We start from the raw sequence: 72,089 nt of genomic DNA, 5'->3' as shown, positions 1-72,089 counted from the left end.
AGTTTTTAGCTGCTGACTTTTATTTTTTTTTATTTTTTTAAGGGGCACCCCGCTTTAACGTCACTTTGGGTGTGGGATTATATTTGTTTGTTCACTTATAGCATCTTATTTAATAATGAATGCAACTTTTTGATTTATTAACGGGATTAACAGCGTCAGTGCAGATATTCTTTCTTTTTCTTACTGTATTTTGTGTGTATCACACTCAGTAGCTGCTGCTATATACGTTTGTATATTATTTTTCTCTAGGTAGGTAGGAGCGCAGTATTTTTTTCCTTTTCCCAGGTCCTGGTGTGAGCTATCGCGTTTCTTGGATATCCCACCACGGCTTCAGCTCATCCCCTCTCTAGCCATGTCCCACCAACGCATTTCACCCATTCACAGGCTTAGCCTACAGGTCCTGGTGTGAGCTTACGCGTTTCTTGGATATACCACCACAGCTTCAGCTCATCCCCTCTCTAGCCATGCTGCTCAAACGCATTTCACCCATTCACGGGCTTAGCCTACAGGTCCTGGTGTGAGCTTACGCGTTTCTTGGATGTACCACCACGGCTTCAGCTCATCCCCTCTCTAGCCATACCGCTCAAACGCATTTCACCCATTCACAGGCTTAGCCTACAGGTCCTGGTGTGAGCTTACGTGTTTCTTAGATATACCACCACAGCTTCAGCTCATCCCCACTCTAGCCACGTCCCACCAACGCATTTCACCCATTCACAGGCTTAGCCTACAGGTCTTGGTGTGAGCTTACACGTTTCTTGGATGTACCACCACAGCTTCAGCTCATCCCCTCTCTAGCCATACCACTCAAACACATTTCACCCATTCACGGGCTTAGCCTACAGGTCCTGGTGTGAGCTTACGCATTTCTTGGATATACCACCACAGTTTCAGCTCATCCCCTCTCTAGCCATGCCCCTCAAACGCATTTCACCCATTCACGGGCTTAGCCTACAGGTCCTGGTGTGAGTTTTTACGTGTTTCTTGGATATACCACCACAGCTTCAGCTCATCCCCTCTCTAGCCATGCCCCTCAAACGCATTTCACCCATTCACAGGCTTAGCCTACAGGTCCTGGTGTGAGCTTACACGTTTTTTGGATATACCACCACAGCTTCAGCTCATCCCCTCTCTAGCCATACCACTCAAACACATTTCACCCATTCACGGGCTTAGCTAAGAGGTCCTGGTGTGAGCTTACGTGTTTCTTGGATATACCACCACAGTTTCAGCTCATCCCCTCTCTAGCCATGCCCCTCAAACGCATTTCACCCATTCACAGGCTTAGCCTACAGGTCCTGGTATGAGCTTACACGCTTTTTGGATATAACACCACAGCTTCAGCTCATCCCCTCTCTAGCCATGCCCCACCAACGCATTTCACCCATTTACAGGCTTAGCTAACAGGTCCTGGTGTTAGCTTACGCGTTTCTTGGATATACCACCATGGCTTAAGCTCGTTCCCTCTCTAGCCATGCCCCACCAATGCATTTCACCCATTCACAGGCTTAGCAGTGTGTGCTTCTTAGATATACCACCATTTTATTCTCCAGGGCCTCTGCTTTCAGAAAATATATACATATTTTGGAGTTTACAGTCATTTCTTTGTGGGGTGATCAGGTTTTCATGTAATTATTTTATTCCTCTGGATTTCTTGTATCAAAATCACAAACTTTTATTCCAGCAAAGAATCGCAGGCGTAGACAGCACAGCAGCCTCTGCAGCTCCTTTACTCGTTTCTTTGACCAGGACGGAGAGTTCTATGAAGACTGTCAGAGGCCGACGGAAATGACGGAAAGTCGATATTCACCGAAACCCGCAGAACGCAGCTCGCTATTTGGAGAAAGCTCTAAAAGATATTTTCATGGAAAAGCCGTTCTTGGCAGAGAATAATGCGGTTTGCGGATGAACAATTAAATGCTCGGGGGAGGGAGGCAACAAGATGGGGGAGACAACCTTTTTTTTTTTTAAGACCATCCTGGCTTTATGTTCCCATGACAACGACACAAGAATAACGACTTATTTTATTCCGAGCCTCTTAAAAAAAATGTGGCATCGTAACCTCAGATTGTGCCGACGTTTCACATTTCTGCGAGTCGTCTCTGCGCTCGAAAGGACGCATTTCCCACAAGTGGAGAACCGCTTGTTGAGACTCATGATAAGCAAACGACTTTGACTGAAAGCATCATATCTGGCTGGTAATGGCCTGACTACAGCCAGGAGGGGGGGGCAGTGGGACAGCTGGGGGGCAGTGTGACAAGTGGGGGGGCAGTGTGACAAGTGGGGGGGCAGTGTCACTCTGTTCACACACCTAGGGAATGACTAAACCTCAAAGGTGGGGGGTAGTGTGAAAATTGAGGAGGAGGGGGCAGTGGGACAAAAAGGGGACAGGGTGACAAGAGGGGGGGCAGAATGACATGAGGGGGGCAGCGTGACAGGAGGGGGCAGCATCACAGGAGGGGGGCAGCATCACAGGAGGGGGGCAGCATCACAGGAGGGGGGCAGCAGGACAGGAGGGGGGCAGTGTCACAGGATGGGGCAAAAGGACAGGAGAAGGACAGCATCACAGGAGGGGGGCAGTGGGACAGGAGGGTGCAAAGTGTCAGGAGGGTAGAAGCATCACAGGATGGGGGCAGTGGGACAGAAAGGGGGCTGTGGGACAGGAGGGGGCAGCATCACAGGAGGGGGCAACATCACCGGACGGGGAAGAGGAACAGGAGGGGGGCAGCATCACAGGCAGGGAGCAGAATCACAGGACAGGGCAGCGTCACAGGAGGGGGCAGAGTCATAGGAGAGGGTCAGCGGGACAGGAGGGGGGCAGAATCACAGGGTGGGGCAGTGGGACAGGAGGGGGGCAACATCAAAGGATGGGGGCACTATCTCAGGATGGGGGCAGTGGGATAGGAGGGGGGCAGTGGGACAGGAGGGGGCAGCGTCTCAGGAGGGGGGCAGCATCACAGGACGGGGCAGCAGGACAGGAGGGGGGCAGTGTCACAGGATGGGGCAGCAGGACAGGAGGAGGACAGCATCACAGGAAGGGGGCAGTGGGACAGGAGGGAGCAACATGACAGGAGGGTAGAAGCATCACAGGATGGGTCAGTGGGACAGGAGGGGGGCAGCATCACAGGAGGGGGCAACATCACAGGACGGGGAGGAGGAACAGGAGGGGGGCAGCATCACAGGCGGGGGGCAGCATCACAGGACAGGGCAGTGGGACAGGAGGGGCAGCGTCACAGGATGGGGCAGGGGGGCAGCGTCACAGGATGGGGCAGGGGGACAGGAGGGGAGCAGCATCACAGGAGGGGGGCAGTGGGACAAGAGGGGGGCAGCATCACAGGTTAAGGGCGGTGTCACAGGAGGGGGGCAATGTCACAGAAGGGGGGAAGCATCACAGGAGGGGGGCAGTGGGACAGGAAGGGAGCAGCACACCCTGACCTCCTTTTCTTCTTTCTCCACCCTCCCGTCTGCCCCCCTCGCACAGCTGGGTGCACCCCCACCATTGCTCATTGGAGCCTGCATGACAGTGGCCCCGACCACTCCCAGCACACCTGGATCCACCCGCCACTCCACCCTCCTCTGCATTCTTGCAGCCCTGCTCTAACAGCGGGACATGCAGCCCATCCAGCCTTCCTACTGCTCTCTCCATGCTCTGCCAGTAGTAGTAAACAGCAGGCAAACTAAAACTTCCACGCCACGCCCTCTCTCATACCAGGCCAATCAGGAAGTAGGTCTTAAGACCCTATTGGCTGAGAGGAGAAGCGATCGTATCGGCTGCAGGAGGAAAGCCGGAAATTTTAGAAGCAGGAGGAAGCTGCCAAGGAGGAGGCGCAGGGGGGAAGCCGCCAAAGCTGTCCACAACCTGGATGGGGTAAGCGTGGGGCTGGTGGACATATGAGCGATGGGGTGGGTAATTTGTCGATGATTTACCGATTGACCGAGCGACGGGGGTGTTGGGTTTGACCGACCGAAAAAATGGAGCACCAGCCACCACTGTTTACCCTCCAAGGAATGCCCATGGCATCCAGAAATGCTGTTCCTTCCTTGCAGGATCGCCAGGTAAGAAACTTTTTTTTTTTTACAGAATGTTATTTGCTTAATCTCTTGGCGCCAGCTGCACACAAATATGTGGCCTCTCGGCGGGTGAGACTTGGTACAGAGCGGCTGCATATTTGTATGCATTAGAGCAAAAACAGCTGTGCTGAGAGCGCGCTCCTGGCAAGGTTACCGGCGGCTAACGGAAAGCTCGCGATCGCTTGCTTGTGATTGGGAACTTTTCGTTCATGTGACTGCCATGACAGCCAATCAGAGCTGTCACATGATCATAAACCCAACCCTGCCTCCAGGCATCCTAACCCCCTTAAAGGGCCGGGAGGTGCCAGCTCCAAAGGATAAGAAAACTTTATACAGGAGACATGATGCCAAACCTGCTGAAAGACAGATTTAAGTGTTTCATAAGAGGGGTGCTGATAAGTATTGAGCCTTACCCAGAAACAATTGAGCTAGGAAGCTCTAACTGCCCCACTATTCTACATTATCACCCAGGAAATTAATTCCCTTGGGGCATCTGTTCTGCAGCTTCTAAAGTCCCTGCAAATAAAATTCTCCTGGCTGCTGGTGTAACCATTAATTTGCTGCATTAAATGCCTCTGGGAACACTCCCAAATCGTAGTCCCATTAAAGTGTTTTTTGAGATTGGGGTCATGGGCATCCGCAGAACTTTTTTCGGGGGGGGGGGGGGCGGCATAATTTTAGGGTCACCCATGCGCCGCCCCTTTTCGACAATGTCATTATCACGTTATCTTGGTCAGAGACTGCAGACATAGTACAATCCCTAGCATAAGTAATGGATAATCGCGGACAGGCCCTCTTACCAGACCCAGCCAAACTACAGCAGTGATCCCTCCGGCTGGACGATCGCTCACTCTGGGTTCTCCGGGGGCTACTCTGGTCAGTAGTGTAGCATGTCTGTACCCTGGTAGTGGCTCAGTCTTTCTCTGGTGGTGCTGGGCAGCATGGCTCTCTCTGGTGGTGCTGGGCAGTGTAGCTTTCTCTGGTGGTGCTGGGCAGTGTGGCTCTCTCTGGTGGTGCTGGGCAGTGCAGTTTTCTCTGGTGGCGCTGGGCAATGTAGATTTCTCTGCTGGTGCTGGGCAGTGTAGTTCTGTCTGGTGGTGCTGGGCAACATGGCTCTCTCTGGTGGTGCTGGGCAGTGTAGATTTCTCTGGTGGTGCTGGGCAGTGCAGCTTTCTCTGGTGGTGCTGGGCAGTGTAGATTTCTCTGCTGGTGCTGGGCAGTGTAGCTCTGTCTGGTGGTGCTGGGCAACATGGCTCTCTCTGGTGGTGCTGGGCAGTGTAGATTTCTCTGGTGGTGCTGGGCAGTGCAGCTTTCTCTGGTGGTGCTGGGCACTATAGCTTACTCTGGTGGTGCTGGGCAGTGCAGCTTTCTCTGGTGGCGCTGGGCAGTGTAGATTTCTCTGGTGGTGCTGGGCAGTGTAGCTCTGTCTGGTGGTGCTGGGCAGCATGGCTCTCTCTGGTGGTGCTGGGCAGTGTAGATTTCTCTGGTGGTGCTGGGCAGTGTAGCTCTCTCTGGTGGTGCTGGGCAGTGTAGATTTCTCTGCTGGTGCTGGGCAGTGTAGCTCTCTCTGGTGGTGCTGGGCAGTGTAGCTCTCTCTGGTGGTGCTGGGCAGTGTAGCTTTCTCTGGTGGTGCTGGGCAGTGTAGCTTTCTATGGTGGTGCTGGGCAGTGTAGATTTCTCTGCTGGTGCTGGGCAGTGTAGCTCTGTCTGGTGGTGCTGGGCAGTGTAGATTTCTCTGGTGGTGCTGGGCAGTGTAGCTCTCTCTGGTGGTGCTGGGCAGTGTAGATTTCTCTGCTGGTGCTGGGCAGTGTAGCTCTCTCTGGTGGTGCTGGGCAGTGTAGCTCTCTCTGGTGGTGCTGGGCAGTGTAGCTTTCTCTGGTGGTGCTGGGCAGTGTAGCTTTCTATGGTGGTGCTGGGCAGTGTAGATTTCTCTGCTGTTGCTGGGCAGTGTAGCTCTCTCTGGTGGTGCTGGGCAGTGTAGATTTCTCTGGTGGTGCTGGGCAGTGCAGCTTTCTCTGGTGGTGCTGGGCACTATAGCTCTCTCTGGTGGTGCTGGGCAGTGCAGCTTTCTCTGGTGGCGCTGGGCAGTGTAGATTTCTCTGGTGGTGCTGGGCAGTGTAGCTCTGTCTGGTGGTGCTGGGCAGCATGGCTCTCTCTGGTGGTGCTGGGCAGTGTAGATTTCTCTGGTGGTGCTGGGCAGTGTGTCTCTCTCTGGTGGTGCTGGGCAGTGTAGATTTCTCTGGTGGTGCTGGGCAGTGTAGCTCTCTCTGGTGGTGCTGGGCAGTGTAGATTTCTCTGCTGGTGCTGGGCAGTGTAGCTCTCTCTGGTGGTGCTGGGCAGTGTAGCTCTCTCTGGTGGTGCTGGGCAGTGTAGCTCTCTCTGGTGGTGCTGGGCAGTGTATATTTCTCTGGTGGTGCTGGGCAGTGTAGCTCTCTCTGGTGGTGCTGGGCAGTGTAGATTTCTCTGCTGGTGCTGGGCAGTGTAGCTCTCTCTGGTGGTGCTGGGCAGTGTAGCTCTCTCTGGTGGTGCTGGGCAGTGTAGCTCTCTCTGGTGGTGCTGGGCAGTGTATATTTCTCTGGTGGTGCTGGGCAGTGTAGCTCTCTCTGGTGGTGCTGGGCAGTGTAGATTTCTCTTGTGGTGCTGGGCAGTGTAGCTCTGTATGGTGGTGCGGGGCAGTGTAGCTTTCTCTGGTGGTGCTGGGCAGTGTAGCTTTCTCTGGTGGTGCTGGGCAGCATGGCTCTCTCTGGTGGTGCTGGGCAGTGTAGCTTTCTCTGGTGGTGCTGGGCAGCGTAGCTCTCTCTGGTGATGCTGGGCAGTGTAGATTTCTCTGGTGGTGCTGGGCAGTGTAGCTCTCTCTGGTGGTGCTGGGCAGTGTAGCTCTCTCTGGTGATGCTGGGCAGTGTAGATTTCTCTGGTGGTGCTGGGCAGTGTAGCTCTCTCTGGTGGTGCTGGGCAGTGTAGCTCTCTCTGGTGGTGCTGGGCAGTGTAGATTTCTCTGGTGGTGCTGGGCAGTGTAGCTCTCTCTGGTGGTGCTGGGCAGTGTAGATTTCTCTGGTGGTGCTGGGCAGTGTAGATTTCTCTGGTGGTGCTGGGCAGTGTAGATTTCTCTGGTGGTGCTGGGCAGTGTAGCTCTCTCTGGTGGTGCTGGGCAGTGTAGATTTCTCTGGTGGTGCTGGGCAGTGTAGCTCTCTCTGGTGGTGCTGGGCAGTGTAGCTCTCTCTGGTGGTGCTGGGCAGTGTAGATTTCTCTGGTGGTGCTGGGCAGTGTAGCTCTCTCTGGTGGTGCTGGGCAGTGTAGCGCTCTCTGGTGGTGCTGGGCAGTGTAGCTCTCTCTGGTGGTGCTGGGCAGTGTAGCTCTCTCTGGTGGTGCTGGGCAGTGTATATTTCTCTGGTGGTGCTGGGCAGTGTAGCTCTCTCTGGTGGTGCTGGGCAGTGTAGCTCTCTCTGGTGGTGCTGGGCAGTGTAGCTCTCTCTGGTGGTGCTGGGCAGTGTAGATTTCTCTTGTGGTGCTGGGCAGTGTAGCTCTGTCTGGTGGTGCTGGACAGTGTAGCTCTCTCTGGTGGTGCGGGGCAGTGTAGCTTTCTCTGGTGGTGCTGGGCAGTGTAGCTTTCTCTGGTGGTGCTGGGCAGAGTAGCTTTCTCTGGTGGTGCTGGGCAGTGTAGATTTCTCTGGTGGTGCTGGGCAGTGTGTCTCTCTCTGGTGGTGCTGGGCAGTGTGGCTCTCTCTGGTGGTGCTGGGCAGTGTGGCTCTCTCTGGTGGCGCTGGGCAGTGTGGCTCTCTCTGGTGGCGCTGGGCAGTGTGGCTCTCTCTGGTGGCGCTGGGCAGTGTGGCTCTCTCTGGTAGCACTGGGCAGTGTGTCTCTCTCTGGTGGCACTGGGCAGTGTGTCTCTCTCTGGTGGTGCTGGGCAGTGTAGCTCTGTCTGGTGGTGCTGGGCAGTGTAGCTCTCTCTGGTGGTGCTGGGCAGTGTGTCTCTCTCTGGTGGTGCTGGGCAGCGTGGCTCTCTGGTGGTGCTGGGCAGTATGGCTCTCTCTGGTGGCACTGGGCAGTGTAGCTCTCTCTGGTGGTGCCGGGCAGTGTAGCTCTCTCTGGTGGTGCTGGGCAGTGTGGCTCTCTCTGGTGGTGCTGGGCAGTGTGGCTCTCTCTGGTGGTGCTGGGCAGTGTGGCTCTCTCTGGTGGTGCTGGGCAGTGTAGCTCTCTCTGGTGGTGCTGGGCAGTGTAGCTCTCTCTGGTGTTGCTGGGCAGTGTAGATTTCTCTGGTGGTGCTGGGCAGTGTAGCTCTGTCTGGTGGCGCTGGGCAGTGTGGCTCTCTCTGGTGGTGCTGGGCAGTGTGGCTCTCTCTGGTGGCACTGGGCAGTGTGGCTCTCTCTGGTGGTGCTGGGCAGTGTGGCTCTCTCTGGTGGTGCTGGGCAGTGTGGCTCTGTCTGGTGGCGCTGGGCAGTGTAGCTCTCTCTGGTGGCACTGGGCAGTGTGGCTCTCTCTGGTGGCACTGGGCAGTGTAGCTCTGTCTGGTGGTGCTGGGCAGTGTAGCTCTGTCTGGTGGCGCTGGGCAGTGTGGCTCTTTCTGGTGGTGCTGGGCAGTGTAGCTCTCTCTGGTGGCACTGGGCAGTGTGGCTCTCTCTGGTGGCGCTGGGCAGTGTGGCTCTCTCTGGTGGCGCTGGGCAGTGTGGCTCTCTCTGGTGGTGCTGGGCAGTGTAGCTCTGTCTGGTGGCGCTGGGCAGTGTCGCTCTCTCTGGTGGCGCTGGGCAGTGTGGCTCTCTCTGGTGGCGCTGGGCAGTGTAGCTCTCTCTGGTGGCGCTTGGCAGTGTAGCTCTCTCTGGTGGCGCTGGGCAGTGTAGCTCTCTCTGGTGGCGCTGGGCAGTGTGGCTCTCTCTGGTGGTGCTGGGCAGTGTGGCTCTCTCTGGTGGTGCTGGGCAGTGTAGCTCTGTCTGGTGGCGCTGGGCAGTGTGGCTCTCTCTGGTGGCGCTGGGCAGTGTAGCTCTCTCTGGTGGTGCTGGGCAGTGTGGCTCTCTCTGGTGGCACTGGGCAGTGTGGCTCTCTCTGGTGGTGCTGGGCAGTGTGGCTCTCTCTGGTGGCACTGGGCAGTGTGGCTCTCTCTGGTGGTGCTGGGCAGTGTGGCTCTCTCTGGTGGTGCTGGGCAGTGTAGCTCTGTCTGGTGGCGCTGGGCAGTGTGGCTCTCTCTGGTGGCGCTGGGCAGTGTAGCTCTCTCTGGTGGTGCTGGGCATGTGGCTCTCTCTGGTGGCACTGGGCAGTGTGGCTCTCTCTGGTGGTGCTGGGCAGTGTGGCTCTCTCTCTGGCCTCCGTCCAGCACACTCCTTATTCTTTGCCCTGTAGCGCTCTCTCCCTCAGATTTTTTCCAGGCTGCAGTCTTTCAGTCTCTCTCTTGATCGAGCTGTAGCCTCCTCCCTGTGGAAAATCGGGCCGCCAATCTTTGGGACTACATGTCTCATAATTCTCTCCTCTCCTAGTCTCCTTTGATTAGCCCTTAGTTATGGCCAATAGGGAAGAAATGGAGCGGGCAGGAAGCTGGGCAGCGAACCTGGTGAGAGCCGTTGTCTCTTCTCCCTGACAGGAGAAAGGGGGGTGACCAGGGGAAACCTCTGATAGCCGCAGCTCGCCTTTCTCCTCTCACAGCGCCGCAGAGTTCTCTGCTGGACTGAGCAGGGAAAAGAGCCTAATGTCGCACTACACTGATAAGGGGGCTTGACAACACCTTGATGGTGTCACCCCACTGGCAGTTGGCACACGGGTGTGGGCTGCCCGCACCCCGATAGCGATGCAACTGTGCTCAGGGGTCAAGTCCTGGGGCAAAAAGTGTGGGAACTCCCACCCAAGATCCACTCCCACACCAAAAAAAAAAAAAAATTGGACATTGGGGCACATCAGGCCACATAGCACATCAGGGCACATCGGAGCACATTATGGCACATCAGGGCACATTATGGGGCACATAGCACATCAGGGCACGGGGCACATAAGGGCATGGGGCACGGGGCACATAAGGGCATGGGGCACATCAAGGCACATTATGGCACATCATGGGGCACACAGTCGGGTACATAGCACATCAGGGCACATTATGGGGCACATAGCCCATCAGGGCATGGGGCACATTAGGGCACATGGCACATCAGGGCACATTTAGACACATCAGGGCACATTATGGGGCACATAGCACATCAGGGCATGGGGCACATCAGGGCACAGGACACATAAGGGCGTGGGGCACATCAGGCCACATGGCACATTAGGGCACATAGCACATCAAGACACATGGCACATCAGGGCACGGGGCACATCAGGGCACATTGGGGCACATTATGGGCACATAGCACATCAGGGCATATTATGGGGCACATAGCACATCAGGGCATATTATGCGGCACATAGCACATCAGGGCACGGGGCACATAGCACATCAGGGCATGGGGCACATGGCACATCAGGGCACGGGGCACATCAGGGTCATTATGGCACATTATGGGGCACATCAGGGCACATTACGGGGCACATAGCACATAAGGGCACGGGGCACATCAGGGCACATGGCACATAACACATCAGGGCATGGGGCACATAGCACATCAGGGCACATTATGGGTCACAAAGCACATCAGGGCATGGGGCACATTAGGGCATGGGGCACATAGCACTCAGGGCATGGGGCAAATCAGGGGGCACATTACAGGGCACATGAGGGGATCTTACTTGCCAGTATGCAGAGTAGCGCAGGAAGCGCCTGTCTGTAGTAAGTTCTCTCTCTCATATGACGCAGCGCCTGCCTTTAATAGGTTCTCTCTCTTGTCACTCAGCGCGGTTCGCTCCCCCGGCGGCCCCTCCTCTCTTCTCGTCTATCCCAGATGATATCACAAGCCAATGGGGATAGACGAGAAGAGAGGAGGGACCGCCGGGGGAGCGAACCGCGCTGAGTGACAAGAGGGAGAACCTATTACAGACAGGCGCTTCCTGCGCTACTCTGCATACATCTCATTGGGCACGGGCGGCTCTAGACCTGCAAAGGGAACGGCGTTCCCACTGTGAAAAAGGTGCAGGGATGCCGTTCCCACGCGTTCCCACAGGACTCCAGCCCTGACTGTGCTGAATTTAAGATCTGATCCCTGATTCCAGGGGGGGGGGCACTTGATCCCCCTTGCCCCTACCTGCGGACGCCCATGATTGGGGTACAGATAATAGTCAGAAGGAGCCAAGTCGGGGAATAGGGTGGATGGGGCATCACTTGAAAGCCTAAGGAGGTCAGTTTTGCCAATGTTTCCCCTGCATTGTGTGACAAGGCATTGTCATGGAACAGGATGACACCTTTGGATAGCTTTCCTTGACGTTTTTCTTTAATATTTTGCCTCGACTTCGTCAATGAAGTACAATAATATGTTGCATTGATGGTTGAACCCGTTTGGAGGTAGTCCACCAGCAAAACTCTCTTCTTATCCCCACAAAACTGTTGCCCTTTGCTTCTGCACTGACCTTTGCACACGGAACTTCTTTGGCCTGGGGGGAACCACGGTGCCTCCTTTCCTTAGACTCTTCCTTTGTCTCATAACTGTAGATCCAAGTCTCATCACCGGTTACCAGTTTGTCCAGGAAATCTCACTCATTTCTTGCGAAATGTTCCAAAACAGCCACCGATGTCTCCACGCGTTTCCTCTTTTGTTTCGGTTAAGTTGAGATCCACTTTGCTGCAAGCTTTCTCATTTCCAAGTCGTTGTGGATAACGGCACCAACTCTCTCACGTGATATTCCCAGATATCTAGCAATACTTTTGGCTGAGGTTCTCCATGATCGTGTCATGGGTGGCTTTCACATTTGCAGGCACAGAGACAGAAACAGGACCTTCCACTGGTCTTCTCAGTTTCAACACCGAAATGGTCAGTTTTAAAATTGACAACCCAACGTATGAAGGGCCGCTTGTCACCCAACGTATGAAGGGCCGCTTGTCACCCAACGTATGAAGGGCCGCTTGTCACCCAACGTATGAAGGGCCGCTTGTCACCCAACGTATGAAGGGCCGCTTGTCACCCAACGTATGAAGGGCCGCTTGTCACCCAACGCTTGTGACATTCCATCATGGATCTTCTTCGCACTTGGAGACACAGGAACTTGATTATGGTCCTATGTTCTTCCACATTGGATTTTTCTGGAGGTGCCGCCGTGTTCACTTTGGCCCTGAAAAAGAAAAGATAAGTTAAAAACCATGGGTAGTTGATGTTTGCACCATTGAATATAGACAGTTTGGCCACCTCACCAGGCAATAGACATGGGCGCCGTCATAAAATTAGCTTTGTTTTGTTCCATTTCGTTCCTTACGAAAAATAAAAAAATTGTATTTCTTAATCCGTGTATGAAATTCAATTAGGATTCGTATGAAATATGAATTTTCATTAGATTCGTAAACTTTTTGTTAAAATAACGAAAGTTCGTTATGATGAATTTATCATTATGAGGGGTTCCCACCATCCCTGTGCTGAGTTCCCGGGTCTGTACACCCGCTGTGCCCATTATGAGGGGTTCCCACCATCCCTGTGCTGAGTTCCCGGGTCTGTACACCCGCTGTGCCCATTATGAGGGGTTCCCACCATCCCTGTGCTGAGTTCCCGGGTCTGTACACCCGCTGTGCCCATTATGAGGGGTTCCCACCATCCCTGTGCTGAGTTCCCGGGTCTGCACACCCGCTGTGCCCATTATGAGGGGTCCCCACCGTCCCTGTGCTGAGTTCCCGGGTCTGTACACCCTCTGTGCCCATTATGAGGGGTACCCACCGTCCCTGTGCTGAGTTCCCGGGTCTGTACACCCGCTGTACCCATTATGAGGGGTTCCCACCATCCCTGTGCTGAGTTCCCGGGTCTGTACACCCGCTGTGCCCATTATGAGGGGTTCTCTCCATCCCTGTGCTTTGCTGACTTCCTGGGTTTTTAACTTTTAGGTTCATTAACTTTTCGTTAATTACGAATTTTCGTTATGAATTTGGATCCGAAATTCGTAAGCGAAATTTTGGATTCCGTACGGAATTCGTATGCATAAAAATTTGTATTTCGGATTCGTACAAATTTGTACAAATTTTCGTTTTGTAGGAAACGACTCGCACATCTCCACCAGGCAATTTACAGCTTCCCCGCTCAATTTTTTTCTGGGTAAGGCTCAATCCTTCTCAGCAGCCCCCTCGTAAACTCTACTGACATACAGGTAGCTCCGTGGCCGATGTCCACCAGCCCCCAATTGGTCTAATCTTGGGTGGAGCCTTCGAACTTTGCACATGGATTCTCCCATCCGGCGTTGTCTTTCCTTGTATCAGCTGAGCGGCGCTCTCCCCCGGTAATGACATATCCATTACAGCCGCCGTTTATAGAGTGAGCATTTGGATCTGCGCGAAGCGGAACAAATATCACCGCTCTGCCTGATATCGTATGTTCCAGGGAATAATAGATAATTCCTCACTTCAGCGAGTAGACAGAAAACGCGGCGAGTAATTAGGGGCAGCCTTCCCCGGTACAATATACTGTCATTATATCCCAGGCGTTGTTAACAATTCATAACCGAGAGAGATTTTTATATTATATTCTCCTTCCAGCGCTGAGCTGAGGATGAATCATAAAGAAGGTTCAATTGATAAACCTCCCTATATATATATATATATATCCCAAACAATTTCCTCATCTCACTGCCGAGGACCCGAGTCTCTTCTCCTAATAACGGGCTGCATTATGGGGTGCAAAATGTACAAAATCGCACATAAAACAATATACCGAAAAACGAGCGCAGCGATATACAGGTAATGATGAGCCGGCAATCGCAGCGAGGTTTGTTAGAGAACCTCAGTGAACAAACAGCATCATGAAGGCCAAGGAACACACCAGACAGGTCAGGGATAAAGTTGTGGAGAAGTATAAAGCAGGGTTGGGTTATAATAAAATCTCCCAAGCTTTGACCATCTCACAGAGCTCTGTTCAATCCATCATCGGAAAATGGAAAGAGTATGGGCACAACCGCAAACCTACCAAGACATGGCCGTCCACCTAAACTGACCGGGCCGGGCAAGGAGAGCATTCATCAGAGAAGAGCCAAGAGGTCCATGGTAACTCTGGAGGAGCTGCAGAGATCCACAGCTCAGGGGGGAGAATCTGTCCACAGGACAACTATTAGTCGTCTCTCCACAAATCTGCCCTTTATGGAAGAGTGACAAGAAGAAAGACATTGGAGGAAGAAAGTCATAAGAAGTCCTGTTTGTAGTTTGTGAGAAGCCATGTGGGGGAGGGGGCAGCAAACATGTGGAAGAAGGTGATCTGGTCAGAGGAGACCAAAATTCAACTTTATGGCCTAAAAGCAAAAGGCTATGTGTGGGAAAAACTAACACCGCCCATCCCCCTGAACACACCATCCCCACCGTGAGACATGGTGGTGGCAGCATCATGTGGTGGGGATGGTTTTCTTCAGCAGGGACAGGGAAGCTGGTCAGAGTTGATGGGAAGATGGATGGAGACAAATACAGGACAACCTTAGAAGAAAACCTGTTGGAGTCGGCAGAAGACTTGAGACCGGGGCGGAGGTTCCCCTTCCAGCAGGACAACGACCCGAAACATCCAGCCAGAGCTACAATGGAATGGTTTACATCAAAGCATATTCATGTGTTAGAATGGCCCAGTCACAGTCCAGACCTAAATCCCATCGAGAATCTGTGGCCAGACTTGAAAATTGCTGATCACAGACGCTCTCCATCCAATCTGACAGAGCTTGAGATATTTTACAAAGAAGAAGAATGGGCAGAAATGTCCTCTCTAGATGCCCCAAGGGCCAAATAAAGGCAAGCAAAGGGCCACATCCGGCCCCCAGGCTGCACTTTGGAAACCATTGTTATAGGCAGTAGCAAAATACCAAATTCTGGCCAGTAGATGGAGCTGAGGAGCATAGGACATACATGTGTCTTTGTAACAAAAGATACAGTTGAACAAATTTTAGAGAAGACTTCATGAAATTGTAAAAATTATCTTCTCAGATTGAAAACTTTTGGTCCTGAAAATCATTTTATAAAATATATAAACAGTCCGTTTTATTCCTTGTGTGGAATTATTTCAGCTTCTCCCAGTTTTTCTTCTCTTTAGTCGCCCCCCCGGGATTCTTCTTTAAACTGCTAACTGCGATGTGCTTTTGAAATCTCCAATAGCGTTTTTTTTTTTCCAGATGAAGACATCTCCCGACCCAAATTACTCCAAACCCAACTCTCTGTGCCGCGAATGCCCCCTCCCCCCCCCCCCCCCAGCTTGGCGCTGGTCTCCGCCACCTCTGGGCTCGGCCTAGTTTGGGCTTTTCCGTAACAACTCACTACCTCCATCAAGTAACTCCGGGAGATCAGAAATCTATCGGCGGCTCCGGCAACATGAAACTAATCAAGAGAGCTTCAGGTCAGCGAGGATCCTTCTTCCCGAAGCGCGTAGAACAACATTCATACAAAAGATATATTTTTATTTATTTTTTTCTATTTTTTTTTCCCCTTCCTCTGTCGTAGGAAAGCTTCTCTCGCGCTCCCTTCTAGCTGCTAGTTACAAATACATCATTATGAGAAAATCAATTCTCAGTATATTTTGTATCTCTTTTATTCCTCTCAAGCTGTTGGCTAGCGCGATTCCCCCGGCGTTTACCAGACAAAATAGCTTTACACCTTGCTGCAGGCACATATTCATTTAGTGTTGATTTATACAAGCCGGCAATATGTTTATTTATCTTCCTGACAGGATGTGCGCTGTTATTCATTATTAAATGTATCAGCGGAGCTTTTCTTTTTCTTTTCTTTTCTTTTTTTTTTTTTGTGGAAGCTCCAATCCCCCCTCCCCCCCCCCCCCCCAGAACGCAACGCGTAAAACAGGCGGAAATGATGGACGCAGTCGCAGCGGTATTCAGTGAGATTTGTGAACGGTTTGGAGGCAGCGCCTGTGTTTAGGTGAAATGTTTGCCTATCATATATATAATATAATGTGATAGTATTCATAATTCTGTATACAGTGTAATGAAATGATACACAATTCGGCCTGAGCCGCTGCTGAGAACTTTCTACCCCCTCAAAAAAAAGTAATATAAAAGATTTTAAAACAAATTTAAAATTTGAAAGTATTATTTTTGGGGTTTTTTTCTGGAAATGGGTGCAGGCAATTCGGGAGTTTGGCATTTACAGTTTTTAACCCCTTGGAGCACACGCGGGTAATTTACTGATGAACTGTCGGAGTTCCTGATTGTGCTGTCCTTCCACCTCCAGCCACCAGGGGCTCCGAGAAGGTGGGAAAAGGGGCAGATCCTCGGAACTCCTGAGTGTGCTGTCCTTCCGCCTCCAGCCACCAGGGGCTCCGATTGGATGGGAAAAGGGGCGGGTCCTTAGAAATCCTGAATGTGCTGTGTTTCCCACCTCCAGCCACCAGGGGCTCCGATTGGGTGGGAAAGGGGGTGAATCCTCAGAACTCCTGAGTGTGCTGTCCTTCCAGCCATCAGAGGCTCTGATTGGGTGGGAAAAGGGGTAGATCCTCGGAACTCCTGAGTGTGCTGTCCTTCCACCTCCAGCCACCAGGGGCTCCGAGAAGTTGGGAAAAGGGGTGGATTCTCGGAACTTCTGAATGTGCTGTGTTTCCGCCTTCAGCCACCAGGGGGTCCGATTGGATGGGAAAAGGGGCAGATCCTTGGAACTCCTGATTGTGCTGTCCTTCCAACTCCAACCACCAGGGGCTCCAATTGGGTGGGACAAGGGGTAGATCCTTAGAAATCCTGAGTGTGCTGTGTTTCCACCTCCAGCCACCAGGGGCTCCGATTCGGTGGGAAAGGGGGTGAATCCTCAGAACTCCTGAGTGCACTGTCCTTCCAGCCACCAGAGGCTCCGATTGGATGGGAAAAGGGGCAGATCCTTGGAACTCCTGATTGTGCTGTCCTTCCAACTCCAACCACCAGGGGCTCCAATTGGGTGGGACAAGGGGCAGATCCTTAGAACTCCTGAGTGTGCTGTGTTTCCGCCTCCAGCCACCAAGGGCTCCGATTGGGTGGGAAAGGGGGAGGATCCTTGGAACTCATGAGTGTGCTGTCCTTCCAGCCACCGGGGGCTCCTATTGGGTGGGAAAAGGGGCAGGTCCTTAGAAATCCTGAATGTGCTGTGTTTCCCACCTCCAACCACCAGGGGCTCCGATTGGGTGGGAAAGGGGGTGAATCCTCAGAACTCCTGAGTGTGCTGTCCTTCCAGCCATCAGAGGCTCTGATTGGGTGGGAAAAGGGGTAGATCCTCGGAACTCCTGAGTGTGCTGTCCTTCCACCTCCAGCCACCAGGGGCTCCGAGAAGTTGGGAAAAGGGGTGGATCCTCGGAACTCCTGAATGTGCTGTGTTTCCGCCTCCAGCCACCAGGGGGTCCGATTGGATGGGAAAAGGGGCAGATCCTTGGAACTCCTGATTGTGCTGTCCTTCCAACTCCAACCACCAGGGGCTCCAATTGGGTGGGACAAGGGGTAGATCCTTAGAAATCCTGAGTGTGCTGTGTTTCCGCCTCCAGCCACCAGGGGCTCCGATTCGGTGGGAAAGGGGGTGAATCCTCAGAACTCCTGAGTGCGCTGTCCTTCCAGCCACCAGAGGCTCCGATTGGATGGGAAAAGGGGCAGATCCTTGGAACTCCTGATTGTGCTGTCCTTCCAACTCCAACCACCAGGGGCTCCAATTGGGTGGGACAAGGGGCAGATCCTTAGAACTCCTGAGTGTGCTGTGTTTCCGCCTCCAGCCACCAAGGGCTCCGATTGGGTGGGAAAGGGGGAGGATCCTTGGAACTCATGAGTGTGCTGTCCTTCCAGCCACCGGGGGCTCCTATTGGGTGGGAAAAGGGGAGGATCCTTGTAACTCCTGAGTGTGCTGTCCTTCCAGCCACCAGGGGCCCCTATTGGATGGGAAAAGGGAAGGATCCTCGGAACTCCTGAGTGTGCTGTCCTTCCACCTCCAGCCACCATGAGCTCCGATAAGGTAGGACAAGGGGTAGATCAGGGCCGCCATCAGGGGGGTACAGGATTACACCTGTAAGGGGCCCGCCCCTGACAATAAAAGTGTTGCCGTTGAGCTGAGCAGAGAAACTGCCCCCCTCAGTTTGCTATTGGAGAGAGGAAGGGGAGGAAAGAAAAAGAAAGCTTGCAGAGATTACACTCACAGCGGCTAATTCTCTGCTTATCCATCCCTGCGGAGGCAGAGCCTAAGGATTTGCTGGACTTGGACTGTGATTGGGCAAGACAGGGCCAGGGGGAGTGGCAAGCTCGTCAACAGTGCACATGGAAAGGAACACCAAAAACAGATCGGAGAGTGCCGCATGGAGGGTAAGTCGCAATTTAATGTGTCCTGCTGGCTGTTCCCCCATGTGCTGTTTATCTCCTTCTTCTTGGATGGGACACCCTAAGACCCCTTTCACACTGTGCCGCCACCGTCATCAGCGATAAGGCAGCGGTGTTCTTAGCTCTGCTTCACCGTTGTCTTAGCAGCGCTATTCTGCTGCTAGCGGGGCGGTTTCAACCCCCACTAGCGCCCGAAAAGGGGCTAAATCTCCGGAGCGGCGTTTTGCTGGTATCGCAGCGCTGCCCCATTGATTTCAATGGGGATGAGCGGTGGAAGAGCGGTGAGTTCACCGCTCCTTCATCACTCCAAAGAAGCAGCTGGCTGGACTTTTTCTGATGCCCTGCCAGCGCACCGCTCCAGTGTGAAAGCCCTTGGGGCTTTCATACTGGAGTGAATGGAGCCACTTTTTTTCTGGCCCTATGCAGGCGCTATGTTTAGCGCTGTAGCGTCTGGTAAAATGCCCGCAGCGTGAAAGGGGTCTTAGGCTGACTACATGTAAGAGTGTTAAAATAAAAGCGGGTGCACCGAAGATTTCGTGGGATGGTCAGTGGGCCGATTCAGTGGGACGACCAGTGGGCGGGCCCTGGAGAATGTTGGGGGTTGGGCCCCGGGGGGCCCAGGGCCTAAAGCTCTGTAAGGGGCCCCAACATTTCTGATGGCTGCCCTGGGGTAGTTCCTCCGAACTCCAGAATGTTTGCAATGAAAGTTGATCTGGAGTCATGCAATGCGGACTTGCTGCAATTCTGCAACAAACTTTGGAACCTTTGCAAGTCCGGCTATAGCTTAGCAAGTCATTTTTAAAACTTACAGCTCAATTGCTCGCTATCTGGGTGGCAGACCCCCCAAACTGATGGGCACTAATGGGCACTGTTAGGTGGCACTGATGAGGTGGCACTGATGAAGCTGCACTGATGGGCACCACCAAAGGGCACTGGTAGGTGGCACTGGTAGGTGGCACTAATAGGCAGCACTGGGGGGCACTGGTAGGTGGCACTGTTGGGCACTGATAGGTGACACTGATGAGGAGGCACTGATGGGCACTGATAGGCGGCACTCATGGGCACTGATAGGGAGGACTGGTGGGCACTGTTGGGACTGCACTGATAATCAGGGCACTGACCTAATGAAGGGCCCCTTCCGCTGCTTCTGAAAGGGATCCAATGACCAGTTAGGCACTCGGGCAGCGTTCATGAGAAAGCCAATCGGCAATAATACCTGGGTGATGGTGGATAGATTTGACCATAACCCCCGGAAAACCACTTGAAAGCTGCAATGTATATGAAAGTGTGGAGGAAAGGCAGGTGGATAAAATGTTTTTTTGAACCATACCTCTAAATTTGCATTTTTTTCCGGACACCGGGCGGCGGCGCTCCTTCCTTTCCTACCAAGGAGAGCACTTAGCAACGCTTCCTGGACTTGAGCCCACTTATAAAAAATACAGAGTGAAGTGAAGCGTCCCCATACAAGCAAATAATACAATTTGGAGATTCCCATATCTCCCCTTCCCCGTCCAAGTCCTGAAAAAAATAAAAATAAAACGCAAAAAATTTAAATAAAAAAGTCCAAAGATAAAAAAAAAAAAAATTCTAATCCAAAAAAAAATTACACTTTAACTTTTTTTGTAATCTCTCTAAAAAAATCAAAAAAAATAAAAAAAATTAAATAGTTAAAAAAAAAAAAAAAAAGGAAAAATGAATGTCCTCAGTTTGCAAAAGTCCAAATTTAAATAGTAAAAAAAAAAAAAAAAGAAACAAAAAATAAAAAAAGACCAACCCTAGACTGGCGAGTGAGCCAGACAGAGTGACCTGTCGCGGTGTGCCTGGCTGTCTCTATACAGATTACAGGGGAGATCTGGTTCGCACCACGGTGGCTCCTGCAGGGGCAGCACTGCACATTTTATCTAAAAGACATACGCTATTTACACTTTAACTTTTTTTGTAATCTTTCTAAAAAAAAAAAAAAAAATGTTAAAAATAATAAAAGGAAAAATAAATGTCCTCAGTTTGCAAAAGTCCAAATTTAAATAGTTAAAAAAATAAATAAAATATAAATAAAAAACAACCGGCCTTGGCTGATAACGCGGATCCTCGCCCCACATCCCAGCTAAGCAATTAAAAGTTAAATTGGAAATTTAAAGGGAAAAAAAAAAAATGAAAATAAACTTTTTGTTGTTGTTTTATTTTTTTATTTTTTTTGAATGGTAATTTCCAGAAGCGGATAATAGTGCTGATCACAGCTGCAATGCCTAATCAGCATCTTCCTGTTGGCTTCCTATGACAATTCAGCCCTCTCCGGCACCGCGGGCAAAGGGCCCAGCAATTTAAATCAGCTGCACGATGCCACACATTCAGCGAAGGCCAGAGCCCGTGCCACCCACCCTCCTCAGCGCCGGAGGAGCCAGAAAGCCTGCGTGATAGAGATAGAAACCGCGGCGGCCCGTGCCAGGACATGAGACAAAACAACCTTTTTTAGCCAAACCAAATTTGTTCTTGTAAACAAAGGAAGAATAAAAAAAAAAAAAAAATGGATGTTCCTGCGGTGACAAGCGGCCTGTCGGGAAGGCGCGGAGAGGCTGAGCGGAAATTTATGGCAACCTTTAGCACTCGTGACAGTTTTCCCGTATTAATTCTTGGAGTGCGTTGCTTTCACGCTGCTAAATTTCATCATTCCTCGCCATCGCTGTTGTGAAATCATCAAAAAAAATAGAAAAATTAAGGAAAGCGCAAACCGCAGAGCGGAAAATAACGCGTCCCGGAGATTTCATTAAAAAACGCCACATTGTGCAGAATCGGGCAATAAACTTTTGTCTTTGAACTTTTTTATTTATTTTTTATTTATTTATTTTTTCCTGAGGCCACAGCAAAATCGATTTATGGGGATTTCTGACAGCAAAATGAGGATAATGGTAAGGGGGGGGAGAACGGCGGGGAAAGGCGACCGCGGTCATCATAAAAGAAAATGGAATGGGCATCTAGTGAATGGAGGCACTTATTGGTCGAAGGGATTTATTGTGTAAATAGAAGGTGAAGGTGAAGAATGACAAAAAAAAAGGGTTCAGAAATGGTCACAAAAACATCCAGAGGTTTTATTGAGAGATTTATGTTTTTGTTTTTGTGTTTGCATGCGCTGCGTATAGGGCAGCCCATTCATTTCACTATAATTTAATAGCAACTGGAAAACTGGAAGTGTTTTATGTAAATAAAATCAAATAAAATAATAGATAAGATAAATATAAAAGATAAATTAAATAATTAAATGCAATAAATTAAATAATAATAATAATAAGTTATTATTATTACTTTTATTATACAATTACATTACAATGTAAATAACAGTAAATCTAAATTATGCATTAAAGTCCTTTTCTGTGTACATTGTTTACACTGATCATTAGTGCCCTGGTGATCAGTGCTGCCAATCAGTGCCCATCAGTGATACCTATCAGTATCCATCAGTGATACCTATCAGTATCCATCAGTGATGCCTATCAGTGCCAATCAGAGCCCATCAGTGCTGCCAATCAGTGCCCATCAGTGATACCTATCAGACAAACAACAAAGGATTCGCCCTGGGACTTTAAATGAAGTGGGTACTGTTTCCGCCAGTAAACATAACAGCAGTAAATATAATATATGGTTTATTCAAGTACAATTGTTTACATGGATAAATAACATCAACGGTTGCCAATATAAAATATATAAACAAGGAGTATTGGTACATAAATGTAGAAGTAGTACATGGTACACGGGCATCATACTACCCGACTAGTTTCGTGAGATCCAGCTCACTCTTCAGGGGTGGATCAGTGCCAATCAGTGCCCATCAGTGATACCTATCAGTGCCCATCAGTGATGCCTATCAGTGCCAATCAGTGCCCATCAGTGATAACTATCAGTGCCAATCAGTGCCCATCAGTGATGCCTATCAGTGCCAATCACTGCCCATCAGTGATACCTATCAGTGCCAATCAGAGCCCATCGGTGCTGCCAATCAGTGCCCATCAGTGATACCTATCAGTGCCCATCAGTGATGCCTATCAGTGCCAATCAGTGCCCATCAGTGCTGTCTATCAGTGCCCTTCATCAGGGCTCAGGAATTCTGTGAGATCTATCTGGTATCTGCTTACCAGTCAGAATCCCTGAACCCTGATGAAGGGCACTAATAGGCAGGACTGATGGGCACTGATTGGCACTGATAGGCATCACTGATTGGCACTGATAGGCATCACTGATGGGCACTGATTGGCACTGATAGGTATCACTGATGGGCACTGATTGGCACTGATAGGTATCACTGATGGGCACTGATTGGCATTGATAGGTATCACTGATGGGCACTGATTGGCACTGATAGGTATCACTGATGGGCACTGATTGGCAGCACTGATGGGCACTGATTGGCACTGATTGGCACTGATAGGTATCACTGATGGGCACTGATAGGTATCACTGATGGGCACTGATTGGCAGCACTGATGGGCACTGATAAGGTGCACTGATGGGCACTGATGGGACAGCATCAGGGCTCAGGAATTCTGTGAGATCTATCCGGTATCTGCTTACCAGTCAGAATTCCTGAGCCCTGAAGAAGTGGGGAGTCTGTTTGTCCCCCCGAAACGTGTTGGATCTTTTCTGCTGTATACTACTTTTATCATAATAAACATTGGGCGTTCAAGTGTATACCCTCTTTTAAAGCCGTTATTATTTCTTGAGTTCCAGCCGGGCAGGACTGATTCTCCAGTCCCGATAACTATTTCTAACCCCAATCTCTAGTGAAGCTATTAGTGGTGAGTGATCTGAACGTCCTCTTGTCTTATAACTAAGGTTGTTTATCATAGGAATCACCTCGTCATTACCTAACATCATATCTATCCTCTATAGTGTAGAGTGTGTGCTGGAGAAGCAAGAGTAACTCCGAGGTCTAGGGTTTCCCAACCGCCAGATGTCCCTCAGGCCCACCTCACCCATAAAGCGGGGTAGGCAGTCCTCTATTATCCCTCTCCGGTGGCTCCCCCTGTGGGAGTCGATCTAATGATTGATCCATAGCCGCATTAAAATCACCCATTACCAACACAGGGATTCCCGGCTTATCCAGCAAAAATTCCACCAATACATAAAGGGTCTCAGTATCAAAGCGGGGAGGAATATACTGTACATATTGGCAGGGGCTTAACTATAGGGGGTGCAGCAGTCATGACCACAACTGGGCCCTGTGATGCAGGGGGCCCATGCAGCCCCCTCTACATATGGCTGGCAGCAGCATAGGCAGCTAGAGGTATCAGTGCACCATGCACACCTGTGTCCTCGGCCGGCTCCTCAGAGTACCCCTCTCCTGCTCCATGCATTGCCGCTCAGTCCGATGTCTGTTCTCCCCAGCCAGAGTCGTCCCCCCCCCTGAGTCCGGCCCACACTGCACTGCATACTTCTCCCGGGTAAACAAACTTTAAGCACACAGATGCAGTGCAGCCCTATGAGAGCCCCCCGGAGGACACTGCAGGCTTGTCTGCCAGCCCCCCTCCTCCCCTGTCATACACAGATGATAAAAGGTCTTTCTGGGAGATATGCTGATCGCCCATCCAGCACACTGGATGGAACCCAGGCCAACATGGATGAGTGCGCGGCCTGCAGCTTGGTCATGGTGAGTGAGAGGACCCCATCCCCCACACAAACCATTACATACCCCCTCCATCCCCCCTGGGGACAGGGACCCCTTCTCACGTGGGGACAGGGACCCCCACCTCCCCTAGGGACAGGGACCCCTTCTCACCTGGGGGCAGGACCTCATCTCTTCTGGGGACAGGGACCCCATCCTGCCTAGGGACAGTCCCCCAATGGGGCACCTAAAAATAAAAAAATTAATAATAAAAAAAACTACCGATGCCAGTGGTGGAACTACAGGGCTCACAAAGGTCATACCTGTGACCACACCCTGGAGTTCCACCGCCGGACTCGGAGGGAAGGGCCCTGGCTGGGGTTCAGGGGGGCCCCTTCATGGTTTCTTGCATCGGGGGCCCTGAAGGTTCTAGTTACGCCACTGTATATTGGCCAGTATAAACGCTCTATTTTCTATCTTATTATTATAAAAACATACCGGCCCTGATCATCGCTCTTACTTTGAATACAGTTAGACGCAATCTCCGATCTAATAAACGTACTCACACCTCCGGAAAAGTGTGGAAAGGAACTGCTGAGGGAACTCTCCCCATCCCAGTTGGGGAATAGATACCCCAGTAAGATGGGTCTCCTGAAGACATACAATTGTAACCCCGTATATATTAGCCATTGACAGTCACCCAATCCCCTCGTGTTCCAAGAGAATATCGAAATGCTCTTCTTGTTTACTAAAACTTCTCTATTCATAGCGATTCTATCATTCTAGGTGCTAACTAGATTTTTTTTTTCGGCGGCGTCATTGGGCTGTACGTAATAGGGAGGCGACCGCGCTGCGATGAGAGGTAGGTAGGAGGTGCAGATTTCGGGAAGAGGTGAGTCTCTTCTCTTGCCCTTCTTACCATTCATTTAAAGATCTGACAGGTTCTCTTTAAGCATCGTCATGGGCTCTCTTCTTTTTACAAACATCAGTTGATGCTTTCATTTCTTTTTCTCGTTGTGAAGCTTTCGCGTGACCTCCGGAGCGCAGAACTCGCCACAAAGGAAGCGGCGAGTCTGCGAACATTACAAGACTGACCAACCTTACCCATCCGCAGACGGAGTTTATTCGCTGCTGGGGACCAACGTTTGAAGAGCCTTCTGAAGCCCTTTCATGCGTCTCGGTACTCGTGTTCCAGCAGATGTACCACTCAGGAAATCATTTTTGCTTAAACTTTTTATAAACCGTACAGAAAAAAAAAAAATGAAAAGAAGAAAAAAAAATACAATATATATATATAAAAAGATCAAATAATATACAATTTAAATAATTAAAATAATAAAAGAAAATATTAAATAAACACATAAAATACTGTACATTAAATTCAATTAATATGTACATTGAACCTTAATTATTATTAATTGTATTTTTATTATTCAGGATTTATATCACCACCAGTCTGTGTATCACTTTACAATATGGAGGGAGAAGGTACAGTTACAATACAGTCCAGTACACAAGGGGTGGGTGACGGATGGGTGAGGGGTGGGTGAGGGGATGGGTGAGGGGTGGGTGGGCCTGGCCCTGCTAATGGAATTTACAATCTAGAACATAATTTAGAAGAGGAAAAAATAACCCAGCATACCTGATGATGGCATAAGGGGCGGGGCCACCCGGTGAAGTCACCAGGTGACTCCACCCCTGATTTATATTTAACAACTGGAGGCGGCCGAGCTGTTAGACAGCGGGAGTCTTCATCCGATTTGAACCCTTTGTTTTTTCTGGTTGGCATCCAGCATTCATTGGGGCGGCACAGTGGTGTAGTGGGCGGCACAGTGGTGTAGTGGGCGGCACAGTGGTGTAGTGGTTAGCACTCACCTAGCAGTAAGAAGGTCATTGGTTCAAATCCCAACCACACTACCTGCCTGGAGTTTGCATGTTCTCCCTGTGCCTGTGTGGGTTTCCTCCGGGTACTCCGGTTTCCTCCCACACTCCAAAGACATGCAGGTAGGTTAATTGGCTTCTGTCCAAAATTGGCCCCTAGTATATGAATGGGGGCCTTGGATTGTGGCTCCTTGAGGGTAGGGACCAATGTGAGTGTACAATGTACAGGGATAGGGACAATTATAGACACTCACTCAGGTTGAACTGGATGGACTGGTGTCTTTATTCAACCTTACTAACTATGTAACTATGAAACTATTCATTGTGATTGAAAAGGGATCTACATCGGGCGACACTGTTGTTGTTTTTTTTGTTGTTGTTTCGGACTTGTCAAAAATGGTGTGTGCATTTTTATTTAGTTTTTGACACTTACTTGAGGGGGATGAGTAGGGGTGCAATATATTCCATACTCATTCACATGGGGGTGGGGGGTTGAGATCTGGGAGCCCCCCTTGTTAAAAGGGTCTTCCAGATTCCGATAAGTGACCCCCTGCACCCCCACAACCACCGGGCCAGGGTTGTGGGGAAGAGGCCCTTGTCCTCATTAACATGGGGACAAGAAGTTTTGGGGGGGGGCATGTTGCTCCCAATGTTGAGGGCATGGGGCCTGGTATGGTTCGGGGGGGGGGGGGGAGCGCTAGTTCCCCCTCCCCCCCAGAAGACCTGACGGGCCTGGCATGGATTGGGGTGGGAGGACCCCACATAGTTTTTTTTTTCTCAATTTTATAATGCCGGCAATTGTTTTATTGACATTCAGCCGTCAGGCTCGATTCACATCTAGGCATGTTGCTTTTGAGCGCTATTGCAGTGCTTGCTGCGTTTTTGGACGCGCGTATATACCGTGATTTTGCCGCGTTTTGCGTTTTTTTTATTTATTTATTTTTTTTACACTGTGGTTGCTTAGCAACCAGATATATACAGTGAAAAAAAAAAGAAAAGAAAAGAAAAAAAACGCAAATCGCAGCAAAATCGCGGCAAAAACGCGGTAAAAAAAGCGGTACTTGCGTTTTTGATGCAGGTCCATTGACTTCTATTACATGCAAAACGCTGAATTTTGCATGAAAAAAAGTCCCCGACCCTTTCCAAAAACGCAGAGGCACAAAAATGCATTGATGTGAATGTGTTCCATAGGAACCCATGTTAAAAAATTTCCCTGCATTTCTGCAAAATGCATCAAAAAACGCGTTAGTGTGAATCAAGCCTCAGAGGGGAACCCCGCTGACAGCTGATGACTCATCCGTTGTTGAGGACGTGGCGGGCCGGTTTGCTGGTCCGCTCCCTAACAACCAGCTGTTCACTGGTTGCTATGGATGCCGGCGGCCGGCGGCCCCGTTTCTTAACGCTAAACGTAGCTTACATATAGTGCTCAACACTGCTGGACGCCAGCAAAAAAATAAAAAATAAAACATTTGTGTTTTTTTTATCCAGTATTTTATTTAGCAGTTTTTAGCTTCTAGTGAGCACGAAGCCGTATAAAGCAAATTTGCAATTTGTTCAATTTGCTCCAAGAGGCGAAAAAAAAGAAAATCTTCCTGATCCCCCCGAGGCAATTAGATACTCCCCGGATCAATAACCTCTGGTGTTGCTTCTTATAAATGTTAATAGCCAATCACATTGATTGCACCAGGGAGCGCAGGCAGATTTTTCTCTAATAATCTGCTGAGTTGACAGAAGTAGTTGTAGAGGGAATCCATTCCGCATCGTCACTGCTCTTACCAGTGGCGGCCCGTCCATTAGGGGCTCCCCCCTATCCATGCGTCTGGCCCCCTGATCTACATGCAGGGTGCCAGACGCACAGATTCCAATGGGGGGGGGAGGGGTTATTATTTTTTTTGAAGGCTCTGATAGGCTTCAAAAAGTGTGGTTTTCGGGGCGCACCGCACTGCACTCTGAGCCCATTCAGTTGTGTGACAATAGCCAATGAATATTCGCTATTTTCACACTGATTCCCCTCCCGGCCAATCAGGAAGTGGGTCTGAGACCCTTTTTTCCCGACTGGCAGAAAGGAGAAGCATTCTGATTGGCTGCAGAAGAGGAAGGAGGAGATGGAAGCCGCCGTGATGCCTGCAGAGGAGATCAGGGGGAGCCGCCACGTGTTTCCTGGGTGAAGCTCTGCCCACCATAGATGGGGTAAGTGCTTCGGTGCTCCTGTTGACCCAACTGACCAGACCAGGGGGGGGGGGAGGTTACCCCACCGACTGGGGGGGAGGGGCTGAGGGTGCACTGTTTGCCGCCCCCCCCCAAAAAAAATTACCACCAGCCACACCTGGCTCTTACTGTAAAGAAGCCTTTCCATATGTGGGGGTTAAAAATCTCTTCCACCATACATAAAGAGTGTCTTCTTGTCTCCTATATTGACTTTAACCTCCTCGCGCCCGCCCTATAGCCGAATTACGGCCGTAGAGCAGGCGCGTTCGTTCGAGCGGGCGTCCCTGGACGGCCTGATGTTTACTTCCGCAATGCGCGCCGCCGCGGGCGCGCATCGCGGAAGTTCTGTGTTCGCCGTGTCCCCCGGGGACAGGCAAACACAGATCGCTGTAAATGGCCAATCACAGCGGCCGTTTACAGCGTGATCGGCGTGTCCAATGGGAGATGATCTCATATGTAAACATATGAGATCATCTCGCAGCGCCGCTCTCCTTCCTCGCACAGACAGTGCGAGAGGGGAGAGATGAACGGCTGCAGCGGCAGCTGTTCTGATTCTGGAAAAAAAAAAAATTAAAAAAATGAAATAAAAAGTGCCATCCGCCCCCAGCAGTGCCATCCGCCCCCAGCAGTGCCATCCGCCCCCAGCAGTGCTATCTGCCCCAGTGCCATCCACCCCAGTGCTACCTGCCCCCAGTGCCATCCACCCCAGTGCTACCTGCCCCCAGTGCCATCCACCCCAGTGCTACCTGCCCCTAGTGCCATCCACCCCAGTGCTACCTGCCCCTAGTGCCATCCACCCCAGTGCTACCTGCCCCCAGTGCCATCCACCCCAGTGCTACCTGCCCCCAGTGCCATCCACCCCAGTGCTACCTGCCCCCAGTGCCATCCACCCCAGTGCCACCTGCCGTCAGTGCCACCTGCCCCCAGTGCCACCTGCCCCCAGTGCCACCTGCCGTCAGTGCCACCTGCCGTCAGTGCCACGTGTCATCAGTGCCACATAGTGCCATCTGTCATCAGTGCCACGTATCAGTGCCATTTGTCATCAGTGCCACCTGTCAGTGTCACGTGCCATCTGTTGTCAGTGTCACGTGTCATCAATGCAACTTATCAGTGCCATCTGTCATCAGTGTCACGCGTCATCGGTGCCATGTATTAGTGCCATCTGTCATCGGTGGCACATATTAGTGCCACGTATTAGTGCCATCTGTCATCGGTGCCACGTTTCAGTGCCACGTGTCATCAGTGCCACGTATTAGTGCCACGTGTCATCAGTGCCACGTATAAGTGCCACGCGTCATCAGTGCCACATATTAGTGCCATCTGTCATCAGTGCCACATATTAGTGCCATCTGTCATCAGTGCCATCTGTCATCAGTGTCACGTGTCATTGTCCTGGTGCTTCAAAAGTGTAATAAATAGTCAACAAGTTAGATGTGTAACTTATGTTCCTAGAACACATGATGGCGCTACCTGCATGTTGGGCCTCTCTATGTGGCCAGGCTGTGAAAAAGTCCCACACATGTGGTATTGTAATACTCAGGAGGAGTAGCAGAATTTTTTGGGGGGTGTCATTTGTGGTATACACATGCCACGTGAGAGAAATAACCTATTACAATGACAATTTTGTGGAGAAAAAAAAAAAAATGAAAAATCTTAATTTTGCAAAGAATTGTGGGAAAAAAATGACAACATCAAAAAGCTCCCCATGCCTCTTACTAAATACCTTGGAATGTCTACTTTCCAAAAAGGGGTCATTTGGGGGGTATTTGTACTTTCCTGACTTGTTCGGGTCACAAGAAGCGAGATAGGCCACCAGTACATCAGATGTGATCAATTTTGTGCGATTCGCACCACAGCTTGTAGACTCTCTAACTTTCACAAAGACCAAATAATATCCACTAATTTGGGTTATTTTTACCAAAGATATGTAGCAGTATAAATTGTGGCCAAAATTTATGAAGAAAAATTAATAATTTGCATAATTCTGTCACAGAAACAAAGAAATATGCGTTTTTTTTCAAAATTTTCGGTCTTTTTTCATTTATAGCGCAAAAAATAAAAACCCCAGAGGTGATCAAATACCACCAAAAGAAAGCCCTATTTGTGGGGAAAAAAAGGACAAAAAATTCATTTGGGTACAGTGTTGCATGACTGAGTAATTGTCATTCAAATTGTGAGAGCACCGAAAGCTGAAAATTGGTCTGGGCAGGAAGGTGTTTAAGTGCCCTGTAAGCAAGTGGTTAAAGCTGAACTCCAGGTAGATATAAAAGACAACGTTGCTCTCTATTCGTTACTAAATCTTTAAAGACATTTATTTGAATTTAAACGTGGTGTGGTAGCGGTGTGCTGGTGTAGTAGTGATGTAATGTTGTAGTGGGGGTGTAGTTATGTTGTAGTTGGGCTTGTAGTAATGTTGTAGTAGGGGTGTAGTAATGTTGTACTAGGGGTGTAGCAATGTTTTAGTAGGGGTGTAGTAGCTCTGTAGTACTGGTGTAGTAGAGGTGTAGTAGTGATGTATTGTTGTAGTAGCAGTGTAATAATGTTGTAGAAGGGGTGTAGTAGCTCTGTAGTACTGATGTAGTAGAGGTGTAGTAGTGATGTAATATTGTAGTGGGCAGTGTAATAATGTTGTAGAAGGGGTGTAGTAGCTCTGTAGTACTGGTGTAGTAGAGGTGTAGTAGTGATGTAATGTTGTAGTAGCAGTGTAGTAATGTTGTAGTAGGGGTGTTTTAGCTCTGTAGTACTGATGTAGTAGATGTGTAGTAGTGATGTAATGTTGTAGTAGCAGTGTAATAATGTTGTAGAAGGGGTGTAGTAGGTCTGTAGTACTGGTGTAGTAGAGGTGTAGTAGTGATGTAATATTGTAGTAGCAGTGTAATAATGTTGTAGGAGGGGTGTAGTAGCTCTGTAGTACTGGTGTAGTGATGTAATGTTGTAGTAGCAGTGTAGTAATGTTGTAGTAGGGGTGTAGTAGCTCTGTAGTACTGGTGTAGTAGATGTGTAGTAGTGATGTAATGTTGTAGTAGCAGTGTAATAATGTTGTAGAAGGGGTGTAGTAGCTCTGTAGTACTGCTGTAGTAGAGGTGTAGTAGTGATGTAATGTTGTAGAAGCAGTGTAATAATGTTGTAGAAGGAGTGTAGTAGCTCTGTAGTACCGGTGTAGTGGTAGTGTGCTAGTGGTGTAGTCCCATAGTCAGGGATGCTGTTAGATATCATGGGGCCCCGTACAGCCTTCTAGACAAGGCCCCCCAAACCCTCCTACACCCCCCTCCCAGGTGCAGCTGAAAATGGACAATGACATTTTATTTTCCTAGCCCCCCAAAATGAAAAAATGGCCCTCCTTCGCTCCCACCGCCGGGGGGGACCTCTGATGACCTCATGGGGCCCAGGGTAATGTAATTTATCTCCTTGGAGCCGACACCACCCAGTCCTTTAAGGGGTTTAGGATTCCGGGAGGGGGGTCGGGCTCAGGATCATATGACCGCCATGACTGGCTGTCACTGCAGTCACATGATGCAAAAGCTCCCAATCGCAAGTAGCGTTCGGGAATGAATAGTAATTTCCAGCTTCTAGAGAGACCCCCATAGGTATGGTAAACACACAATTGGTCCAAAATGGTCCCGATGAACTCTACATTGATATCCATACCCGGAGTTCTTCTTTAACACATTATTATGAATACATTTCATGAACTTGGATCTGTTGAATCTTGGAGTTCTCCTTTGTTCTCCTTTATTCTCCTTTATTCTCCTTTATTCTCCTTTATTCTCCTAGGACAGTGATGGGGAACCTTGGCACCCCAGATGTTTTGGAACTACATTTCCCATAATGCTCAGCTACACTGCAGAGTGCATGAGCATCGTAGTTCCAAAACATCTGGGGTGCCAAGGTTCCCCATCACTGTCCTAGGAGGTCGATGTATTGGTGGTCCTCCTCCTTCACCTCTAGGCTTTCCCCATTGTTCTTCTTCTTTTTTTTCTAGGCAAATGGTTCCCCAGGTGTCTCGGTGGGTTTTCTTGGTCTCCTTTATATTGGTCCTGTTTTTGATATCAAGGTGAGAATTTTCTATCTTATCTTCTATTTGCCTACAGTGGGGAGAATAACGATCGTCTCCCCTGCAGATGGGGTAAGTTTTGCCCACTTACATAGAAATGAAGGGTCCATAATTGTTATCAGAGGTGTATTTTATATGATGGAGACAGAAGATCAACCAAAAATCCAGAAAAAAACACACAATACAAATGTTATAAATGCAGTTGCAGTTCAGGGAGTAAAATAAGTATTTGATCCCCTTAGTAGTTGGTGGAGAAACCCTTGTTGGTGATCACAGAGGTCAGAAGTTTCTTGTAGGTGGTGATGAGGTTTCCACACATCTCAGGAGGGATTTTGGTCCTCTCTTCTCTAAATCCTTAAAGGGGTTGTAAAGGTTTGTTTTTTATTTTCTAAATAGGTTCCTTTAAGCTAGTGCATTGTTGGTTCACTTGATTTCCCTTCTAAATGTTTTTTTTCTTTGTCTGAATTTCTCACTTCCTGTTCCTCCTCAGTAAGCTGTTCTGGCTGACTAAACACCTCTCGGGTGATGGTGTGACGTTTACTGAGGAGAAACAGGAAGTGAGAAATTCAGACAAAGGAAACAAACATTTAGAAGGGAAATCGAAGGAAAAAGGTAAGTGAACCAACAATGCACTAACTTAAAGGAACCTATTTAGAAAATAAAAAAACAAAGCTTTACAACCCCTTTAAGGTTTCTTGGCTGTCACTTGGCAACTCCAATTTTCAATTCCCTCCATACATTTTCTATGACATTAAGGTCTGGAGACTGGCTAGGCCACTCCATGACCTTAATGTGCTTCTTCTTGGGCCACTCCTTTGGTGCCTTGGCAATATCTTTTGGGTCCTTGTCATGCTGGAAGACCCATCCATGACCCGTCTTCAGTGTTCTGAGGGAAGAAGGTTCTCATCCAAGATCTTACAATACATGACCCCGTCCATTGGCCCCTCAATGCGGCAAAGCCAGCCTGTACTTTATCAGAGAAACAGCCCCAAAGTATCATGTTCCCCACTCCGTGTGTGACTGTAGGGATGGTGTTCATGTTCCCACCTCCGTGTGACTGTAGGGATGGTGTTCATGTTCCCCCCTCCGTGTGTGACTGTAGGGATAGTGTTCATGTTCCCACCTCCGTGTGTGACTGTAGGGATGGTGTTCATGTTCCCACCTCCGTGTGTGACTGTAGGGATGGTGTTCATGTTCCCACCTCCGTGTGACTGTAGGGATGGTGTTCATGTTCCCCCCTCCGTGTGTGACTGTAGGGATAGTGTTCATGTTCCCACCTCCGTGTGTGACTGTAGGGATGGTGTTCATGTTCCCACCTCCGTGTGTGACTGTAGGGATGGTGTTCATGTTCCCACCTCCGTGTGTGACTGTAGGGATGGTGTTCATGTTCCCACCTCCGTGTGTGACTGTAGGGATGGTGTTAATGTTCCCACCTCCATGTGTGACTGTAGGGATGGTGTTCTTAGGGTCATAGTCAGTATTTTTCTTCCTCCAAACACGGAGAGTCGAGTTGATGCCAAAGAGCTAAATTTTAGTCTCATCTGACCACAGAACTTTCTCCCCAATCCTTCTCTGATCAATTTAGATGTTCATTGGCAGACTTCAGACAGACCTGTACATGTGTCTTCCTGAGGAGGAGGACCTGTACATGTGTCTTCCTGAGGAGGGGGACCTGTCCATGTGTCTTCCTGAGGAGGGGGACCTGTCCATGTGTCTTCCTGAGGAGGAGGACCTGTACATGTGTCTTCCTGAGGAGGGGGACCTGTACATGTGTCTTCCTGAGGAGGAGGACCTGTCCATGTGTCTTCCTGAGGAGGGGGACCTGTACATGTGTCTTCCTGAGGAGGGGGACTTGTACATGTGTCTTCCTGAGGAGGGGGACCTGTCCATGTGTCTTCCTGAGGAGGGGGACCTGTCCATGTGTCTTCCTGAGGAGGGGGACCTGTACATGTGTCTTCCTGAGGAGGGGGACCTGTACATGTGTCTTCCTGAGGAGGGGGACCTGTCCATGTGTCTTCCTGAGGAGGGGGACCTGTACATGTGTCTTCCTGAGGAGGGGGACTTGTACATGTGTCTTCCTGAGGAGGGGGACCTGTCCATGTGTCTTCCTGAGGAGGGGGACCTGTCCATGTGTCTTCCTGAGGAGGGGGACCTGTACATGTGTCTTCCTGAGGAGGGGGACCTGTCCATGTGTCTTCCTGAGGAGGGGGACCTGTCCATGTGTCTTCCTGAGGAGGGGGACCTGTACATGTGTCTTCCTGAGGAGGAGGACCAGTATAAGTGTCTTCCTGAGGAGGAGGAGCTGTACATGTGTCTTCCTGAGGAGGAGGACCTGTACATGTGTCTTCCTGAGGAGGAGGACCAGTATAAGTGTCTTCCTGAGGAGGAGGACCTGTACATGTGTCTTCCTGAGGAGGAGGACCTGTACATATGTCTTCCTGAGGAGGAGGACCTGTACATATGTCTTCCTGAGGAGGGGGACCTGTACATGTGTCTTCCTGAGGAGGAGGACCAGTATAAGTGTCTTCCTGAGGAAGGTCCTCCTCCTCAGGAAGACACATGTACAGCTCCTCCTCCTCAGGAAGACACTTATACTGGTCCTCCTCCTCAGGAAGACACATGTACAGGTCCCCCTCCTCAGGAAGACACATGGACAGGTCCCCCTCCTCAGGAAGACACATGGACAGGTCCCCCTCCTCAGGAAGACACATGTACAGGTCCCCCTCCTCAGGAAGACACATGGACAGGTCCCCCTCCTCAGGAAGACACATGGACAGGTCCCCCTCCTCAGGAAGACACATGTACAAGTCCCCCTCCTCAGGAAGACACATGTACAAGTGTCTTCCTGAGGAGGAGGACCTGTACATGTGTCTTCCTGAGGAGGAGGACCTGTACATATGTCTTCCTGAGGAGGAGGACCTGTACATATGTCTTCCTGAGGAGGGGGACCTGTACATGTGTCTTCCTGAGGAGGAGGACCAGTATAAGTGTCTTCCTGAGGAGGAGGAGCTGTACATGTGTCTTCCTGAGGAGGAGGACCTGTACATGTGTCTTCCTGAGGAGGAGGACCAGTATAAGTGTCTTCCTGAGGAGGAGGACCTGTCCATGTGTCTTCCTGAGGAGGGGGACCTGTCCATGTGTCTCCCTGAGGAGGAGCACCTGTCCATGTGTCTTCCTGAGGAGGAGGACCTGTACATGTGTCTTCCTGAGGAGGGGGACCTGTACATGTGTCTTCCTGAGGAGGGGGACCTGTACATGTGTCTTCCTGAGGTGGAGGACCTGCACATGTGTCTTCCTGAGGAAGGGGACCTGTCCATGTGTCTTCCTGAGGAGGAGGACCTGTACATGTGTCTTCCTGAGGAGGAGGACCTGTTCATGTGTCTTCCTGAGGAGGGGGACCTGTCCATGTGTCTTCCTGAGGAGGAGGACCTGTACATGTGTCTTCCTCAGGAGGAGGACCCTGCGGGGGCTGCAGGATTTCAATCCATGGTGGTGTATTGTGTTATAAATGGTTTGTTTGGTGACTGTGGTCCCAACTGCCTTGAGAACCTTCACAAGCTCCTCCCTGTGTAGTTCTTGGCGGATCCCTCACTTTTCTCATGACCATCCTCACCCCATGAGGAGAAATCTTCCATGGAGCTCCAGACTGAGGACAATTGATGGTTATTTTGTATTTCCTCCATTTGTGAATAATCTCTCCGGCACTCGTCTCCTCTCACCAAGCTTCTTGCTGATGGTCTTGTAGCCCATTCCAGCCTTGTGCAGGTCTCCAATCTTCTCCCCGACCTCCTCTGACAAATCTTTGCTCTTCCCCATGATGGTGAGGATTGGAGGGAAGGGATTCTGTGGACAGGCGTCTTCTATACACATAACGAGTTGTCGTTAGGAGAACCTTCTTACATTGACAGGACTAATCTGTGTACCACATGAGCACCTACTGGGGCCAGTCTGTGGGGGGAGGGGATCAAATACTTATTTTACTCCATTTATAACATTTGTATTGTGTGTGTTTTTTTTCTGGATTTTTGGTTGATATTCTGTCTCTATCATATAAAATACACCTCTGATAAAAATTATAGACCCTTCATTTCTTTGTAAGTTGTCAAAACTCACACCAACTGCAGGGGAGACAATCATTATTTGCCCCACTGTATCTTGTTGCATTTTATTGCCCGTTAACCCAACGCAGAAGGGTACAAATTTTAAGTCATCCTCTTTTCTTATATAAAAGGCTCCTCTTTAGCCACCCCATCCCTATGATTAAGCCTATTAGCATATTGTGGTGAAATGCGTCAGTAAGGGGCGGTTCCCAAAAACAGAAACATATTGTATATTGTTAAGGGGCACAATAAAGTTTTGTGAACCGGTGATGTCATCGTTCCATCATAGTCCGGGGACCAGGTGCGCCCAGCGCATCCACAGAGGAAGAGCGGCTCGATTCCTGGAGTGGTCACGTGATCGGGATACCGCCTCTGCCTCCTGGTGTTATCACCCACCTAAAGGGAGATGGTGGTGGTAAGCGGTTAGTGGCACCATAGACAAACTCTTGCAGCGTAGGGGGGGGGTCTCCACTAGAAGGGTAATTTTTAATTTTCCCCCGGAGTTCTGCTTTAAGGTGAAGCGTCACTGAAGAAGAAAAATGGCGCCTCCCAATCATCAGAAATGGCGCGTTTATTTTGAGTCGAGTCGTATTAATCAGAGTAAATAAAAGCCTCTCGGAATTAGGAAGCCCACGCAGCCAATTATGAAGCCCAATTGTGCATCAAAATAATAACAGAAGAAAACAATATCGCTGTTACATTGTAGAAGATTCCATTTACATTTCCATCACTTCCAGCCGCGTCATTAGCGGACGAAACGTTCGGGGGGGAGGGGGCTTTCCGTAATCAGAGGCAATCCATCAAGAAATGAATTGTCGGGGACGTGATTATTTCCAGATCTACCAGCTGAACTGAGGAAGCAAATGGTTCCTTGATAAGGTGTTGGCGACGCCGCGGACTCCATCTACTAATCCCACCGGAGCCGATCAAACGCGGGCGGACGCAACCGCTAATCGCACTTCAAAGGATCGGACGAGATGAGACAACGGCAATTAACACAGAAAGGTTTTCACTAATTGTCATCTGTCAGAGCCGGGACTTTCCTCGAGATTATCAGCCTGATCCAAAGACCTGGAGGGGTGGAGACAAATGACGGGGCGAACGCCGAGGGCAACATTGTATCCGGTTTGTCCAATAAATGAAATATCTCATCTTCTGTTCATTTCATCTGATGACATAAAGGCGGGATCCATCCCGTTTCCTACGAGATCCCAAAGTCTACCCGTCCCCATTACCGTCATACGCCTGACTGACCCCCAGATCTGGATGGAGACCGACTACCCCTCCGAATTATAGAAGATTGTAGAGCAAGATGATAGAACTCCATCTACAATGCCATGAAAAAGTATTCATACCCCTTGACATTTCCCCACATTCTGTCATGGTACAACCAAAAAACGTAAATGTATTTTATTGGGATTTTATGTGATGGACCAACACAAAGGGGCACATAATTGTGAAGTGGAAGGAAAATGATAAATGATACAAATAAATATGTGAAAAGTGTGGGGGAGGGGCATTTGTATGGCGCCCCCTTTACTCTGATCCCCTTAACTAAAATCTAGAGGAACCAATTGCCTTCAGAAGTCACCTAATTAGTAAATAGAGTCCCACCTGTGTGTCATTTAATCTCAGTATAAATACAGCTGTTCTGTGAAGCCCTCAGAGGTTTGTTAGAGAACCTTAGTGAACAAACAGCATCATGAAGGCCAAGGAACACACCAGACAGGTCAGGGATGAAGTTGTGGAGAAGTATAAAGCAGGGTTTGGTTATAATAAAATCTCCCAAGCTTTGACCATCTCACGGAGCTCTGTTCAATCCATCATCGGAAAATGGAAAGAGTATGGGCACAACTGCAAACCTACCAAGACATGGCCGTCCACCTAAACTGACCGGGCCGGGCAAGGAGAGCATTCATCAGAGAAGAGCCAGGAGGTCCATGGTAACTCTGGAGGAGCTGCAGAGATCCACAGCTCAGGGGGGAGAATCTGTCCACAGGACAACTATTAGTCGTCTCTCCACAAATCTGCCCTTTATGGAAGAGTGACAAGAAGAAAGACATTGGAGAAAGAAAGTCATAAGAAGTCCTGTTTGTAGTTTGTGAGAAGCCATGTGGGGGAGGGGGCAGCAAACATGTGGAAGAAGGTGATCTGGTCAGAGGAGACCAAAATTCTACTTTATGGCCTAAAAGCAAAACGCTATGTGTGGGGAAAACTAACACCGCCCATCCCCCGAACACACCATCCCCACCGTGAGACATGGTGGTGGCAGCATCATGTGGTGGGGATGGTTTTCTTCAGCAGGGACAGGGAAGCTGGTCAGAGTTGATGGGAAGATGGATGGAGACAAATACAGGACAATCTTAGAAGAAAACCTGTTGGAGTCGGCAGAAGACTTGAGACCGGGGCGGAGGTTCCCCTTCCAGCAGGACAACGACCCGAAACATCCAGCCAGAGCTACAATGGAATGGTTTACATCAAAGCATATTCATGTGTTAGAATGGCCCAGTCACAGTCCAGACCTAAATCCCATTGAGAATCTGAAAATTGCTGATCACAGACGCTCTCCATCCAATCTGACAGAGCTTGAGATATTTTACAAAGAAGAAGAATGGGCAGAAATGTCCTCTCTAGATGGGCAAAGCTGGTAGAGACACCCCCAAAAAGACTTGTAGAGAAAGGGGGTTCTACAAAGTATTGACTCCGGGGGGCGCCATACAAATGCCCCTCCCCCACACTTTTCACATATTTATTTGTATCATTTATCATTTTCCTTCCACTTCACAATTATGTGACACTTTGTGTTGGTCCATCACATAAAATGCCAATAAAATACATTTATGTTTTTGGTTGTAACATGAGAAAATTTGGGAAATTTCAAGGGGTATGAATACTTTTTCAAGGCACTGTATATCTATCTATCTACATGAATAAATAGAACGGACACGGTAGTGACCAGCATCTTCCCGGGTCGTGTTATAGTCATATACAGCACACCGTAAGATAGAATCCTCCCGAATTTCCAGGCGGCGCCCCCCCCCCCCCCGGGCGTAGCAGTTTCCTGAGTCTCGGCTGATATAAGAATTCTTCCGTGCGTCTTTCTCGCTCCACGCTGGTTTTAATGAGGGCATCGGCGCGTGTTGGTCTTTGATCAGCCACTCGATAAATCTTTCTGAAAATTAGTTGTGGAGCGGAAAGGGGCGACCTCGGGGCGCCGCCGCGCTTAGCCGGGGCCGGCTTAATGATCACAGCCAGTCACCTTTAAGCTGCTCATTTTGGATAATTAATTATTCACTTCATTCTATTTGTTGTCTAAATAATATATCAATAGAACTGTGCGAAGAATGGAGGCGGCGATGGACGTTCCCGGTGTCAGGAGTCTCCGGAGAGGCGCGATTGAAGAACGAACAGCTCGGCGGCGCCGGCTGGGACGCGGTTGGGGGAGAACCTTCTCATTGGCTGCATTCTTCCATATCTGATCATTCTTCATACAGAATGGGATCCAAGGGATTCCTAACGACTTACATACAGAGGACACGAAAACCACGTAGAAGATTGTGAAAGATTGTGAGCACACACCCCCCCCCCCCCCATCCCCCCATCATGAAAAATCATCGGGCCTACAGCAAAACTGGTCTGCAAAGAGGACCCGTCACATAGGAAGAGTTAGAGAAGATTCTGTGGAACTTAAAGTGAACCTTTTACTTTACAAATCGGCATGAATATATCCCCGACACATTGCCCAGGGAGAAGAGGACAAACTGTGCACCCCCCCCCCCCCCCCCCAGCATAAATTTCCTCTGCTAGCCAAAATTCTCCCCAAGCAAAAATGCAAAAATCTCCCCTTCTTCCAGTACAAATCCCCCTTCCCAACACCATTCTCCCCCCAATCCCCCTCCCCAGCATACATCTTTGCCCCCCCCCATATCCCTTCCTAGCTCATATACTCCCCCCATCCAATTACCCCCTCCTAGCCCAACCCCCACCGAATAAAATCACCCGTCTTTGCACAAATCCCCTCCCCCCTCACATTTCCTCTTATATCACAATACTCCCTCCAAATACCAATCCAATAGCTCCCTCCAATAGCTATTCTGCTGGGACTGTGCATGGCATGATTACCCGCGGCATCTGCTGCCAGGACAGGAGCAGTCTAAGGAGAAGATGGGGGTGGGTAATCAATCCGTGCACAGCCCTGATCTGACAGTATTCCTGTATTTGCTCCAGTATACCAACAAGGGGAGAGAGCACAGCCTGCACCTCCGCCTGTCTCTCTCGCCCTCTCTGCTGCTACTTCTGTAAGGAGTTCTCCCCTGTAGCAAGTTCACTCACTATGCAGCACCCCCCCCTCCCCTCTCACATAAGTTCCCTGGACCAGGGGCAGCCGCCCTTCCTGCCCCCCCCCCCCCTTGTCCCAGCCCTGATTGGGGCCACAAGGTGCACAGGGATGCCCAGGTTGCACTAGATGACACAGGGCACACTGAAGATGAAGAGGAAGCACAGGGGGCACTAAATGATGCATGGCACACCAGGAACTGTACTTGGAGACATGGAGCGAATGTGGGCACAATGAAAACCCAGGGGTGCAAAGGGCACACTTGAAAACACAGGAGCACACAGGTGTATAGGAGAATATTAGATGACATGTTGGGACACTTGGTGTGTCAGGGGCACACAGGGCACACTTGATGACATGGCTCACACTGGGGCACACTTGGAAACATGAGGGCACACAAGGCATAGGGGCACCCTAGAAGACACAGGGCACACTAGGGTGCAATTGGAGCCTCAGGTGCATACAGGGGTGCTTTAGATGATACGACGGGGCACTGAGGGAATGCTTTAAAACACATGGGCACCCTTGAAACCACAGGGCACACTGGGGTGCACGTGGAGCCTTGTAGGCACACAGGGGTGCACAAGATTGACAAAGGGAGACTTGGAGTCACAGGGATGCACAGGGGAACCTTATATGACACAGGGGGTACAGGGGCACACAGGGACTCATGAGGGTGTACAATGATGCACATGGAGTCACAAGGGCACGCTAGGGGGCACAAGGAGCACAGAGTGGCATTAGGTTGCATGGGATGCACTTGGTACCACTGAGTATGTAGGGGTTGGAGGCAGATATGGAGGATGCCGGAGGCACGAGATGCAGGTAAGGTACAGCAGCAGGGGGCTCAGCCAAGCCATTTAAATGCCCAACCTCACATTACTTGGCAATGACTGTCTCCTGATTGGCTCAGGAGATCCCAGGAGAGGTGAGCGTTAAAGTGTTTCCATTGGACAGATTTTTAATTTACTTCCTGTCTTGGCAGGAAGTGAGGTGAAATCTCCTCCCCCCCTCCCCCCAACTAGGGTTGCCACCTTTTCTTCCAGCTAAACCCGAACACTTTAGCGGCGCATGGCAATTATTTTTTTTATAGTATAAACTATACATATATCATGCAATTAAATAACATTTCTAATCATATGAAGTTAATCACAAGAGTTCCCCTTTTACATCTGAATCCGCAGAGTTCCCTTAACTGTAAGGGAGAGCTCTGCAGACTCTGATGTAAGGGATGCTCTGGAAACTCTGATGCAAGGGATGCTCTGGGAACTCTGATGCAAGGGATGCTCTGGGAACTCTGATGTAAGGGATGCTCTGGGAACTCTGATGCAAGGGATGCTCTGGGAACTCTGATGCAAGGGATGCTCTGCAGACTCTGATGCAAGGGATGCTCTGGGAACTCTGATGGAAGGGATGCTTTGGGAACTCTGATGTAAGGGATGCTCTTGGAACTCAGATGTAAGGGATGCTTTGGGAACTCTGATGCAAGGGATGCTCTGGGAACTCTGATTTAATGGGGAACATTGAGAACTCTGATGTAAGAGAACTCGTATGGAGAGGACTCTGATGTAAGGGGGAACACTGTGTCCTCTGGTGTAAAGGGGAACTCTGATGTAAGGGGTGCTCTGAGAACCCTGATTTAAATTAGTGTACTCAGTCAGAGGCAGGAGAGAGAAGGGGAAGACTTCAGTCACAGACAGGGATGGATGGTGAGCTCACTCACCCCTTGGCAGTCAGCACCTCTCGTCAAGATGTATCTGAGGCTGCTGGACTTCATATTTGCAGCCCGCACTTTCTTTTTCTGAGGCACAGCCCTGGAGATTGGAGTGTGGGCAGACACAGAGGAGTGGGAGCGAGAGGAAGAGGTGCAGATCGAGCCCTCCCTCCTCTCCCATCTGTATGTGGGGGGGGGGGGGGGAGGGGGGAATTGTTAGTGGTGGCTTTGGGCAGTGTGAATGAAAGTGTAACACACACTCTCAGCTTACACAACTGCAGCCAGCAACCCTGCTGGGAAGCCATAGTCCAGTCTAAATAATGTGTCCGGGTTTCAGGCTGTCTGAAACCCAGACACATGATTCCAAACCCGAACTGTCCAGGTGAATCCTGGACAGGTGGCAACCCTACCCCCAACGGACTCAAGGACATCAATAAAACACCGACAGAGGCTCTGGCGCACTTTCCAAAAATGAAATGAAAAGTTTTGTGTTTAGTTCTACTTTAGGCTGAACTTTGAAATGATTTCACAATAACATTTAAAGAAATAAATAATCTCGCATGTTTCGCCATTGTTCCTCCGAGACAAAAAAAGGGACGAAACTCCTTTCTACAAACTGCACAAGGACGCGTTTTTATTATTTTCTCGCGCAAAATGCGGTGCGACAATAAACGAAAAAAAAACAAAACAAGATTCTAAAATAAAAGAAAACTCGCAGCAAATAAAAAAAACGTTCTTTTGTCATGTAAAGATGTCAGCCCTTTCCGGAGCGCGCCCTCGCCGATTACGGGAGGGAAAAGGGCAGCAGCTATTTCTGCCTCCCCGGAGTCGAACGGCGTCGCTGTCTTTCTGTTGAATGCAGATTAATTGAAGGTGTGCGCGCCTTTCCCGGAGCGCCGGAGCGATATGTCATGTCAGCCGGGAGCGCACAAAGGACCCCCGCGTCTTTTGAATTTTTTTTTATTTTTTTTTACGAATCGCGGCTTTGGAAACCTGTTGGAACGGAAGATTGTTCAGAATCTGTTCCTTATAGTGTCAGAGTTTATCATCGCTCTCCCCACCCCCCCTCCCCTTCCCCCGCCCGTCACCCCTTTTTTTACCCGCGCGCATTAATCACCCGCCTTCTTTATAGCGACGTCTTCTCCAAAAAGCCATCTCCCATCTCCAAAACTTGATGGCACTTCGCCTCGGCTCGCTCACAATACACCTAATTTGCTGGAATGTTTTTTTGCTGCGAAACAGAAATACCCTTAAATTGTTCCCCGCCATCTGTGTAAATCCAACTTGTGTGAATGAAAATGAGATTCAAATGCCATCCAGATGTCCCAATGCAAATTAGAATTAGCATATTATGTAAATGACGGCGATGACACGCGCAGCACCAAAAAAAAAAATCGCTCTCGCGCAAACAAAAATATTTATTTTTAAACGCCACATAAAGAATTCATTTCTGAAGGAAGATAATGGAGACGGGATGACTTTGCCGGGGCTTTCTTCTTGTTCTCCAACGTCCGGGGCGACCGATTGGGGAAAAAAATAAATAAATAAAAAATAAGGCACCCGGTTGGCTTCGTTGGAGCTATTTTGAGAGGCCCCAACGCAGCCGAATACAACGAGAATCCGTTTTTGCCCTCATCTCCGAGCACTCAAGTGAGTCTCTCGCCTATCACAGAGCCTTCATTTAGCGGCGATAAGAAGGATCCGTTGGGGGGGATTCGGTCCTTGTAGGGACGTACGGCTTGGATGAAGTTGATATATTATATATAGGACATGGATTTTATATTATATCATGAATAATATTTGGCTTTCTTGTTGTGTAACAACATTAAAGGGAGGGTCTTCCCCCAAAACAAATAATTCCGTTTTCTTTTCGGAATATGCCAGAGAGTTCGAAAAAAACAATTCCAGATATGGATATTTTTATAGTTACATTGTTCCGGCCTTGACTAATGTAACTATGCAGGGCCGTCTTTAAGGCAGGGCAAAAGGGGCAGCTGCCATTGTTGTGGGGCCCAAAACAGCTGCCTCATAGTTGGCAACTATCCCAGTTTAAATTCCCTTGTCCCTGGAAGTTTTAGTCCTGTGCTGTGTCCTGATATCTCAGTGTGAAGTGCTGGTACTAATGCTCTGCCCTATTGTTGTGTACAGATGACTCACCTGCAGACCCTGTGTTTACATGTAAATAACCGACATACTAAGTAAATAGCTGCGGCCGGTGGCATTGATATGTAAATAAAGGCAACATTCATATGTATATCATGCTCCCCTGCAGTGAGGAGATGATGTGCTGTAACCTCTAGCAACTAATCAGTTAGCCGTAATGTGTGCTGTAACCTCTAGCAACCAGTCAGTAAACAGTAATGAAATGCTGTAACTACTGGCAACCAATCGCAATTGCTGCCTGATCCGATACAGTAAACTTATTTTAAGTCTAGCTCCTATTTATTGTATGTCTCAGAGCAGGTGGAGAGTGAAATTGCATGGTGGGGGGCCCAAAAAATTTTTTGCCCAGGGTCCAATCAATATTAAAGACGGCCCTGTAACTATGTATATACCATACCTGTAGGATCCCTGTGGGAATCATTGCTTTGCTACAACCCTACTATAGCGCTACTCAGTGGCAGGAGCCGGTGCTCCATCGGTCAGGGGAGGCGTAAAACAAATCTGAGACATCTACCCCCCCCTACTGGTCGCTCCAGCCCACCACACCACACCAACCCCCATGGTTTGCTAGTTCGCCGATCAAATCGGCACTTACCCCATCCAGGGTCACGGCTGCGGTTTCCCCCTTCTGTCTCCTCCACGTTCCGGCGGTCGCTGCTTCTCCTCTTGGCCAATCAGGTCTTCCCACTCCCGGCCAGGGCCATCTTTAAACTTTCTTGGGTCCAACCGAATCCACTTATCAACTATTTGTGGGCAGTAGGCTTGTGCAATTCGTTTCGTAACGAATCAAAATCCGGCCGAATTTTGCATCTTTCGGACATTCGGATGCATCCGAATGTCCGAATAAAAAAATAACAAATTACAACGAATACGAAAGAAATATAACGAATGAATTCGACATGATTCAACATTATTTCAACCGCATTCGAAATGATTTCAACATGATTCGACATTATTTCAACCGCATTCGAAAATATTTTGTGACCCGACTTTAGGGCCATGTATCTCGGGGTCACTTGGTGCTAGACACTTCAAATTTGGATATGTTATGGATGTGGCCCCAAAATCGGGTCGCAAAATGTCATTCTCTGCTCTATTAACTAATAACATTTTGCGACCCGATTTTGGGGCCACATATCTCGGGGTCTCTTATAGCTAGAAACCCCAAATTTGGTATGCAAACACAATAATACTAGCAATACAACATATCAAAATTCGAAGTGTCTAGCACCAAGTGACCCCGAGAAACATGGCCCTAAATTCGGGTTACAAAATATTTTCGAATGTGGTTGAAATAATGTCGAGTCATGTTGAAATAATTTCGAATCCGGTAGAAATATTTTCGAATTTCGTTGAAATACTTTCGAATGTGGCCGATTTTTCGAATTCGGTAGAAAACAACGAAATCCGAAAATGAATTTAACCACTTGCAGACCGGACCATTTTGCTGGTCAAAGACCAGACCACTTTTTGCGATTCGGGCACTGCGTCGCTTTAACTGACAATTGCGCGGTCGTGCGACGTGGCTCCCAAACAAAATTGACGTCCTTTTTTTCCCACAAATAGAGCTTTCTTTTGGTGGTATTTGATCACCCCTGTGGTTTTTATTTTTTGCGCTATAAACAAAAATAGAGCGACAATTTTGAAAAAAACGCATTATTTTTTACTTTTTGTTATAATAAATATCCCCCAAAAATATATAAAAAAAACATTTTTTTCCCTCAGTTTAGGCCGATACGTATTCTTCTACATATTTTTGGTAAAAAAAATCGCAGTAAGCGATTATTGATTGGTTTGCGCAAAAGTTATAGTGTTTACAAAATAGGAATAGTTTTATAGCATTTTTATTAATAATTTTTTATTATTTTTTTTACTAGTAATGGCGGCGATCAGCGATTTTTATTGTGACTGCGACATTGTGGCGGACACATCGGACATTTTTGACACATTTTTGGGACCATTGTCATTTATACAGTAATCAGTGCTGTATAAATGCAGTGATTCCTGTGTAAATGACACTGGCAGTGAAGGGGTTAACCAGTGGGTGGCAGTGTAGGGGTTAAGTATTCCTCACATGGAGCAGAGATCAGCGTCACTAGTTGCTAGGCAGAATGGAGAAATGCTGTTTACACGGCATTTCCTCCATTCGGCCGCTCCGTGAGACGTCCCTCGACCGGACTCACGGGGGTCCCAACCAGCGCGGGAGCGCGCCGCTGGCGGCGCGCTCCCGATGGCAGGGCGGCATTGAATATTGGACGTACCTGTACGCCAATATGCCTGCCTGTGCCATTCTGTCGACGTACATCGTCGTGCGCTGGTCGGGAAGTGGTTAAGGAAGTTAACGAATATAACTAAACAAAATTTATGAATTAACAAATTAAAACGAAATGAAACTAAACAAATTTTTTCCTTTTGCACATGTCTAGTGGGCAGTGCAGGCTCAAGAGGAAGTTGCCTTCGGCCCCACAAAAGTGACTGGGCCTGGGGGGGCCTTTTGCCCAGTGTTAAAGACGGCCCTGCTCCCGGGCCAATGAGGTCTTAGGTCTCACGGCCAATCGGGTCTCAGGACCCACTTCCTCATTGGCCGGAAGGAGAAACAGGAAGACATTAGTGAATATAAATTTGCTAATGTCACGCAACTGGGTGGGCCCGGGGCGCAGTGCTCTGCACCCCCGAGCCCACCCTTATAGAAGCCAATAAGAGCCTCAGGCTCTAATCGTGTGCTTAAAAAAAAATTGAAATCCATGCGTCTAGCGCCCTGCATGTAGATTAGGGGGCGGGCGCACGGATTGAAGCGGCCACCACTGCCACTACTACAGTGATCTCCAACAGCTTCTGGGTCCCATGCTGAGTGCATTGAGAACACAGTTGGCCACTCAGCGTGGAGACCATTCAGATATTTCTTTGTATTTTCTCAGTGGATGCAAGGCTTTTTCTAATTGGATGATGTGGAGAGGAGTGGTGGCGACATCATGTTCTCCACCTCGTCCAATCCAAGAACACTTTGTATTCATTAAGAAAATGCAAAGCGATCTGTGAATGGTGCCCTTGCCGAGCAGCCGATCTTCTGGGTTCACAATACAGCAAAATTCAACTGGGTTTCTGGCTCATCTTCACCATCAGCAGTTCTGTTGAAGACCAACTGGCACTTGTGGTCAGGACCAGGATCTGAACCCATGACCTCTGCTGCATCCTGCAGTGGCTCTCCTTGCTGAACAGCTCCCTGTCTGAACCCTTTGATTACCTTGCCTTGTACCTTGTTTCTTATGAACCTTGAACTCTTTGCTCCTCTCATGAACTTCCTATTTAAGCCATGAATTTGCACTTCCCGTTTGCCAGATTATTGCGCTCTCTACAGCTGATATCTTACTCCTTTGTGTACCTGCAGCTGTCCTCATCTCCACTACCACTTGTACTGACCTTTGGCTTATTCTTCAACTCCACTTCCACTTGATTGCAACCTTCAACCTTCTTGTTACTGACCTTTGGCTTGTTTACTGACTATGCTTCTGCTTGATCCCAACCGCCTCTATCTGCTTCTGGACCCTTGGCTTGCTCACCTCCTGGTGGAGCGATCCTGAGGCCCACGACCTGGTACTAACACACAGAAAAACCCATCCCCACCATAAGGACCTCTGGTGAATATCGGTTAGTGCTTAGACCCCTCGCGCCTCGGGTGAGTCCATGTTATCCGTAAGGGTTGACTTGCTTGTATACTTATCCTGCTGGTCGGTGGAAGCCTCTTCACTGCTATATCTTCTAGTCTCCAAGCCTGACCCCTGAGCATGACGGAATGCTTTGCATTCAGTGAGAAAATACAAAACGATCTCTGAATGACGCTCATGTCGAGGAGTCACCCCTCCCGTGTTCACAATGCAGAAGGGAAATCGGTTTGCAACAAAATGAAACTGGGGACCACTAGAGTTTCCGGCCAATCTCCACCATCACGTCTGGTGAAGTCCAACCAGCACTTATTCCGATTCGGATTCAGAATACTTTATTAATCCCAAAGGAAAATTATTGATACTCCATGACTTGGGAGAGCCCACATCGCCTGCCAGGGGGGCAAAATAATATGAGACCTGTTTTGGAGGGTGAAATTTGCTTTGTTGCTTTCCTATATATTGTGATTTTTTTTTGTTATATGTTTCTCCTTTCTTGGCTTACTGCCTGAGTACAGCTAATTCAAACAACATAGACCTGGAGCATTGTCAAAATATGTATCGATGATCTTATTACTCCTAGGTCGCCAAAACATCATTCATTGGTAAAATTGCCAAATGATGTCCAGTAAGGCAGAACCTTGTTGATAAATAAGGGGAATCACAAATTCGCCAGTCAAGCTCCTCCACCCCAAACTCGCTCCTCCATGTCTTTATGGGCCTTGCTTTGTACACTGGTGAGCAGTCATGTTGGAACAGGAAGGGGCCGTCCCCCAAACTCTTCCCACAAAGTTGGGAGCATGAAATTGTCCAAAATGCCTTGGTATTTTGACACCTTAAGACAGGGGCGGACTGACCATTGGGCCACTCGGGCACTGCCCGAGGGCCCCGTGCCACTAGGGGGCCCCATCAGGGTTGCCAGCCTCAGTAAAACCAGGGACAGTATGTAAAAATCTGTGTTTTTTTTTTACATCTGTCTCTGAAATGTCCCTCACCGACATGCTTTTGGTCTAAAAATCCTTAGATTATAGCTGCCCCAAAACGTCGCTATTGCGGCTTGTTGCCGGCAGTTTTAAACCTTTCTTGTTCGCTAGCGGGGGGTAAAAGTGCCCCGCTAGCGGCTGAAATGCACCGCAAATCCGGCGGTAAAACGCCACTAAAAATAGCGGCGTTTTACCACCCACGCTATGGGCGGTGTGGTGTTAAAGGGGTCTAAGCCCTTGTACACACGATCGGAGATTCCGACGGAATGTATCCTATCGGACTGGTTTGTCGGATAATCCGGTATGCATCGGAATGTTTCCGTAGGACCCAATTTTCCAACTTGTTGGAAATATTTTCCGACAAACTGGTCCGGTCGGACATACTCCGATCATGTGTAGAGAATTTTGATCAGACAAAGTGCCACGCATGCTCAGATCAAATTCCTACATCAAAGCTATCGGCTACTAGCCTGAATGTAGTCCCATCGTAACGAAATTACGTCATCACGTTCTGAAAGATCGGATTTTCCGACAACTTAGTCCGACCGTGTTTATGCATAAGTTTCGGACAAGATCCGACGGACAAAATCCAACGGACAAAATCAGATGGATTTGGTTGTCGAAATCTCTGACCGTGTGTACAGGGGCTAAGAGTTCCATTTAGGTGCCAAGCCCAACTACTGAAAAACAACCCCACACCATAACCCCCCCCCACCAAATGAATTTGGACCAGTACACAAAGCAAGGTCCATAAAGATATGGATGAGCGAGTTTGGGGTAGAGGAACTTGACTGGCCTGCACAGAGTCCTGCCCTCAACCACTTTGGGATGAATTAGAGACTGCGAGCCAGGCCTTCTCGTCCAACATCAGTGCCTGACCTCACAAATGCGTTTCTGGAAGAATGGTCAAACATTCCCATAGACACCCTCCTAAACCTTGTGAACGGCCTTCCCAGAAGAGGTGAAGCTGTTATATCTGCAAAGGGTGGGGGAAATCAATATTGAACACTCCGGACCAAGACTGGGATGCCATTAAAGTGCATGTGCGTGTAAAGGCAGGTGTCCCAATACTTTTGGTAATATAGTGTATGTTATGATACTCCATAGAAAAGTAAATCTGCAGGCTTATACTCTAATGTCGCAGTCACAATAAAAATCGCTGATCGCCGCCAGTACTAGTTAAAAAAAAATTATTAATAAAAATGCTATAAAACTATCCCCTATTTTGTAAACGCTATTACTTTTGCGCAAACCAATCAATAATCGCTTATTGCGATTTTTTTTACCAAAAATATGTAGAAGAATACGTATCGGCCTAAACTGAGGGGAAAATTGTTTTTTTTTATATATTTTTGGGGGATATTTATTATAACAAAAAGTAAAAAATAATGCGTTTTTTTCAAAATTGTCGCTCTATTTTTGTTTATAGCGCAAAAAATAAAAAAACGCAGAGGGGATCAAATACCACCAAAAGAAAGCTCTATTTGTGGGAAAAAAAGGACGTCAATTTTGTTTGGGAGCCACGTCGCACGACCGCGCAATTGTCAGTTAAAGCGACGCAGTGCCGAAACGCAAAAAGTGGTCTGGTCTTTGACCAGCAAAATGCTCCGGGGCTGAAAGTGGCTAATGAACAGAGGAACCCTATTCCTGATGCCAAGCCCAACGCTAACTCTAGTGCCAACTCTACCCATAATGCCAAACTCCAACTCTAACCCTAATATATAGTTACATAGGAGGTGAGGTTGAAAAAAGACACAAGTCCATCAAGTCCAACCCATGTGTGCGATTATATGTCAGTATTACATTGTATATCATGTATGTTGTGTGATTATATGTCAGTATTACATTGTATATCATGTATGTTGTGTGATTATATGTCGGCATTACATTGTACATCATGTATGTTGTGTGATTATATGTCAGTGTTACATTGTATATCATGTATGTTGTGTGATTATATGTCAGTATTACATTGTATATCATGTATGTTGTGTGATTATATGTCAGTGTTACATTGTATATCATGTATGTTGTGTGATTATATGTCAGTATTACATTGTATATCATGTATGTTGTGTGATTATATGTCAGTGTTACATTGTATATCATGTATGTTGTGTGATTATATGTCAGTATTACATTGTATATCATGTATGTTGCGGTTGTTCAGGTGATTATCTAAAAGTTTCTTGAAACTATTGATGCCCCCTGCTGAGACCACCGCCTGTGGAAGGGAATTCCACATCCTTGCCGCTCTTAGCCCTTGTACACACGGTTGGACATGCCGACGGAAAATGTTCGATCGGACCGCGTTGTCGGATAATCCGATCGTGTGTGGGCTCCATCGGACTGTTTCCGTCGGAGTATCCGACGGACCAAGTTTTCCAGCTGGGCTATAAAATTTTCCGACAACATCATCCGATTGGACATACTCCGATCATATGTAGAGAATTCCGATCGGACAAAGTGCCACGCATGCTCAGATCAAATTCCTACATCAAAGCTATTGGCTACTAGCCTGAACGTAGTCCCGTCGTAACGAAATAACGTCATCACGTTCTGAAAGATCGGATTTCCCGACAACTTTGTCCGACCGTGTGTATGCAACAGTTTCGGACAAAATCCGTCAGACAAAATCTGTCGGACATTTGGTTGTCGGAATGTCTGACCCGTGTGTATGGGGGCTTAGAGTAAAGAACCCCCCTATGCAGTTTAAGGTTAAACCTCTTTTCTTCTAATTTTAATTAGTGGCCACGAATCTTGTTAAACTCCCTGCCAAACTCTAACGCCAATGCCAAATCCTAACCCTAACGCCAAACTCCAACCCCAATGCCAAATCCTAACCCTAACGCCAAACTCCAACCCCAATGCCAAATCCTAACCCTAACGCCAAACTCCAACCCCAATGCCAAATCCTAACCCTAACGCCAAACTCCAACTCTAACACTAATTCCAACCTCAGAATCGAACTGTCACAACAAGTACTTACCGAGGCTGAGATGCCAAGAGCGGTTAGCCCTTCCAGCTACGCGCACCCCGTCCCCCGGAGGTGGTACAGGGGAGCAGGTGGCACGCAGAAGCACTGGGCACCAGCAGGTGTAAGTTCCTGAAGAGGGTTGAGGAGCTGGGCAGAGGGTTACTGAAGTTCAGGAACTGGCTGAGGGTCCCGTGCAAAGTAATAAACAATCCGGGAAGCAGCAAGAGATCAGGCACAAGATGGGTAGCAAGTCCGTGAAGCAGGCCAAGGGTCAGATCCGTAAAAGCAGATCAGGAGGGGTCCGTTTAAGCAAGCCGAGGGTCGGATCGAGGAGAAGAGCAACGTAGTCGGGGGGGGCGGTCCAGGTCTAAACAGGCAATCAGGTATAATACCAGGAAACGGGCACAACCGGGAAGAAGACAACAAACCAGCAACCCATTTGGATGCCAGAGCCGTCTAAAATAGTTACGCCATAGCATGTGCACCGAAGCGCACACCCAAGCGCCATTGCGCACATCCGGGGGCGATCGCGCACACTCGTGAGCCACTGCGCGCACGCGTGTGCCATTGCGCACACGTGCGCGCTGCAGAAATCCGCAATAGCATGGCGAGCATGGGTGGCAAAAGTCCTTCTCTGACACTAACCCTAACACCAACCTCAAACTCCAACCCTAATGCCAAATACTAAATCCAACCCTAATGTCCAACTCTAAAGCAGCCCATAGGTGAGTCATTTGTTTTCCCATTAAACCAGCGGGTTCAATTCTCATATCCATATACTCGATGTGAATGGAGGAATCCTCCGCACTGAGGGATTGTATTCTGAAAGTGCGGAGACAGCAGAACACAATGATCAACATTACTGGCTGTAGCCCGTGGCACTGTGCCTGCCCAAACACGGATCGAAATTCGGCTGGTCCTTACTGAACCTAATGAATTTTCGAACCATGTATGGCCGGCTTAACTCTAACCCTAGTGCCAAACCCCAACTCTAACCCTAGTGCCAAACCCCAACTCTAACCCTAGTGCCAAACCCCAACTCTAACCCTAGTGCCAAACCCCAACTCTAACCCAAGTGCCAAACCCCAACTCTAACCCTAGTGCCAGACTCTAACTCTAACCCTAGTGCCCAACCCCAACTCTAACCCTAGTGCCAAACCCCAACTCTAACCCTAGTGCCAAACCCCAACTCTAACCCTAGTGCCAAACCCCAACTCTAACCCCAGTGCCAGACTCTAACTCTAACCCTAGTGCCAAACCCCAACTCTAACCCTAGTGCCAAACCCCAACTCTAACCCTAGTGCCAAACCCCAACTCTAACCCTAGTGCCAGACTCTAACTCTAACCCTAGTGCCAAACCCCAACTCTAACCCTAGTGCCAGACTCTAACTCTAACCCTAGTGCCAAACCCCAACTCTAACCCTAGTGCCAAACCCCAACTCTAACCCTAGTGCCAAACCCCAACTCTAACCCAAGTGCCAGACTCTAACTCTAACCCTAGTGCCAAACCCCAACTCTAACCCTAGTGCCAGACTCTAACTCTAACCCTAGTGCCAAACCCCAACTCTAACCCTAGTGCCAGACTCTAACTCTAACCCTAGTGCCAAACCCCAACTCTAACCCTAGTGCCAAACCCCAACTCTAACCCTAGTGCCAGACTCTAACTCTAACCCTAGTGCCAAACCCCAACTCTAACCCAAGTGCCAGACTCTAACTCTAACCCTAGTGCCAAACCCCGACTCTAACCCAAGTGCCAGACTCTAACTCTAACCCTAGTGCCCAACCCCATCTCTAATCCTAGTGCCAAACCCCAACTCTAACCCTAGTGCCAAACCCCAACTCTAACCCAAGTGCCAGACTCTAACTCTAACCCTAGTGCCAAACCCCAACTCTAACCCTAGTGCCAGACTCTAACTCTAACCCTAGTGCCAAACCCCAACTCTAACCCTAGTGCCAGACTCTAACTCTAACCCTAGTGCCAAACCCCAACTCTAACCCTAGTGCCAAACCCCAACTCTAACCCTAGTGCCAGACTCTAACTCTAACCCTAGTGCCAAACCCCAACTCTAACCCAAGTGCCAGACTCTAACTCTAACCCTAGTGCCAAACCCCAACTCTAACCCAAGTGCCAGACTCTAACTCTAACCCTAGTGCCCAACCCCAACTCTAACCCTAGTGCCAAACCCCAACTCTAACCCAAGTGCCAGACTCTAACTCTAACCCTAGTGCCAAACCCCAACTCTAACCCAAGTGCCAAACCCCAACTCTAACCCAAGTGCCAGACTCTAACTCTAATCCTAGTGCCAAACCCCAACTCTAACCCAAGTGCCAGACTCTAACTCTAACCCTAGTGCCCAACCCCATCTCTAATCCTAGTGCCAAACCCCAACTCTAACCCTAGTGCCAAACCCCAACTCTAACCCAAGTGCCAGACTCTAACTCTAACCCTAGTGCCAAACCCCAACTCTAACCCTAGTGCCAGACTCTAACTCTAACCCTAGTGCCAAACCCCAACTCTAACCCTAGTGCCAGACTCTAACTCTAACCCTAGTGCCAAACCCCAACTCTAACCCTAGTGCCAGACTCTAACTCTAACCCTAGTGCCAAACCCCAACTCTAACCCTAGTGCCAGACTCTAACTCTAACCCTAGTGCCAAACCCCAACTCTAACCCAAGTGCCAGACTCTAACTCTAACCCTAGTGCCAAACCCCAACTCTAACCCAAGTGCCAGACTCTAACTCTAACCCTAGTGCCCAACCCCAACTCTAATCCTAGTGCCAAACCCCAACTCTAACCCTAGTGCCAAACCCCAACTCTAACCCTAGTGCCAGACTCTAACTCTAACCCTAGTGCCAAACCCCAACTCTAACCCTAGTGCCAGACTCTAACTCTAACCCTAGTGCCAAACCCCAACTCTAACCCTAGTGCCAGACTCTAACTCTAACCCTAGTGCCAAACCCCAACTCTAACCCTAGTGCCAAACCCCAACTCTAACCCTAGTGCCAAACCCCAACTCTAACCCAAGTGCCAGACTCTAACTCTAACCCTAGTGCCAAACCCCAACTCTAACCCTAGTGCCAGACTCTAACTCTAACCCTAGTGCCAAACCCCAACTCTAACCCTAGTGCCAGACTCTAACTCTAACCCTAGTGCCCAACCCCAACTCTAACCCTAGTGCCAAACCCCAACTCTAACCCTAGTGCCAGACTCTAACTCTAACCCTAGTGCCAAACCCCAACTCTAACCCTAGTGCCAAACCCCAACTCTAACCCTAGTGCCAAACCCCAACTCTAACCCAAGTGCCAGACTCTAACTCTAACCCTAGTGCCAAACCCCAACTCTAACCCTAGTGCCAGACTCTAACTCTAACCCTAGTGCCAAACCCCAACTCTAACCCTAGTGCCAGACTCTAACTCTAACCCTAGTGCCCAACCCCAACTCTAACCCTAGTGCCAAACCCCAACTCTAACCCTAGTGCCAAACCCCAACTCTAACCCTAGTGCCAGACTCTAACTCTAACCCTAGTGCCAAACCCCAACTCTAACCCTAGTGCCAAACCCCAACTCTAACCCTAGTGCCAGACTCTAACTCTAACCCTAGTGCCAAACCCCAACTCTAACCCAAGTGCCAGACTCTAACTCTAACCCTAGTGCCAAACCCCAACTCTAACCCTAGTGCCAAACCCCAACTCTAACCCTAGTGCCAGACTCTAACTCTAACCCTAGTGCCAAACCCCAACTCTAACCCAAGTGCCAGACTCTTACTCTAACCCTAGTGCCAAACCCCAACTCTAACCCTAGTGCCAAACCCCAACTCTAACCCTAGTGCCAGACTCTAACTCTAACCCTAGTGCCAAACCCCAACTCTAACCCTAGTGCCAAACCCCAACTCTAACCCTAGTGCCAGACTCTAACTCTAACCCTAGTGCCAAACCCCAACTCTAACCCAAGTGCCAGACTCTAACTCTAACCCTAGTGCCCAACCCCAACTCTAACCCTAGTGCCAGACTCTAACTCTAACCCTAGTGCCCAACCCCAACTCTAACCCTAGTGCCAGACTCTAACTCTAACCCTAGTGCCAGACTCTAACTCTAACCCTAGTGCCAAACCCCAACTCTAACCCTATGCCAGACTCTAACTCTAACCCTAGTGCCAAACCCCAACTCTAACCCTAGTGCCAAACCCCAACTCTAACCCTAGTGCCAGACTCTAACTCTAACCCTAGTGCCAAACCCCAACTCTAACCCTAGTGCCAGACTCTAACTCTAACCCTAGTGCCCAACCCCAACTCTAACCTTAGTGCCAGACTCTAACTCTAACCCTAGTGCCAAACCCCAACTCTAACCCTAGTGCCAGACTCTAACTCTAACCCTAGTGCCAAACCCCAACTCTAACCCAAGTGCCAGACTCTAACTCTAACCCTAGTGCCAAATCCCAACTCTAACCCTAGTGCCAAACCCCAACTCTAACCCTAGTGCCAGACTCTAACTCTAACCCTAGTGCCAAACCCCAACTCTAACCCTAGTGCCAAACCCCAACTCTAACCCTAGTGCCAGACTCTAACTCTAACCCTAGTGCCAAACCCCAACTCTAACCCAAGTGCCAGACTCTAACTCTAACCCTATTGCCAAACCCCAACTCTAACCCAAGTGCCAGACTCTAACTCTAACCCTAGTGCCCAACCCCAACTCTAATCCTAGTGCCAAACCCCAACTCTAACCCTAGTGCCAAACCCCAACTCTAACCCTAGTGCCAGACTCTAACTCTAACCCTAGTGCCAAACCCCAACTCTAACCCTAGTGCCAGACTCTAACTCTAACCCTAGTGCCAAACCCCAACTCTAACCCTAGTGCCAGACTCTAACTCTAACCCTAGTGCCAAACCCCAACTCTAACCCTAGTGCCAGACTCTAACTCTAACCCTAGTGCCAAACCCCAACTCTAACCCTAGTGCCAAACCCCAACTCTAACCCTAGTGCCAGACTCTAACTCTAACCCTAGTGCCAAACCCCAACTCTAACCCTAGTGCCAAACCCCAACTCTGACCCTAGTGCCAGACTCTAAGGCCGCGTACACACGCGCGGACTGTTCGCCCAACTTTGTCCGTCCAACAGTTTCGGCAAACAGTCCGCTCAAACTTAGCATGGACGGACATGGCCACACACGACGGACGAACAGTTTGCTGAAACCGTGCGCGATGACGTTTCGGCACGCACGACGGATCGAAAATTTCGACGTCCAATACACTGTAATGCAACCTTCCGACGTGGAAATCCTTTCTGAGCATGCGCGAGACTTAGTTGGCCGAACAAGCCTACACACGAGCGAACAGTCCGCTGAAACCTTGTTTCAGCGGACAGTTTTTCGGAATTTCCGTAAGACCTTGTTCGGCCAACTGTCCGCTGAAACTGTCCGCTGAAGCCCCACACACGAGCGGACTGTCCGCCCAAACACTGTTCAGCGGACAAGGTTGGGCGAACAGTCCGCCCGTGTGTACGCGGCCTAACGCTGTCCTTAACCTATTTGTTTATCAACAAAGCCATGTGATCACCATATCAGAGCTTCGTTTCCAAACAAAGCCACATATTTTTCTTTTTTACCCACTTGAGTTCCTCGGGTGTGTCCTCTGAGCCCAGGTCTCGAAAGGGTCAATCAAGCTCTCAGCAGCAACCATAAGCTTGTTTCCATCTTCACAGCCAGACTCACCGCTGTTGGGTAAAAGTGATCTGAGTGGCTGAGAATGGAGAGGGACTGTCCAATATCTGGAGCGGAGAGGAGCACCAGAGCCTGCTGCAGAGAGGAGATGTTATTATTTATGCTTTATGGTGGATCATTCAATATTCTGACATGTCTCCATCTTTAATCACCACAAAGCTGTCCTTAAGGTCCATTCTGGTGACTTTGCCTAGGCTGAGGTGATGACATCAGGCAGGAGGAAGCATTTCCTCAGTCTCCCCTTCCCCAGTGATCAGACTGTACATTGTAACTTTGTAGAAGGAGGAGGAGTCATTTCCTCAGTCTCCCCTCCCCCAGTGATCAGATTGTACATTGTAACTTTGTAGAAGGAGGAGGAGTCATTTCCTCAGTCTCCCCTCCCCCAGTGATCAGACTGTACATTGTAACTTTGTAGAAGGAGGAGGAGTCATTTCCTCAGTCTCTCCTCCCCCAGTGATCAGATTGTACATTGTAATTTTGTAGAAGGGGAGGAGTCATTTCCTCAGTCTCCCCTCCCCCGGTGATCAGACTGTACATTGTAACTTTGTAAAAGGGGAGGAGTCATTTCCTCAGTCTCCCCTCCCCCAGTGATAAGACTGTACATTGTAACTTTGTAGAAGGGGAGGAGTCATTTCCTCAGTCTCCCCTCCCCCCAGTGATCAGACTGTACATTGTAACTTTGTAGAAGGGGGAGGAGTCATTTCCTCAGTCTCCCCTCCCCCGGTGATCAGATTGTACATTGTAACTTTGTAGAAGGGGAGGAGTCATTTCCTCAGTCTCTCCTCCCCCAGTGATCAGACTGTACATTGTAACTTTGTAGAAGGGGAGGAGTCATTTCCTCAGTCTCCCCTCCCCCAGTGATCAGACTGTACATTGTAATTTTGTAGGAGGAGGAGTCATTTCCTCAGTCTCCCCTCCCCCAGTAATCAGACTGTACATTGTAACTTTGTAGAAGGAGGAGGAGTCATTTCCTCAGTCTCCCCTCCCCCAGTGATCAGACTGTACATTGTAACTTTGTAGAAGGAGGAGGAGTCATTTCCTCAGTCTCTCCTCCCCCAGTGATCAGATTGTACATTGTAATTTTGTAGAAGGGGAGGAGTCATTTCCTCAGTCTCTCCTCCTCCAGTGATCAGACTGTACATTGTAACTTTGTAGAAGGGGAGGAGTCATTTCCTCAGTCTCCCCTCCCCCAGTGATCAGACTGTACATTGTAACTTTGTAGAAGGGGGAGGAGTCATTTCCTCAGTCTCTCCTCCCCCAGTGATCAGATTGTACATTGTAACTTTGTAGAAGGGGAGGAGTCATTTCCTCAGTCTCTCCTCCCCCAGTGATCAGATTGTACATTGTAACTTTGTAGAAGGGGAGGAGTCATTTCCTCAGTCTCTCCTCCCCCAGTGATCAGACTGTACATTGTAACTTTGTAGAAGGGGGAGGAGTCATTTCCTCAGTCTCCCCTCCCCCAGTGATCAGATTGTACATTGTAACTTTGTAGAAGGGGAGGAGTCATTTCCTCAGTCTCTCCTCCCCCAGTGATCAGACTGTACATTGTAACTCTGTAGAAGGAGGCGGAATTAGACGGTGACCGTGGATGATACGTAAACAAAGATGGCGCCGTCCTTTTGTAGAGAAAAGCAGGTGAAGGGATTATCAGAGGGTCTCCTTTGATCTCTGTGAGGGGTGGTAAAAACTTTGAAATATTCCGCTGGCACATTACACGGGATGAGATCAAATTCTCGGTCCAATCTTCTAAAACAATCCTGAGAAAAAAAATAAAAAATATATATATATATCTATTATCTGCATAATATTATTGTAATGAAATGATTTCTTTTATTTATAATAGGGGGAAGCAGCGGACATCCCGTACATTTCCATGGAGATGTTCTGGGAGCGGAGGGACGGGGATATAGGAAAGCTGTCTCATATTGTACGCGTTTCAGGTTAAGACTCCCATTACATGTATTTGATAATGTAATGCTATTGTTACAGACCCCCGCTCATCGCCGTCTGCGCCGCTCCCTGGAAGATGCTGATGTGCTACAAATCAATAACATAATAGTAAGTAATAACTGTAGCATTTAATTATTAAAGCAACAGATCAGAAATGGATTTCCTCCGCATTCAGCTGCACACCGGCGCCCCCTGCTGCCCCCCACCCAGACTCACACCTTCTGATATCAGACCTCCAAATCTCATCCCTTCCCCTCCCTCCTCGTCTTCTCATCTATGGAGAACTCGACTTCAAAAACACAAGAAAGAAAAAAAAAAAAAAAGCAATTAATTGTTATGCAGAATGATGGACGACCTCGGAGCGCGCTCCGGCTATGGCGAAAATATAAAAAAAATAAAAAAAAATAAAAAATGCCGGCTAATATCGGGGGCGAGGCACTTCGCGCCGCATCAGGCGGAGAATGGAGAGGAATTATATTCTTGTGCGGAGCTTAAAGTCTTGGACGGATTTGATCAATTTTTCTGACGGAGATTAATTGGCAGGTCGTAACGATCGAAGCGCGCTGAAAATAAGCACCTTACATCGAATGAAAAATGTGATTAAAGAGTGACATTTAGCTGGAATTCCTCAGAACACAATAAACCGCCCGGGCGAACCGCGCCGATCCTCCGAAATGTTATCTTACAAGTCCACATGAAAAAAATAAAAATAAAAAAATGTGAACAAAATATTTTGTGGGTAAAAATCAGAGAGAAGAGAAGAAAACAAATTCGGATTTCTAGTTTAAAGGATCGGAAAGTAATAGATGTACAGAGAGGTCGATTGTAAACACGCTGATGTCTTGATGGAGCAAATAAAATCCACACCGTACAAGAAGATCGCTTTCACGTTGGAAAACGCACGGCGCACTCCGCAATACGGCGAATATATTAATACAAATATGTAACAATGGTGGTTGTAATAAAAACTAATTTATTTATTCATGTATTTATTTTTATAAATGTATTTATTAAACAATGTATTTAATAGTATGTTTAAATAAATGTAATAATCATTTATTATTTATAGTAATAATAATATTATTATTTCAATTATTATTTAAACAAATATATTATTTGTATAATTTTTTTATACAATTTATATATATATATATGTACTCCCCGTTCCTCACCTCCCCCGTAATCCTCATTCCCGGCTCCCCTGTACTCCCCATTTCCTGCCTCCCCCATACTCCCCGTTCACCGGCTCCCCCATGCTCCCTGTTTCCCGGATCCCTGTACTCCCCGTTCCCCAGCTCCCCCATACTCCCCGTTCTTCACCTCCCCCGTACTCCCTGTTCCCCAGCTCCCCCATACTACCCATTCCCCCGTACTCCCTGTTCCTCGCCTTCCCGTACTCCCTGTTCCCCACCTCCCCCGTACTCCTCATTCCCCACCTCGCCCATACTCCCCATTCCCCGGCTCTCCTGTACTCCCTGTTCCCCACCCCCCTGTACTTCCCACTCCCCGGCTCCCTGTACTCCCCGTTCCCTGCCTCCCCCCTACTCCTCGTTCCCCCCATTCCCCCGTACTCCCTGTTGCCCCGGGTCCCCCATACTCCCTGTTCCCACCTCCCCCGTACTCCCCGTTCTCCACTTCCCTGTACTTCCCGCTCCCCCGTACTCCCCATTCCCGATGTTCCCTGCCTCCCCCATACTCCTCATTCCCCCCTTTCCCCAACCCCCGCTATACTCCCCGTTCCCCGGGTCCCCCATACTCCCTGTTCCCACCTCCCCCGTACTCCTCATACTCCCCGTTCCCCCGCCTCCCCCGTACTCCCTATTCTCCCCATTCCCCACCTTCCCCGTACTCCCCGTTCCCCACTTCCCTGTACTTCCTGCTCCCCCGTACTCCCCATTCCCGACGTTCCCTGCCTCCCCCATACTCCTCATTCCCCCCTTTCCCCAACCCCCCTATACTCCCCGTTCCCCGGGTCCCCCATACTCCCTGTTCCCACCTCCCCCGTACTCCTCATACTCCCCGTTCCCCCGCCTCCCCCGTACTCCCTATTCTCCCCATTCCCCACCTTCCCCGTACTCCCCGTTCCCCACTTCCCTGTACTTCCTGCTCCCCCGTACTCCCCATTCCCGACGTTCCCTGCCTCCCCCATACTCCTCATTCCCCCCTTTCCCCAACCCCCCCTATACTCCCCGTTCCCCGGGTCCCCCATACTCCCTGTTCCCACCTCCCCCATACTCCTCATACTCCCCGTTCCCCCGCCTCCCCCGTACTCCCTATTCTCCCCATTCCCCACCTTCCCCGTACTCCCCGTTCCCCACTTCCCTGTACTTCCTGCTCCCCCGTACTCCCCATTCCCGACGTTCCCTGCCTCCCCCATACTCCTCATTCCCCCCTTTCCCCAACCCCCCCTATACTCCCCGTTCCCCGGGTCCCCCATACTCCCTGTTCCCACCTCCCCCGTACTCCTCATACTCCCCATTCCCCCGCCTCCCCCGTACTCCCTATTCTCCCCATTCCCCACCTTCCCCGTACTCCCCGTTCCCCACTTCCCTGTACTTCCCGCTCCCCCATACTCTCCATTCCAGACGTTCCCTGCCTCCCCCATACTCCTGATTCCCCCCTTTCCCCAACCCCCCCTATACTCCCCATTTCCCCGGGTCCCCCATACTCCCTGTTCCCACCTCCCCCGTACTCATACTCCCCGTTCCCCCGCCTCCCCCCGTACTCCCTATTCTCCCCATTCCCCGCCTTCCCTGTACTTCCCGCTCCCCCGTACTCCCCATTCCCAACGTTCTCTGCCTCCCCCATACCCCTCATTCCCCCCTTTCCCCAACCCCCCCTATACTCCCCGTTCCCACCTCCCCCATATTCCTCATTCCCCCTGTTCCCCACCTCCCCCGTACTCCCCGTTCCCCGGGTCCCCCATACTCCCTGTTCCCACCTCCCCCGTATTCCCCATTCCCCCTGTTCCCCACCTCCCCCGTACTCCCCGTTCCCCCACCTCCCCCGTGCTCCCTATTCTCCCCGTTCCCCACCTCCCCCGTACTCCCCGTTCCTCCACCTCCCCCGTGCTCCCTATTCTCCCCGTTCCCCGCCTCCCCCATACTCCCCGTTCCCTGGTGGTGCATGCCACCTACAGATGGACATGTATAGTGATAGGTTTCCAGCGGCACATCTGTCTGCGATTTCAGCAATCCCGAATATACATCATTTTGCAGAAAACGCCGAAGATCGGAGCATTCGCTAAATTCTATAAAGCCGGCGGAATTTGCATTTTGTAATGAAGGAATATGTATCTTAAATCTGAGATCACCGGATACCCGGCCATCTGCCAGCCTGTTACTTCACATCCTAATGAAATGAAATGGCGGACTGACGAGGGGAGCGTCGGACCGCTACAATGGGCTCAGCCGGGGAACGTATTTCGAAATTACAAAAAAAAAAAAGCTTTCAAGTTTTTGTTCTGTCATCAAAGAGGAAATGAAGAGGATTACGGCCACCTGGGCACGGCCTACCGGGTCCTACGGATCAAGAGAGATGAAATCCGGGGGGTTGTGATGATCGAAATCCATCCAATCGCTTTCATCCACAACGAATCGGCCTGTGCCGGGATCCATACATTACGATTATGGCATACAGTATATATGTAGAGCAGCTTACACTCTAATGTCCCCTCCCCCACAGTCACACGCTATTGTTATTATACATTGATATTTATAATAATAATAATAATAGTGTGTGACTGTGGGGGAGGACATTAGTGTGCACATTTTTTTTATCAAATAAATGAATGAAAACATATTTATTACATAAAAATAAACAACAAGTAAACAAAAACAAGCGTGCTTATATCAGCGAGTAAAGTAAACCGTTTCCTGACAAGATAACATAGAAAGAAACATATTTTAATGACAACAAAAAAGAGACTACAAACCCCCCAAACCTCAACTCAACACAATCCAGGCTAAGAAACATTTTGAGATTTAATCGCCATCAGGATGCGATTCCAAACCCCCCCATTAACCCCTCCCCCACATCATTCACCCCTCCCCCCACATCATTCACCCCTCCCCCCACATCATTCACCCCGACTTCCACAGCATTCACCTTGCATTCTGCACCAGCCACCCTCATTCCCCCCCCCTCCCCCATCATCCAATCCATCCCTCACTCCACCCCTCAGTGTCCGCTGACCTCCAGCCCCACTTCTGCCATACTGAGGAGGAGGGGTTGGCACCACCATACATTCTGGTCCAGCACCCTCCACTGCCTTCACTACACCAGGAGAAACAATAGGTGCGGACACAGACTTGACAACCACACTTTCTGCCACTGACTGGGAGACCACAGACTGGGGGGGACACTGACACCACAGACTGGGGGGACACTGATACCACAGACTGGGGGGACACTGACACCACAGACTGGGGGGACACTGACACCACAGACTGGGGGGACACTGACACCACAGACTGGGGGGACACTGACACCACAGACTGGGGGGACACTGACACAACAGACTGGGGGGACACTGACACCACAGACTGGGGGGACACTGACACCACAGACTGGGGGGACACTGATACCACAGACTGGGGGGACACTGACACCACAGACTGGGGGGACACTGATACCACAGACTGGGGGGACACTGACACCACAGAAGTCCTCACAGACACAGATTCTGACAGGACAGAGACACTCGGATTCCCTGGTACAACCTCCGCCAACCCAGACTCTTCTCTATCCTAAGAATTCCTCCACTAGCTGTGACTTATTGTGCAAAGCCTCAGGGCACCGGCTATAAGGGTGACCAACCTTATCACATTTAATGATATTACAGTCTCTTGCCAGATGCCCCAGTTCCTGACACAATGAGCACTTCTGTTCTGGTCAGTTAGAGGAGAAATGCCCCTTGACCTCACATTTATGGCACACCTGAATGAATGAATGAATGAAATACTTGTATAGCGCACAATGCGAACTGAATCGCCTCTAGGCAACACCTTAGGTTGACCAGGGTAGAAGACAGTAATCCTATCTCTACCAATAAAGGCAGAGGAGGGCAAATGCTGGACCACATTCCCACACACACTCAACCTCATTGACACCGACCCCCCCACCGTCCAGATTCCTCTGTCATCCACAATCTTTTTTAGGGGATACAACTTTTCACCAAACCTCCTCAACCAGACCCATAAATCCTCGGGGGGTATAGACTCATTTCTTGTCAGGGTAGTCACATTTTTTTTTATCAAGGGCTGTCTTGAGACAACTTTAGGAACAAGGCCGCGTACACACGGGCGGACTGTTCGCCCAACTTTGTCCGTCAAACAGTTTCGGCAAACAGTCCGCTCAAAATTAGCATGGACGGACATGGCCACACACGACGAACGAACAGTTTGCTGAAACCGTGCGCGATGACGTGAACGGCACGTACGACGGGACGAAAAATACGACGTCCTATACACTGCATTATAACTTTCAGCGTGTAAATCCTTTCTGAGCATGCGCGGAACTTAGTTTGACGAACAAGCCTACACACGGGCGGACTGTTCGCTCAAACAAGGTTTCAGCGGACAGTTTTACGGAATTTCCGAAAAACCTTGTTCGTCAAACTGTCCGCTGAAACTGTCCGCTGAACGCCCACACAAGAGCGGACTGTCCGCTGAAACACTGTTCAGCGGACAAAGTTGGACGAACAGTCCGCCCGTGTGTACGCGGCCCAAGTCCCTTCCAGTCTGGCTGGCCCCCATATACACACTCATACCGCTCCCAAAACAGATCCAGCGATTCTGGACACAAATGACAAATCATATTCATAGGAACCAACCGGACTGATGAGAGAATAAATATCCTCCACCTTAAATCCCATGGCTAGGATCTTATTCACAACCTCCCTCCTTATAGGTGGAATACCTCCTCCTTCCCACCTGAGCTGTACCACATTCTTGCATTTGAGGAAGGTGCATTAGGTGAAGTCGCACAACTGGCTCCCTTCCACCACCAGCAGCATGACTTTGTCCTGACAAAGCCTTATCATCTTTCCCAGTTAGGAATTATGCTACTAGTGGTGACTGGTGCTCAAAATTTTTGAGGGGCGCAAACTGAAAAAATTGCAAGCACTGTGCCCATTAAACACAGTCACGGTGACATCAAACGCAGCCACTTTAACCAAACACAGCCACTGTACCCATAAATTGCCACCACTATGCCCATTAAGCGCTGCCACTGTGCCATCAAATGCAGCCACTGTACCCATAAATTGCCACCACTGTGCCCATTAAACGCAGCTACTGTGCCATCAATCGCAGACACTGTGCCATCAAGCGCAGCCACTGTGCTATCAAAATGCAGCCACTGTAACCATCAATTGCCGCCAGTTTGCCCCATCAATTGCCACCAGTTTGCCAAATCAAATGCTGCCAGTGTCCCCCCACCCGGCACTTACCTGTCTCGGGTCAGCGCATTCCTCCACGCTCCCTCCGAGTCCTTGATGTCTTCTCCCGTCCTCTTCTACTATGATTGGACGCATGATAGGCATTCAATCCCAGCGCCTGTTGCTTCAGCCAATCAGGTGACAGGTAACCAGACCTAGTGCACCTGATTGGCTGAGAGGAGGGTCAGTGTTAGGGAAGCGATTTATTAAATTCCCTAACACAGCACTACGTAAGCAGCAAACGCACAGCCATGCGCCCGCTGTTTACCAATTTGGAAGCCTATTAGAGCCCACGGCTCTAATCGGGCACTTCCAAAAACACCCCGCCACTGTAATGGTGCCCGACAAGGGGTGCCCGACACCCCGCCACTGCCTGGTGCCCGGCAAGGGGCCAGACACCTGAATACGGGGTGGCAACGGCGACAATGGATAGATTTATGCAATGCATGAATCTATCTTTTGAAGATTGACAGGTGCAGGAGAGAGGGGGTGGCGCTCCTGCGCCCTCTATGGACGAACTGCCACTGGATGACACATTAACTGGTTGCATAGGAACCTCTGAAATCTGGTTTGGTAAATTATCCACATCTTGATCCCCCCTCCTCCCCTCCAGCACAACAGTCCCGCTCACCATAGTCCCAGAAGTACCACAGATACCAGCAGTCCCATCATCAAGTAAAGTCTTCGGTTTAGAAAAAACACCAGCTGTGTCAGCATTCATACGGCCCTCCTACAATTTCAATGTACATGCAACATTCCTGCTCTGCACGTTTAGTGTCCATGTGGGACTCCTCATAGTCAGCATAAACTTCTCTGTCTGGATACATGCCATCTCCTCCTGCGTTCCCATGATCTTCATCTGATTAGTCAGTGCCACTCAAGGGAGATTCCATTTCTGTAATGGTCTGCAGCAATCCGCCATTTTCCTCAACCTCCTCCTGAGATGACCCAGGCCACTGGAGAGGGAGGGGGGCAGATACTGACTCAGGTGCAACAGATCCTGAGACAGGGGTAGTACTGGGGGCCACCATGTGAAGCCACTTGCTTACCCCTCATCCATACTGTTGCTGTGGCATCCACCCTCTGGCTGGTACTGGCACAGGCATTCGCCTTCATCTGTTGGCATCTCTCCTCATTCTCACACTTTTCTCTGAACACAGCGCTGCTTTCCTTCAGACAGGTGACCAACTTTTCCTGCTTTTTCAATTCCTCTTCCAGAGACTTCAGCTTGGGGACTTCCCTCTTACTGTTTACATAATTAATATGCAGGCATTTATTTTTCCTGAGATCTTCTTTCATGACAGAAAGTTTCTGTTCCTCCTTAGCAATGCGGCAAAGTCTGTTCATCACTTTATCCTGGAAGACTGGTAAGGAGTCCTCTTGCATAGGAACAGGCCCAGGATCCATTGCAGCTTGAGCACATGGTGTAGGCCTCAGTGGCTCTGGAGAGCCTCCACCTTTGTCTTCCCCAACGTGGTCCATGCTTGCCTGGGAAAAGCCTGCATGAGAGGCTTGCTGCTTCTCTCAGCTGAGATCACAGCAGAGTGAGCCAACACAACCCTGCAGAACAGCACCATCTGGTGGAGAAGCTCCTCTGGTACAGAGACTGATGTGATTAGCTCAGTGTTCTCTGTACAGCACTGCAGTATATGTCAGCTATATAAATATATAATAATAATAATAATAATAATAATAATAATAATAGTGTGGGGAGGGAATATTAGAGTGTAAGCTCCTTTGGTACAGAGACTGATGTGACTGGCTCAGTGTTCTCTGTACAGCACTGCGGTATATGTCAGAGATATATAAATATATAATAATAATAATAGTATGTGACTGTGGGGGTGGAAGATTAGAGATAACTGGCCCAATTATCCTACCATTCAATAATCACACTGCCCTCTACAGGCCAGATCCAGGAATGATAATTATAGAACATTTCTGATACTCTCCCTCTTGCTCTCACGGCTTGAGGAATATGCAAAAATGTTTAAATGAGTATTGAACTAAAAAAGTGTAAATTACAAGCTCGCCAGCAGTACGCAGAGTTTCTGTCCAATTAACACATCCACAGACGTTCCTGTGCTCCATTCGTGGTTGGATGACTTTCGCCGCACACTCTCCATTTGTCACACCCCAGTGGCTCCACTTTCAGGTGCTCCACGTGACTGAAATATGCATTTGTCAAAGTTGGAAAATAGCCGAAGAAAACACGCCGCAGCTGCGATGTGCTAAAGAAGTGAGGGGGTGATTAAAACTGTGCAGTCAGGCATAGCAAGGCAATTACCAGACAGTAGGGGGCGCCAGGCTGGGCTGAAAATCTATGCGGTTCTGGGGGGAGAGAAAAAAAACTTTTTCATTTGTCTTGCATTGATTGGCTGTGTCTCATTTCCCAGGAAATCCATATTCCATGCCGAAGGGACATTGCGCTACAGGAGGGAACACTTTATTATTAACCCCTTAATGACCAGAGGTCATAGAAGTCTATGTGCCCAGATCTAGTTCAACAACATCAGTCGGTTAACCTAATGATAACTCTATGATTACTAATTAGAGACCAAAATCATTTTCCCATGTAAGGCTTTTATTTTCTACACTGGCAAATGGACAGAAATGTAAACACATTTTATTTGAGTTGTTATACACCAACATTGATGTATAACCCCAGTGCCATCTTGATAACATCATGGGCCCCTGGACAAAGTAATGCACTGGGGCCCCTACCGACCTGCATCAGGTGTCCCTATCACAGTGTCCCCATTCTTCAGGATTCCCCATCACAGTGTCCATATCCAGGGGCGGACTGACCATTTGGCTACTCTGGCACTGCCCGAGGGCCCCCCGGGCCACTAGGGGCCCCATCAGAGTTGGCAGCCTCAGTAAAACCAGGGACAGTATGTACAAATCTGTGGGTTTTTTTTTTTACATCTGTCTCTGAAATGTCCCTCACTGACATCCTTTTGGTCTAAAAATCCAGAGATTATAGCTGCCCCACCTCTCCAGTACCTTCTCAGCCAATAGAAACATGTCTGTGTATACTGTGTGTACATGTATGTGTATATTGTGTGTGTGTATACTGTGTGGCCCCATAATCTCTGATTGCCTGGGGGCCCCATAATCTCCTATTGCCCAGGGGCCCCATAATCTCCTATTGCCCGGGGTCCCCATGAGTTGTCAGTCCGCCCCTGTCCATATCCATCAGCTGTCCCTTATCACAGATGTCTTCATCCATCAGGTTTCCCCATTACAGTGTCCCCCGTCACAGTGTTTTCATCCATCAGGTGTCCCCATCATTTAGGTTCTTCCATCACAATGTCTTCATCCATCAAGTGTCCCCAATCCCCAGCCACCAGGTTTCCCCATCACCGTGTCTTCATCCACCAGGTTTCCCCATCACCGTGTCTTCATCCACCAGGTTTCCCCATCACCGTGTCTTCATCCCCCAGGTTTCCCCATCACAGTGTCTTCATCCACCAGGTTTCCCTATCACAGTGTCTTCATCCACCAGGTTTCCCCATCACTGTGTCTTCATCCACCAGGTTTCCCCATCACAGTATCTTCATCCACCAGGTTTCCCCATCACTGTGTCTTCATCCACCAGGTTTCCCCATCACAGTGTCTTCATCCACCAGGTTTCCCCATCACAGTGTCTTCATCCACCAGGGTTCCCCATCACAGTGTCTTCATCCATCAGGTTTCCCCATCACAGTGTCTTCATCCACCAGGGTTCCCCATCACAGATGTCTTCATCATGTCACCATGTCTTCATGGAGCTGACTTTGTACAGGAGGGGGGGGGGGGGGCACAGTCATGGTGGGACAGAAAAGGCTCTTCACCAAACTGTTACCACAAGGTTGGAAGAGCACAATGGTCTACAATGTCTTTGTATGATGGAGTATTGCCAGGAACCTTCACTGGAGACACCTAAACTCAATATTCTAGAGGAGTGTCAATATCCTTTGGGCCATATGGTATATTAGATTAAAATGTGTTGGCGTTACCTCAAGAATCAACCAAATAATTGAATAATTATTGTAATAAACTACTGCAATCAAATTGTGAATCTAATAACTCTAGTAGTGCATAACAAAAAAAAAAAAGGTGAAAAAAAAACAAAAAAACACATAAGTATTACACAGACCAAAGAAATCTCAACAAGAGTCCAATCACCATGAAAAAAAAATCAAATAATGTAAAAATATAGTTCTAAAGGTGATATAAATAACGATCTGCCTCAAATCGTGCCTGAGACGTTCGCACTCACCAACGCTTAGGCACTAGATAGCCGCCACGGATTAGTGGGTTCCCTGTAACCAGCCATATGAGTGATGGTAGCTCCTTGTACTTTGGTAGAGATCAGGCAATCATGCTCAAAGAAGAAAAACATGGGGAACACACCATAGGAACGATCATACCGTAGTAAGCTTTATAACAGGAACAGATGCAGGTAAAACAAAGCCCACTCACATTGAAAAGTTCTATGTGCTAGCACCAACATAAACATCCCCTGGCTTTGGAACGCACGCAGGACGGTGTGCAGAGGTATCCCAGAGCTGTTTATGTTGGTGCTAGCACATAGAACTTTTCAATGTGAGTGGGCATTGTTTTATGGTATGGACTGGTATGGACTTAAAGGGGAATCCCTACGCTGAAAAATCGGCGTGGGGGTCCCCCCCTAGGTCCATATCAGACCCTTATCCGAGCCGGTCAGGAAAGGGGGTGGGGACGAGCGAGCGCCCCTCCTGAGCCGTACCAGGCCACGTGCCCTCAACATGGGGGGGTGCCTTGGGGAAGGGGGGGGGGCCGCGCAGCTAATTGCTGGCTCATCTTGGAGCAAAACATCAGTAATTGGGCAAATAAATTCAAACCCAGAAGATCAATTCATCTGGTCAGAGAGCTTGACCAGGCTCCACCATAGGATGTCAGACATGTGAACGTTCTGCAGTCAGGCTGCCACCTTAAATCCAGACAAAGCATTTTGTTTTTCTCTCAGGTGACACTTTCAGAAAAGGAAAAATCTGACACGGGCAAATAGGTTTTCCCTTTACATATTTATGATTGATCGTTGCGTTTCACCTGCCATTCCGACTTAATGAAAGTGAAAGAGTCAGGTACGTCACGGCGCATTGAAAGTAGTAATTTTCAGGGCTTGTTCCATAGTCGGCCTGTCAGCTCCCAGTTGGAACAAGGTTATAATTGTATCCATATCAGCCGGTGATTCCGATCCAGGTCCGGCGGCACAGAGACAAACGCGTTCTAAAAATCCCTACCAATGACTGCAAAGCTATTCCTCCAGGCAGCCATTCTGAGAGGTGGCGGCAGTGCACCGGGTAGTGGGGATTGTTGGATATAAGCAGCATTGTGTAACAATTACCATTTGGTAGTCTGCATCTGCTGCCAATTGCCCAATTACATTTTCACTAAAAAAGTTAAATATTTATTTCTCTTCATCCTTAAAAGTAAAAAAAAAAAAAAAAAAAAAAAAGTGGAACTGTTCCCTGCCACTCTGCAAACCAGTGTCACTCTTCTCCTGGATTGACTGACAAGCAGTGTCCTTCATCCCACCTTCTGTGAGTGCGCGGTGGTGAGGACGCGCCCCTTTAGTGTACATCCTCAATCCTGAAGCTAAGGAGCATAAGAAATACATATATCTTTGTTATTATTCTAGAGAACACTAGAGGGAATATGTAAATAAAATTAAGCAATGTTTACAACTACTTGATAATTCTCTCTAGTATCCCCAAGAAGTGTTACATTGTTTCTCTTGGTACGTTTTATGCCTTTTCTATGATCCCCAGCTCCATCTAGTGCCCATAATGCAGTATTTTACTACTGCCCAATACATACACAAAATAACCTAAAAAAGCATTCATTTCCATCTGGTGGAGAATGAATGAACAT

The sequence above is a fragment of the Lithobates pipiens genome, unplaced genomic scaffold (assembly GCF_037356315.1).
Source record: "Lithobates pipiens isolate NorthernLeopardFrog02 unplaced genomic scaffold, aLitPip1_a1.2 Scaffold_56, whole genome shotgun sequence".
NCBI lineage: Eukaryota > Metazoa > Chordata > Amphibia > Anura > Ranidae > Lithobates > Lithobates pipiens.
Note: the sequence above shows the minus strand (reverse complement) of the source record.